This window comes from Pteropus medius, unplaced genomic scaffold (assembly GCF_902729225.1).
Source record: "Pteropus medius unplaced genomic scaffold, Ma_sr-lr_union100, whole genome shotgun sequence".
In the NCBI taxonomy this organism is placed as follows: Eukaryota; Metazoa; Chordata; class Mammalia; order Chiroptera; family Pteropodidae; genus Pteropus; species Pteropus medius.
In genome coordinates, this window is record NW_024355523.1 from 1,893,794 (window position 1) to 1,965,882 (window position 72,089).

The 72,089-nt window shown below is 32.8% G+C and overlaps 1 pseudogene; it reads left to right on the forward strand.

Annotated features, from left to right (window-relative positions):
• The first annotated feature begins 22,850 nt into the window (after positions 1–22,850).
• Positions 22,851–59,567, forward strand: LOC120599681 (DDRGK domain-containing protein 1-like; annotated as a pseudogene).
• The last annotated feature ends 12,522 nt before the right edge of the window (positions 59,568–72,089 follow it).

Genomic DNA, 72,089 nt, shown 5'->3' on the forward strand with positions numbered 1-72,089 from the left:
AGTACGTTGTCTAATATACAATAAAAGCTTCTGATATTTATATATTAGCATTAATAATATAGTGATATGCTTGTAATACTTATTAATAATAATACTTTGAAATAGTTAAATTTCAAATGCAAACCAATATACTCAAATTACTTTTTCAGCATTCATTGTTCCTGTGAACATGAGTTTCCCCAAATCGTATTCAACACCCTAAAAATCAACTTAATAATCATAAACTTTTACTAGACTATTTCTTCTTTTGGCCTAATAATATAATTTGGTTACATGTTGTAGTTTTCAATTTTAAAACTTGGAAAAATTGCAGATAATAGTTTAATCCAGGTCTCAGAAAGTTTGGATTGCCTGTTTGCTTGTATAGAACAGAGCAGATACTGCTGATTTTATATATATATATATATATATATATATATATATATATATATATATATATATATATATATATATATATATATATATATTTAGAGAGAGAGAGAGGAGAGAGAGAGAGAGACTCTAAAGAGACTGAATCACAGGAACCTTTTGGAAAAGTATAAAACTGAAAGATTGGATCAAGTCAAGTGCCCATGAGATCTATGGCTCATGATTTTCAGACAAGAGACGAATGTTGGCTATGAGAATTCCTGTCCCTTGTCCAAAACTCCTGAGCTGGGTCTGTTTTCTAAGGAAGGAAACTTTCAAATAGAGCAATAATTGCTATCTTATATTTTTCATGAAATTCAAAAGAGAATGTTATCCACATAACTTATTTAATTTTCTTAGTCGCTTTTAGGCAGTAAAATTACCTCATACACGTTTTGTTCAGAATAAATGTACAATAAGATCTGTCCTATATCCACAATTGCTGTGCAAACAAAATAAATGGAAAACCAGTGAGGAGATATATGTTAAATTAGAACTTCAGAGAAATTACCCATATATCAGGAAAATGTGACAGGTTTCAAAATATTTACCCACGTTCATTTTATGGAAAATGCTCATTCAAATCCACGGGAACTTTAGATCTTAAATGAGCATTAAAATGAATGGAAAAATATTTCTATCAATTTAAAATAGTTCATTGCCTAAATCTCTGATCTGGCAGCTTCTTGTAAAGAAATATTAATTTTAGTTATTTAGAGCTAAAGTGACTACTCATGGATATGAAATATCTTAGATTTTAAACTTTCGATTTATCTCAGATGTGACTTTTCTGAGAAACTAACTCTCACTGCAAAGCCTATTCATGCTAATTTCTTCTTTAATCATTTCTCCCTTATTAAAAACTTCATCACCTCCAACTGTGGCTTACTCTGGGATAATTACTTTATTTTATTTTATTTTAAATCTGAAGAATCATTGCTATTTAAAGAAAAGTTTATAGAAACTCAAAGTGAAAAGCTTTGCTATATAAAATAAATAGTTCTACAAAATAAATAATGTAGTGAATAGTATATATTATCATAAATAATAAATGTAACAATTATTTAAGTTAGTAAGTTTGAAGATGAAGGCCAAATGTAGTTTTTTTAAGTATCATTTTAGTCTATTTATTCAGATTGACATAAATCTAAGGCAAAATACCTCCACATGTATGGCAATATTGATATAGTGCACATTGTCTGACAGTCTTTAACTAAACTCAGGTAAAATACCCAAATAGAACAAAAATGGAAAGATTTAGAAGTCAATGAGAACATAAGATTCATCAGAAATTATACAAAAACATAAAATTTTAAAGTATGGCAATGCCACGTGTATATCCAAAACAAACATCTATGCTGGAAAATATCTAAAAATCTTAATAATCTCTATGAATTAAGCATAGATTATAAAATCTATGTTGTTGCTTCTTTAGCAGTATATTTTCTATTTTGTTTTTGTTTTTGTTTTTGTTTTTTATTATAGGGAGAAGAACTTATTTTTCATTCAGGTGTGAAAATCCTGGGAGCGCACTCTCAATTAGAATTTAGTAACTACTCAAGTTATAAAGTTTTAATTTTTAGATACTAAACTAGTGAAATACTCCAGGTCAAACTTACTTTGACAAATTGACCTTGGCATCCATTCTTGAAACAAAAGTCTTATTAACTAAAAGATATATTCCAAAGTTACAAAGAAGTATAAATCAATCCTGTAGGTAAACATTTCTCTTTTTTATCCTAACTAAAGTAAGACTGAGGAGTGTCAGCAGATAAGAAAAGAGAAAGACATACATTTTAAATTGTGAAAAAGTCAAATGACAGACTACTGGGAATCCAGTGGCATAAACTTGATTATGAATTGTTCCTGAAGTCATCGTTTTCAAACCTGACTAAAACTGTGAAAGCTGTTAAATGCTGGCCTCCTTTCTGAAACTAGCTAGTGAAGAATTCATTTTTTTCTTATTATTCAAGGCTTCCTTCCTGGAAAGGAATGGAACTATAGACCCTGCTCTATTGTAGAAACCTGTGCATTGTTTACATCTAGAAGAGGAAGAAATCCTCCAATCCAAATGTGTCCCCATGAGTAAAGTAAAAGATGACTTTCCCCCGCATTTGGCAAGAGTGTATTGTGCTAATTCTAATAATGATTATCTGTCTGATTTAACAGAGAAGGGAAAAGATTAACTTCCACGATTCAAAACAAACAAACAAACAAACAAACAAAAAACCCCTATCTGGCAAAGAACTAAACTCCATAATTTTCAAAAAATATATCTTACCATATAGAATTCTGTTGGTCAATGAAATACTTTTTATTTAAAAATAGAGACATCACAGAGCAAAGACTGAAACAATGATACTAGACAATATAAAATATATAGAAATTACAACTTAAAACTAAGGATCTCAAGGAAAAATTAAATCCCTTTAAACCATTACTGAGGAAAGTGAACAAAGACTTGAATAAAGTCCAAGATAGGAAGACTAAATATTTTTTAAATGACAGTTCTTTCCAACTTAATTTATAGGTTGAACATAGTTTGTAAATTATCCCGGAGTTTCTTTCTTCTTTCTTCCTTTTTTAATTGAAAAATCTTAGAATGGCCAGAAATATTGTTTCTAAAATGATTAGTAAGAATTTTCTTCCCTTTTAAGCAACTAAATCATATTGTAAAATTACAACAAAAACAAATATATAAAATAGCAAAGCTTTTCAAAATAAAAAAGATATAAAATAGCTTTAAAAATTTGAATGAATTTCTAATCTCTGGGTATGGAAGAACTATAAGCACACAACAATGGAAGATAAAATAGTTGTAAATAGAAAATAAAACAGTGTAAAATATTGACCAACTTGGCAACGTATACAGTTTTTTAATCTTTTTTTCTTTTAAAGTAAATAAAATTTAAAGGCAAGTGAAACCTGGTAATGTTTGTGTAACTTTGTATATGCATTCGTTAATGTGCAAAATATATCACAAACAGCACCAAAAACTCCTTTCAAAACATTAAGAATTTATGAATATTCAAAAGAAGAATTGTCAATATGTACCAGTAGTTAATCCATAGAAAAATGTAAATAGACAATTAAATTGTAAAACATTCAGCCTCACTAGTAATCAAAGCAAGTTCATCAGTCACAATGAGATTTCATTTTTGTTCATCAAATTGGCAAAGATTAAAAATTTAATACCCTTCTTTTGCAAGAATTAGGGAAAATGAACACTGTACATGGCTTTTATGAATATAAATTTGGTGGGCAATGTGGAATAATATATCTCTATTTCTATCCCTATTTTTATCTATAGGAAGATATTTTGGAGGTCTTATAAGTGCTCATACTCTTTGACCCAATATTTCTACTTTTTAAGCTGTAGGATAATTAAACATAAAATTATAGAGGAAAAGCTCATTACAATATTATTAAATTACCAAACATTGACATCAACATAAATGTCTAATACTGGCATTATAACATGATATTTCTACACAATGAAATATCCATTAAAATAAAAATAAGAATTCCAAACATGATAAATTGTTCATGCCATGACATTATATGACATGATATATATATATATATATATATATATATATATATATATATATATATATACATACATACACACACACACACACACACACACATATATATATTTATATATATACACACACACATATATATAAAATAAAAATACCAAGAAATTATACCCACTTGTTAAGTATTGTTATGAGGCTGGTGTATGAGTTTTATTTTCTTTTTTATATTTTTATGCAAATAAAAAAGAAATTTTCATATTGGATAAAACATTTTCTATAAGATAGTTTAAGATCATACTCCCTGGTCTCGAATGCAGCCTTATTGAAATTCACTCAGAAGGATAAAGTGGAAGGAGCATAATTTTTTGAATCATAGGTACACAAGTTCAAATCCTGTAACTGCTTCTAAAATACATAAAAATCAGGATATATATACAAATTTTTTTCTGAGCCTTGCTTGGTCATCAGTATTAAAAAGAAGATAAACTTTATAAAGTGTCTAGTACAATACCTAACATATAAATATTCTCTGGTTATTAACTCCTTCCCTTTGCCTTTCCGCTATTAACAGCTGTTGACTAGACACTCTTTCTCTTAATAGCATTGCCCCTCCCAAGAGAGAAGTCTTGGAGACACATAGCTTCTGCCTCATCCACTCCACTAACATTCACTGGATAGCAAGCCTTGCAACATTCTTGTCTTAATTTCCTCCCATCTTACCCTCAGTTTCCACAACTCCCTAGTTAAAGCTCTCCTTTGTTTTTCTTCTAGAGTTCCGAGATGGCTTCCTAACTACTCTCCTAGATTCTGAACAGCTCTCTACTTTGTTACCAGAGTGAGTGTCCAAAAACACAAATCTGATCATTACTGTCTTGATTAGCCTCCTTTGTTAGCTCCTCAAGTACTGCCAGTATGAATTATAAATTCAATAGTCTTACATATGAAGTTCTTCATGATCTGATCTTTGCTTTTTCTCCAGCCTCCATTATCAACCCCATACCCTCTATTATCCGGTCCTACAAAATTTCTTATAATTTACTCCGGTGATACACGCTCATGCTAATGCTGTCTTTATCCTGATAAACTCTCTTCTCCCATCTCTCCTGGGCTGAATCACTCCTGCTCTTCATTCTCAAATATTTTCTCCTCCAGAAAGTCTTCTCTGTTCAAAGAAAACTACTATAGTTTGTCTTTTTTCTGGGTTCATATAACTTCCTCCGCACAATGCTATCATAGAAGTTGTGACCCTGTATTAACATTTACTTTTACATTCACTTATACTACTGGCCAATGGATGCCTTGAGATCAGGAACAAAGTCTTTCTCATGGCTAGAATCCCAGCTCCTAGCATAATACATGAAGTAAGCATTATTGATGAATAAATTAATAATATATGGATTTTTTTCTGCCATCTCTAAGTTAATTTGGAAAAAATAACTGGAGGTTGTGCACCCAATTGTTTCCACATTGTCTATTTTTTCAACAATTTAGAATATACCATAATGATATTTTCCTTCCTTTTATATATCCAAATGCTTTAGTAATATTCAATTTCCAAGAAAGGGGGTCATGACATAGTAAAAATAAAATTAAACTTGGTTGCCAGAGTAATTATTACTTCTAGCTTGGTGAATAACTAGCTAAATAACTGAGCGCTTCCAATAGCTTCTCTATGTTTCAGTTTTCTCATTAACTAAGGGATAATCTCTGATCATTATTCTAACTCCAAAGTGTGGTTATTCCCTCTATACTTTTTGTAAAATAATCTGTTCTCTATGATATAGTTTTATTTTCTCTATTCTTTCCTTTCCAGTTTAAAAAATTGTTTTTTTGTTGTTTGTTTTGTTTTGTTTTTTTCTTTTTAGGATTCCTTGTTACTTAAGATATAAAACATAATAACTCACTCTTTTTTGGCTTTCTAGATTCCGGTTTCTTCTCTCTCCCGGTTTGTAACATACTATTGCTAAATCATTTTAATACTATTCTCTTGAAGCTGTCATCTCTCCATTTCAGTGAATCTCCTTTGCCCTCAAATAAAACACCAACTTCTAAATGTTACCTTCAAAATGCTGAAGCTAGACTTATACTCCCTTTCTTCTCTTGTCTCCTCTTCACCTTATTCCTCACCCTGTTTCTCTTACAAATCCCTTTCCTTGCCAAGCAACATTTTGTCCATGTCGCTCAGTTCACCCCTGTTCCATATTTCTGTTCCATTAAGCTGGAGTTCAACACCTATTTCCTTCAAACATTTGTCATCAATTAACTCCATTTCTCCTCTGACCTTCTCAGAGGTCCTGAGGAAGCTTTTCAACTCAATGTTCCGAGTAATAAGCAATCTGGCTAAATATTCATATCATCAAGTTCATAGGACAAAAATACTGTTGTTCAAAGAAAAAAATTGGTTAGACTAAATTATGAAATAAATCTGGAAACACCCAGGTCTTAGTCTCAGTTTTATCCCAGATTTGTTGGTATTCTTCTTTTAATCCTCCCTGAGAATCACTGATAACTTACCTTAAGTGGTGCAGCAGCAGGCCCACAAAACTTTCTAGCTCTGTTGAAATTTTAGTAGGTGGAATCTTTTGTTTATTTGATACCTAACAAATGCACTCAATTTATTGGGATAATCAAATTCCAGTTCTCTAATACTTTCAGAACTTAAAAAAAAATCAACAAATATAAACTCTTTGGTAATTTGGTCACAATATGCTCATAACATGTTAACAACTGGAAAGGATTTTATATATAGTCTAGCTTAAATGGTATTGTACAGATGAGAAAATTGTGACCCACCAAAGGGAAGACATTTATAGAAGTTCCCACTGCTTTTAGGTTGAAAGGCAATATTAGGGCCTCATCTTTCCAGTTTCAAGTTACACCATATTCTTTTTTGTCCTTTAACATACTGTTAAGATGTAAGCAGAATAATCATATGATCACAACTCTTCTGAAGCTGATCTCTGGATATAGAACATTAGATATCGACTTGCACTTGTTACTGAAAAAAGACAACCATAGTTTTATTATAACTAGACACCAAAAAGTACCAGAAATACTTCCACATCTTCATACCAGTGCAACATGATAGGATTTGTATTAACAAATTATTCTCAATATTTCTCTGCCTGTTATCAGTTTACCTATGAAGTAAACTGGTAAAATTTGAGCTTTAACTTTCAAGATCAATAATAAACAGCTAGACAGTTGTTAGAGAAAATACTATAAATGTAGTTATAGTACATTTAGACCACATGTAAGTTTTTCATTATAATTGATCTCCAAAGCTATTTCTATAGAGAAGTAGCCTCATTATGTTAAATAATCCAGTGCAGGAGTTTGAATACCTATTCTTAATACAATTTTTAATTACATAGGTAAAATAGACACCATGAATAATTGCTTTTATATTATACACCTGTATATATTACTGATGAAAATTGACCATCTCTTTCTTTAATATATCACCTTTAGAAAAAAATATCTCAGTAACTGTTCTTTGTGATTTTAATCCCTAGCATTTATAAAATGAAGAAAGCAGAAACTTGGGAATTTGTTATTTTTAACTAAATTTGCACTCCTTAGTTATAATTATAGTTGCTATTCATTGATTGGTTACTGTCATGCACTAGATTATCAATTTATGTTAGATATTTAATCATTGAAACAACCTCAATCTTCATTTTATAGATTAAGAAATTACTCAAAATCAAACAGCTAGTATGTTTATTTGATGATCCAGGTGTTGCTCACTCTAAAAACCCATGCTCATGAAAAATAAAGTCATGTTAATTGATTACCATTTAGGTATCTGATGTCAGTGCCAGCTGGAAGAAATGCAGAAGCAAACTCCTTAGCCTCATTTATATTTTATAGAAATATACATATTCTATTCTGATGTACATATCTTTGAGCTTTACTCTATAATAAAGTTAAGTTGATTTTATCAGGTCTTATTTTTAAGATCAAAAGGGTAGACCAAAGCAATGCTCAATCAAGGCTAATTATTCCCCACTACTCAGGAAAGATTCTTTTGCATACCCTGTGTGAGGTCCTGGGAATCATGAGGTTTTCCAGTATGGCAGAGGAGGCAGGCAGTATTCTAGGCCTTATGTGGCTGCCAGGTACTCTTCTCTCTAATCCTTTCAGGTGTTTGTTTTCCTAGCCTCAGGTAATTTCCTCATACACATTTCATATCACTGGTACACATGATAATTACCTAGCTGAATACTGGAGGGGGATCCTCTACAGATTTCTGGAGTTTTCTCTCTATGAAGCTCTTCCTCTCTGGTGCTCTGTCCAATAAACTCTAGCAGCCTTAGTCTCCCTGGACGCTCAGCTGTAGACCTTTCCTTCAGAGAGTGCACTAAGACTCACTGGAATTCCCCTCCCTGCACCACAGCCTGGAAACTCACTTGGTGCAGTTAAGTAGAGGCAAGCAAAGATCTAACCCCAGTTGTTTCCCATGTCACAAGAATCATTTTTTTTCATTACCTGATGTCCAGTGTTTTGTAAACCATCATTTAATGTACTTGGTATGTTTTTAATTGTTTCCGGGGAAAGGGCACTGATGTTCTTTTTTATTCCATCTTGGCCAGAAGTGGAAGCCTTGTAATAAACAAGTTTAATAAAGGATACTTCATTGTATATTCAGAAATATCTTTGTATATTTCCTAGGTTTTGTTCAAGTGGAGTTTGACATGGTTTACACCTTGGACTGTGCTGTCATTCTTTCTACTCCTTTCGAGTTGATTACATTTCAACCACTAACCAGGGAATGCTCTGTATGCCAATTTTGCACATGAGAATATATTCTCCACTCACAACACATTGGCGAAAAATAAGTTTCTTGTTTACACTCTGAATTGGTAAGTTTTTAATTGGAACTCAGAATTTCTAGGCTTTATTCAGTAATCTAATTTCCTACTCCTTACCTCATTTGTCTGAATACCTTAATCTCTGTGTGTGTGTGTGTGTATGTGTGTGTGTGTGTGTGTGTTAAAGTATAACTCACTAGTCTATGTACTTAGACACACACTCTCTCTCATCAAATGCAACATTTACAGTACAAAAATTTTCTCTCCAGACATTATTTTATTTTACTGTAAAGTTAAGTAAGTATTTACTCTGATCCCCCCTTTTAATTTTGTCTAGAATATCTAGGTTTTTATAATTGGAAAGTGTTTGCAATTAATTTAATTGGCCATGGTATAAAAATAAGAAATCTTATCTTTATATTTCCATGTATATATATTTTGTTTAATTTTTTACTGAATGTAAAGTGTAATACATATCAATCATGAGTGATAAGCATCCCCATATCAACAAAGCTTTAAAACATCTCAAAAAATAGTGACCCAAAGTCTACAGACTAAACAATTTATAAGCATAGAAGTGTGTCTGGTTTTCACCATTGAATATGATATTAGCTGAGGATTTGTCATATAGGGCATTTATTATTGAGGTACTTTTCTTCTATACCCATTTTATTGAGTGTTTTAATCACAAATGAATGTTGTACTTTGTCAAATGCATCATTGATATGATCATATGATTTTAATCTTATATTTTGTTAACCTGGTATGTCGCATTAACCAATTTTCATATGTTGAATCATCCTTGTGCCCCGAGAAAGAACCCCACTTGATCACGATGTATTATTCTTTAAATGTATTATTGTATTTGATTTGTTAGTATTTTGTTTAGGATTTTTGCATCTGTATTCATCAGATATATTGGTCAGTAGTTTTCTTATTTTGTGTTATCCTTGCCAGAATTTGGTTATCAGAATTTGGTTCCTAGAGTTAGGAAGTATTGCCTCTTCTTCAATTTTTTTGGAAGACTTTGAGAAGGATAGGTGTTAAATCTTCTTTGAATGTTTGGTAAAATTCACCAATAAAGTCATCTGGTCCTGGACTTTTACTTTTTGAGAAGTTTTTGATGATTATTTCAATTTCTTTACTGTTGATTAGTCTATTTAGATTTTCTAGTTCTGTGTGATTCAGTCTAAGAAGGTTATGTATTTCTAAGAACTTGTATATTTATTTTAGGTTATTGAATTTGGTGGCATATGGTCTTTCATAGTATTGATTTCTGTGATGTCCATCACAACTTCTGTTTTTATTTCTAATTTTGTTTATTTGAATTTTTTCTCTTTTTTACTTAGTGAGTCTACCCAGAGGCTTGTTAATTTTATTAATCTTTTCAAGGAATTGAAAGTTTTACTTCAAAATTAAGAAACAAGACAAGGATGCCCACTCTCACCACTGCTATTCAACATAGTGTCAGAAGTCCTAGCTGGAGCAATCAGGCAAGAGAAAGAAATTAAGGGTATCCAAATTGGGAATGAAATAGTAAAATTGTCACTTTTTGCAGATGACACTATTATGTATATAGAAAACTCTAAATACTACACCGAACAACTATTAGAAATAATAAATACAGTAAAGTTGCAGTATAAAAAAATCAATGTACAAAAATCCACTGCATTCTTATATACAAACGATAAAACTTCAGAAAAATGAAAAACAATCCCTTTTGAAATTGGATCGAAAAGAATAAAATACCTAGGAATTAACAAAGAATGTGAAGGACCAATACACTGAAAACTACAAGACATTATTAAAAGAAATTGAAGAAATCACAAAGAAATTAAAAGATATTCCATGTTCATGAACTGGACATAGTTAAAATGGCCATATTACTCAAAGCAATAGAGAGATTTAATGCAAATCTTATCAAAATTCTAATTGTTTTTTAAAGAAATGGAACAACAATAAAAAGCATCTGATTTGTGTGGAATCAAAAAAGATCCCAAATAACCAAAAGAATTCCTGAAAAAAAAAAGAACAAGGCCAGAGATATCACATTCCCTGATTTCAAAGTATACTACAAAGTAATAATAATCAAAACAGCATGATATTGGCAGAAAAACAGACACACAGATCAATGGAACAGAATTGAGAGTCCATAAATAAATAAATAAATAAATAAATAAATAAATGAATGAATATACATATATATGTGTATATATATGTGTGTGTGTATATATATATACGTGTGTGTATATATATATACGTGTATATATATACATATATATGCATATATACATATATATACGTGTATATATATACATATATATGCATATATACATATATATACGTGTATATATATACATATATATACATATATACACACATATATATATATACACGTATATATATATACACAAATAATTTTCGACAAAGTAGCCAAATACACACAATGGAGAAAAGATATCCTTTTAGATAAATGATGCTGAGAAAATTGGAAAGCCACATGCAAAAGAATGAAATTAGATCCATTTGTCATCATGCACAAAAATTAACTCAAAATGGATCAAAGAACTAAATATAAAGCCTGAAACAACAAAATACATAGAAGAAAACATAATTTCTAATAAACTTATGAACCCTGATCTTAGAGAGAATTTTATGAATTTGACCTCAAAAGAAAAGGAAGTAAAAACAAAAATAAATGAACAGCACTATATCATATTAAAAGACTTCTGCAGAGCAAAAGAAACCATCAACTAAGCAAACAGGCAATCAACCAAATGGGAGAAGATATTTGCAAACAATATTTAAGGAGGCAAAATCAAAAATATATGAAAAATTCATACAACTCAACAACAAAAATATGAATAATCTAATTAAAAAATGGACAGAAGACTTCACCCAAGAAGACATACAAATGGCCAACAAATAAATGAAAACATGCTCAACTTTACCAGCTATTAGGGAAATGCAAATCAAAACCACAATGAGATACAACTTCATGCCTATTAGAATGGCTATTATCAACAAGACATGTAATAACAAGTATTGGAGAAGTTGTGGAGGAAAAGGAACCCTCATATACTGCTGGTGGGAAAGTAATTGGTATAGTCACCATGGAAAACAGTATAGAAGTTTCTCAAAAAATTAAGAATAGAATTACCATATGATGCAGCATTTCCTCTTCTGGGTAACTACTGAAAAATTTGAAAACATTTATTCATAAAGATATATGTACCCCTATCTTCATTACAGCAATACTCATGGTGGTCAAAACATGGAAACAACCAAAGTGTCCTTCAATAGATTAGATAAAGAAGATATACATATATTCAGTGGAATACTACTCAGCCATAAGAAAAGATGAAATGTTGCCATTTGCGACAATATAGATGGATATTGATAATATTATGCTAAATGAAATAAATCAAACCAAAAATGTTGAGAACCATATGATTTCACTCATATGTGGGATATAAAATTGAAAGCAACAAATGAACAAATAAGACAAACAAACAAAAACTCATAGACACAAACAACAGTATGGTGGTTACCAGAGAGAAAGTGGTGAGAGGGGAGGTAGATAAGGGTATAGGGGGTCAAATATATGGTGAGAAAAGATTTGGCTTTGGGTAGTGAACACGCGAAGCAATATACAGATGATATATTATAGAACCATACACTTGAAACCTATGTAATTTTATTAAACAATGTCACCCCATAAATTTAATAAAATTTTTAAAAGGTGTGTCTCTTTGATTTATGTGATCTATGAAATGATGCTTTCTTTTGAAATTTTAATTAAGATGAATAGGACAAAATAAAATTCAATGAGAAGTCAAATGTGTAATTTAAGAAAGTAAAGGAGTGAACTAATTTTAATGATCTATCAAAGGTTTAATTTTTAACCTCAGCTCAGCAAAAGCTCAAAGAATACAATTAACTATTTAAAATAAATTGAATAATGTTCAATATATTAATGAAGTGATGTGTTTATTTCTAAACAGAAGCTGGAGAAATATAAACTGAAACCAAGAAGCAAAATAGATTCCAACCTTAGAAAAATACAACCTGAAAAATAGAAGAAATATGATTTGAACTATATATGAAATGGAATAGAACTAAGGTAAAAAACATCTCTGATAGTAATAAATACACACACAAAAAAATGAATAAAAGGTATTTGGTACATTTTGTCTAGTGATAAAAAAGTCATAACATGAGACATTTTTGATTTCCTTATTACTCATAAGGTGAGTAATAAACCAGTCAATGTCCTATGTTTGAACAATTTGGTTTTTATAAATAAAAGAATTAAAAATCAATCAAATTTTTATAAAAGGTGCAGGTTTTATTATAGCCCTGTAACTGGAAAGATGAAACTTGAATTTCAGGTTTAAAAATATATTTAAATTGATATGCTCAATTCTCCTACATGTAACATGTACACATAGATATATTTATCTTTAAATACTTACATGTAACAGTGGTCTATACAGGATTCTAAGCTATTTTTTCTCCAAATTTTCATTGAGATTAATGTTTGTTTATAATTTTAAGATTATTATAAGACTTATAAATATGATCACCTGTGAGTTTCAAACTTTCTTATGCATCCCCCAAAACTGGGTACAAAGTCATTTTGACAAAAGACTTAATAGCTCAGGTGACATCTGCTTTACTGTTTCTGATAGAATGGTATCGCACAGTACTATTAACATTTTTGAAAAAGCACTCATTAAAAATAAATAAGCCAAATAAAAACAATTAGATAAGAAAGGAAATATTATTTTCTTACATAGTAAATAGTGAAAAATAAAATAAAAATGTGTATATCAAATGTAAAAATGTTGTCGAAGTTCTTGTTTTTGAGTTAAAACTTATAGCTATAATGCAAGATTCTACTTGAGTCTTTACAGTTCATATTTAACCTAGCAAATTCACTTCCAAGGATGTGCCTTAAGAAAATAATCAGTGATGATCACAAGATCTGTGTAAGATGATATTCAATCTCTTTGCCAGTATCCATAATAGCAATTGTGAAAATAACTTAGATGTTAGAAATGATTGAAAATTATAGAGTCAGAAAGGCAGCTCAGGGGTAATTAGAAGCACACAGGGAAAGTGTCATGGCCAGAAAGATAGCCCATCGGAGGTCAAGTCTGGGCCACGAGAGCAACTGAATAAGCAGTGACCTGGAGCAGTCAAGAGTTAAGCTACAGAGAATACTCTAGACTTAGGCATGCAGGGTCTCTGTGCCAAATCTTTGGAGTGTCCTTCTTTGCAGTGCCATCCCGGAACTAAGCTATGCCTAGACAAAGAACCAGATAGGTCTGTCCTTATTTCACCCTTTGGGGACATTCTGAAATCTTCTATTCCTCCCCAATCCATGTGCAATAAACCAGATGCCCTGAGGACCACAAGGACTCATGCCTATCAGATCATCTCTGGGCCCCATACCTTCTCCATAGTTTCAGGAGGGCATGGTTTCTGTTTGTGAGAGGATCTCCCCAGGGGGGCTATTTTTATTTCACTGGGTTGGAGAAGATTTATGCATGACAAAGATGATAACATGCTGAGTTCTACACTTTGAACCAAGGAGAGTTCAGGGTTAAGTCACTGATTTAAACCAAATGTGTGGCCAGTACACTGAGTCTTGCTCTTCCACCTTATTATCATTATCCTGCCCATTGATCTACAGCACCCAAGGGCTGTGGAGAGTCCACCACCACTGACTGGTATCTCTTCACAGGTTTTCCAGCCCATATCAGGCATTCATCTGGAAGAGTCTCAGTCTATCTCCTCCAAGGGCATTTAAGACCATCATCAAGTCTTTCCAGTCCATGTGCTCTTCTACTGCGAAATGATGTGATGTCACGCTTCTCCTGGTTGGTCCTAAGACATACCATATTTTGTCCAAATGAGACTGTTCCTCTTGCTCTGTCTAGGGACCCTAACCTAAGTTCCCTACTGGTGGCATTAAAAGGAAGGTGGGAAGATAAGGAATGTGATCAGCATCAAAACAGATTTTATTCTAGGATTATAGTGATTATAACCTACAGATTTCAGGAAAAGATAGGATTAGAGAATATGCTGTTCTACATTTCTACTAGAAAATTCTGTATAGTAAATTTCACATGACCAGAAAATGACTTACTCACATGCCCTTGTATTTGTTTTATATTGTTGTGTAAAAAATTATACAAATTTAGCCTAAAACAAAGCAGTTTTCATGGGAATGTTGCATATTTCAGGTGGGTTATCAGCTCAGGGTTTCATAAAGCTGAAATTATGATGTTGACTGAGAGTGTCTTTATGTGGAAACTTAAGTGGGGAAAGATCTACTTCCAAACTCCCTTAAATTGTGGGAAAATTCTTTTTTTTTTTTGTAGTTGTATGATCCTGTATTTTTACTGTATTTTTGCTGTTAGTCAGGATCTGCTCTCAGTTGTTAGAGGCCACTCTCAAATCCTTTCCATATAAGCCCCTCCATTGTCCTTTCTCTTATAATTTGAATTTCCTTAGTTCTTCTTTCTCTGATCTCTAGACTCTCTTAAAAGGGAATCATCTGATTAGGTCAGAAATATTTACACTTAAGGGAAGGTTATTATAAAGGGTGCTCACACCAGGAGTAAATAATGTCAGAGGCTATTTGAGAATTTTGCCTGCCATAGCCTTAATAGAAGTTCTCAGAGTATTTGTTCCAATTTGTTGGTTGCTCAATTTTACATGGCAGCTCAACAGTTACACACTTTATTATCTACCATGTGTAGTCAGAAAAACAATCAACCATGGCAGTATAATCAGTGGATTATTTCCTGAATGAATTTTCTTTATCCGGGGCTAGAAAGCCTCAAAGTCTAGTACTATAGTAATATATGCCCACATAGAAAGAAGAGAAGGAAGTGACTTTTACTTTAGGGGAGATAATGGGAGGAAACTGATAGCTGATATTTGGTCTTTCCTTCTTTTATGTAGGTAATAATAAACTAGCTAACTTATAGTGAGTGCTTGCTTTGACCAGACACTAAAACATACATTATGTGATTCCATCTTAAATAGATCATATAAAATTTACTTTTACTGTCCCCTTAAGTGTAAATATTTCTGACCTATTCAGGTGATCCCCTTTTAAGAAGGTCTAGAGATGAGAAAAAGAAGAACTAAGGAAATTCGAAATATAATTTTACAAATTAGGAAATCTAAGGTAGGAAATATATTGGATATATATTTTGCTTCTTTCTCAATATATATCTATCATTTAAAAAGTAGATCTAATTCACTTCGAATTCAGTTTCTATTAATATATCTGTCCTTTATTGCCTTTCTTGATCTTCCCAGAACTTACATTTAATGTTTAAAGAGATTACAATAAAGATTATTTTCTTACTGTTTCCCTGTAAATCTATGTTTTAAAATGGACTATTTGATCAGCTCTAATAGTGTAGAATTGAAGGTGAACTTTGTAAAAGAATTAAAATATCATTTGTCTCTGAAAGACGGTAATGTATTCACAAAATTCCCAGTATCTAACCACCTTTAAATTCTCAGATGTTTAAAACTCAGATCAATTAGACAAGTTAATAATGTTTTACTAATTTGAAATATTAAAATTTAAATGTGCATAATTAACTATGCATAAATAATTTTCAAAATTAAACAGTTGCATTATTCTTTTATAGGTATGATTATTAATGCAAATGTAGAAAAAGTGATTGTTAATAAGTATAAATATGAATGCCAAAGTAATTTTTTTTAGGCTAAGAAAACTTTCTTAGACTAAGTCGGCACTTAGGTGAATGATATTTTATTCTACATGTAAGAAATTTTAAAGTATCTCATTGGACAAAATATACTTATGTGAAATTTAGTGAGAAATACTTTTCACTTAATGTGTATTTAAAAAAAATCTTTACATGAGCTAATTCCCACAACAGAAACAAAAATAGACCAATATGTGAATTGAGATCTCATTACTACTCCTGTTAAAAAGAATCATTTATAAACTTAAATAATATTTTCTTTTCAACATTGCCAATATTAGTAGAAGAGAGTATACAAAATGTTTGGGCTAAACTTTTCTTCCTTTGCTAAATGCAACATAAATAAAAATAGAATCGTAATTCTAGAGATTTCAGTAAAAGTTTACTAAAACAAATTTCTGAATTGAAATAACAAAAGATTAAGGATATACAAGGCCTAAACTATACACCTTTTTAATTTAAAGCTGATTAGCACCATTAACCAGATCATGGCATTCCCCCACCACCACCACCTCCGCCATTGAAACTTTAAAAAACAAATTTTCATTTGTTTTCTTTACCATGACATGTATATTATTTTTGTAAAGCATGATAAAAAGCAGGCCAATTTTTGTTGATGTTTGTTCTTTTGGCAACTCTTTATGATTTCTTATAACTCAAAAAAGTATTTCTTAGATTAGTGAGCAAGTTTCAATTATCCTGAGGTATATTTTTGAAGCTTATAGATGTGAACTAAGTTGGCATAGTGCTCAATCCTCTGTGTAATGCTTGGTCTATGTTTTCTACTTATTTATTAATTCAACAAACATGATGCGTTATGGAAATGCTGCAAATGACATAAATTATAGCCCTTGCCCTCAAGAAATATCATATACAGATGGAGAGAGAGAGATAATATATTACATCATAATGTGGTCCAAGCTATAACAGAAGTGAATATAGCCTGCTCTAGAATCAGTAAAATTTTTACCTAAGTCAGGCCAGGGAGACAGGGATGGTTTATTGGTAATGTTGTTATTTGAGTTGACCTCTAAAAGTTGAATTTTGAAAAGTTTTGACATGGTTTTAAATCTTAGTGAAAAAAATAATAAAAGTCAACAAAGTGAAACTTCCTCATTGTCCACAGTCAAAATGCCATCATATGAACCCACATAGCGTTCCCTCTAATTATTAAGAAAAATGTACCTTTACTCTGATCTAGGGCTAAACCTTCCATTTAAACTATGTATCCCATGCTTTCTTTCCTCTACATGGACATCGCTCTTTTATTTATATTTTTTCTCATTTATTGTGAAACCTAAAATGTTCTCCATGAACTGGGTATTGTCTGGTCCACCAAGCCATAAAGTTGTAAATGAACGGCACTTTTCACCATCAAATGGAAATAATATCTATGGGATCAGGCCCAATAGGTCCTGAAGACATAAGTAAATTGCACACAGTAGTGTAGGTATTCATGACCTCTACTTCTGGTATTTTGCCTTTTTTCTCCCTACTTTCACTCACACGCTAATGGGAAGGTTACTATAACCTACTGAATGAAAAAGAACAAATATAGGCTTGGTTTATAGATGATTCTGCATGATATACACAGACCACTCAAAAGTAGACAACTGCAGCACTACGATGCCACTCTGAGATAACACTAAAGGACAATGATAAAGGGAAATCTTGTCAATGGGTATAACTTTGAGCAGTACACCTGGTTGATTATTTTTGGGGGAAAGGATAGATGACCAAAGGTATAGGTCTACATCAATTTATGAGATGTGATTAAGAATTTGGCTGGATGGTTCAAGGACTTGAAAAAAATATGATTGGAAAATTAGTGACAAGAAGTTCTAGAAAATATATTTCAATATGGACCTCTCTGAATAGGCAAAGAATGTGAAGATATTTGTGCCCCATGTTAATGTTTATCAAAAGGTGACCTCAGTAAAGGAAGATCTTAAAATCAGCAATGAGCTCTCAAAATGGCACCATTCCCTAGTAATATCAGACAGTTACCTGGTGGAAAGTTGATTACATTGGACTTCTTCCATCATGGAATGAGAGTGCCTTATTCTTACAGGAAAAGTTATTTATTCTGAATATAGATTTGCCTTCCTGGACTGTACTGTTTCTGCTAAAATTACGTTCTTGGAAATTATAGAGTGACTTATTGTGATTTTATGATTTATAATAAAAAATATATATTTGGTATTCATCCCAGTTTCCATCACAGAGTTCTTAAAACCCTTACAATTTCCTAAGTGATGAAAACTAGAAAGGTGTCTTTTCTTATGTTAATGAGGTGACATTTAGATCACATTGGAAGATGGGGGCTGGTTACCAGAAGAGCCAACTACGTATGATTACAGGATTGGAACTTTCAGTTCCACTCCCTTGACCTCACCAATAGCTAATGATTTATCAATCATACCCATGTAATAATGTAATAAATCCCTCATAAAAACCCCAAAGGACTGTGTTTGGAGACTTTCAGGTTGATGGGCATGGGAAAGTGTTGGGAGAGTGGTATGCTGGGAGAGGGCATGAAAGCTTCATGGCCTTTCCCCATTCTTTGTCCTATGCATCTCTTCTATCTGGTTTTTCCTTGTATCTTTTTATAATAAACCGGTATTCTGGTAAGTAAACTGTTTCTCTGAGTTCTGTGAGCCACTCTAGCAAAGAAATTGAACCCATGGAGGGCATCATTGGAACCTCCAACCTGTATCGCATTGGTCAGAAAAATAGGTGATAACCTGAGCTTGTGATTGACATCTCAAGAGGGTTAGGTGGGGAGTCTTCTGGAAATAAACACTTAACTTGTGGATCTGATACTATCTCCAGATAGTGTCGGAATTGAGCTGAATTGTTAGAACCCTAGTCAAAGAATTGTTACTGTGAAAACTCACTCGCCCCCAAACACACATGCATTAAAAGTTTTATTTATCAGATCAGAACTTTTATTTATCCACATTCATGGTATTCCATCAGCATTGATAATGACCAAGGAATCCATTTCAGAACAAATGAAGTGGAGAAATAGTCCAATGCTCAGAGAATTCACTGATTTTACCATGTCACCCATCATCACTGGTTTCATAGAATGGTAGAATAGCCTTTTGAAAACTCAGATATGATGAAAGATAGGTGGCATCATCTTTCAGAGAAGGAGCCATGCCCTCCAAGATGGGTATATGCTCTTAATCAGCTTCAGATATACAATACTCCATTAGCCAAGATTCATGAGTCTAGAAATCAGGAGATAGAAAATTAGTGACCCCTCTTCACATTATCCCTAGAAGCAAATTTTTGCTTCTTGTCCCAAGACTTTAGTCTTCAATGGTCTAGAACAGGGGTCCCCAATGCCCGGGCCGTGGACTGGTACTGGTCCGCGGTCTGTTAGGAACTGGGCTGCTGAACAACAGGCAAGTGAGCAAAGCGTTGTCTGTATTTACAGCCACTCCCCAGTACTAGCATCACCACCTCGGCTCCACCTCAGATCATCAGGCATTAGATTCTTACAGGAGCACTGGCTCCTGGTGCCAAAAAGTTGGAGACCTCTGATCTAGAGGTTTTAGTTACAAATAGAGAAAAGCATCCACCAGGTAACATAATGATTAAACTAACCTGGAAATTGAGACTATCACCTTCCCACTTCCAGCTCATATGACACTGAGCAAATAGGCTAGGCAGCAACCTGAGATAATTGATCCTAAAGAAATTGAAATTGAATTGATACTATATAATTGGGTAACGAGAAGTATGCTGGAATACAGATCTGCTAACGTGTGCCTTCTTCATTCTATATTTTAGGATTAAAGTCAATAGAAAACTAAATAACATTAAGCTAAACAAATCTAAGCAATTCAGGCAGGACAGCTAATGGCCCAGCCTTCAGGAATGAAGGTTCGGGTCACCTCAGCAGGCAAAGAACCACAACCAAATGAAGTACTTGCTGAGGGCAAATGAAATATGGAATGAGTAGTTGAAAATGTGATTATAAACATAGCCATGACCTTGTAAAGAGCTGAAGAAATGAGGACTAAAACAGTTATGGTTATTTTTTCTTTATTTTGATATGATTATGTTTATAGATCTCAAATTTTATTATTCTCTCACTTTCTCCTTATCACATGGTACAAAATATATTAAAATATATATATTATTAATAAGTATACTGGAATTAATTTCTATCTCTTCTATTATCAATAACATTATTTTTCTTTAGGTCTTTATAGCACTCTTTATATTTTGCCTTAGAATTTCTCATGCACATATCTGTCTCCTCAATATTTTTCATGCCCTTGGACTATAAAACTATATCTTATTTATCTTTGTTTCCTCCACAGTGCCTGGCATAATTTCATCTAGAATAGTTGCTCAGTTAATATTTGTTGTATTGAAACATTTAACATTTGAAATGTCAGCACCTATATACATCATTAATTCAAACTAATTTAATCAGCTGCTATTGTAATCCAGAAAAAAATTTTCTACTGTTTTTGTCTCAATGTATCATCATCCATTAGTAACTGATGATCAGATTCTAGAATGTGAACATTAGGGTAAATATTAAGTTTCTATATCAGTATAAGAATTAATTTTTGACCAGATGTTTAGTTTTGTCTGTATTTTAAATTAATTTTTCTGCTTACATAACAGGAATAGGGTTGAAGATATTAAACACAAATGATTATTTTTATTAACTAATAACATTAGATATGGACTTAGAATAAATCTTCAAAAGATGCAGTACTTACCATTAACAAATACTTCTGAAATAAGATTAGAAAGCTAAAGATGCACTATAAAGATAATTGTTTGGAATAAGAGAGGTGGGACGAAGGCTCTTGGAAGTCATTTTGACCTAGTCATTGGTCTGCACAAAATCTTTATTTGAGTTCATTTCTTTTTGGGGATATCCAATATCCTGGAAAGTTTCATAACCATGACTTGTGGCCAAATAGAATAAATTTACTTGTATATAATCATCAATGGATGAAATTTTTTAGTGACTTGGCTTAATAAATTTAGTAGACACATCATTCTCGATATCTCATCTGCAAGTTGGCAAAGCTCCTTGCCTAATTGAGAGATATACCAGTGTTTGGGAAAAGCATATTGGATTTTCTGTAAGACTGCTACCAAGAAGTACACTAGAAACCAAACAAGTGTGCCCATGTCTATCAACATCTTAACACTTATGTTTTCAAACTATGTTATTTTTTCTCCTACAGTGGGCTCTGAGATCCTTGAGAACAAAGATTATGTTATCTTATCCACTCAAAGGTGACTAGGGCTTGCCCTAGATAAGATTCTCTACATGTGGAATTTGAGCCAGGGTTTCAGGTACATGTGATTTATTGGGAAATTTTTCTCAAACAAAGGGGGAGAGGATAAAAAGAGTATGATAGAACAGGGGATGGAGAAAAATAAGGATGTGGTCTCAGCTGGATTCTGGATCATTAACTGAACCATTTGAAGACCATGGAGCTTGATATCAGTTAGTCTCCTCCAATCAGTTTAGCTGTAAACTATCTTGGGGATGGTGGGTGGAGGCTGTCCAAAGGGGTGAAAAACTGGGTTAGTTCACATCCTCTAAGAATCAGCCACCAAAATGAGTTCAGCATGCAAGATGAATATTGTGAAGAAGGCCTGTGAGGGAAAATGGGAAGGGGGTTCTGACATTTGTGAAAAAAGAGAAAAAGAATAAAGATTGGGAGACATAACAACTAAATGTAATATATCCTGAAAGAGAGAAAGTCCATTAGGTTAAAAACTAAGTGTATTAGTTTTCTGTGGTGGCTATAATGAATTATTTATTGTAAACTTAGTGGCTTAAAACAATATGAATTTATTTTCTTACAGTTCTGTAGTTTAGAAGTTCAAAATGAGTGACATTAAACAAAAATCAAGATGTTAGCAAGGCCGAATTCTTTACTGGAATGTCTAAGGGAGAACCCATTTTCTTGCCCTCTCTAGGCTTTGGAGATTGCCAGCTTCCCATGGCTTGTGATCATCTTCTTGCTCTCAAAACTGGAAACAGTAAGTTGAGTTCTCTCACACTGCATCACGCTAACGTCTTCTTCTGCTTCACTCTTCCACACTTAAAGGATCTTGTAATATACATCGGGCTTACCAGGCAAATCCAGAAGAATCTCTCTATTTTAAGGTCAGCTGTTAAACGATCTTAATTTCTTCTACAACTGTAATTCCTCTTTGCCATATAACCTAACATATACACAGGTTCAAGGAATTAGAATTCTGCCTACCACACTAAGGAAGTCTTAATAAAGTATGGACTTTGGTTAATAATAACTGTCAGGGCCGAGTGGATCATGTCGGCTTCGCCAAGTATCAGCGGTATTGCTGACCGAGAAGGGAAAGTTCAATGGTGAGACACTCAGTTGGAAGAATGTACAAGAGGCAGACATGAGAATGAAATGGCAGGCACCAACTTTATTGTGTGGAGCACACTTCTGTTTCCAGAAGTGCAATTCTATTGGGAAGTGCAGTCTACTGCAGCGGGCATGAGGTATGGCGGGCATGAGGTATTGCGTGCACTTGTTCTGCTCCCCTTACTTGTGCTCCCCTGCTGCTCTCCAGGGGATCACATGGCTCCTCATATAGCAGAGTACAATAGTGGCCTTCAGCTACACATATGATACAATAAGCTGAAGTACATTTACATATTTTCTAAATCTGCGGTCCTATTCCTAGCCGCAGGCCTGGATCACAGCTAGACCTTGGACCAGCCAGACCTTAGGCCAGTCAGGCCTGGTACCCATAATAACATATCAATAGTCGTTCATTAATTGTGACTGGTGTACATACAAATGTAAGATGTTAATAATAAAAGAAGCTAGGTGTGAGATAATAGGAATTCTCTACACATTTCACATTTTTTTGCAAATCTAAAATTATTCTAAAATAAAATGTTTATTTTTAAAAAAAATTTAAAAAATTAAGTGTATTTTTAAATTTTCAGTTTTTATTTTATTAAATTAGGTGACTGTTTCACTTGTGTGGTAAAAACCATAGTAAAGTTTTAGAAGGCTGTTTACAAACCAGGATTATTAAAAGAACTACCAAGGTTATAAAGATGTAGAGATAGTGCCATAAAAGATCTAATTGAAGTAATTAATATATCTGAAATGTTTTACTTGGAAAAAAATGAAAACAAAACAAAACACCCTAACCATTATAACTGACATATAATTTGGATGGAGCATTTTTTATGACACTGAATTCCATTTGCAAGAGTATTTAGACAGGAGATCTTGATATTAAATGGACTATTGAACATACTGACTTTTATGATTGAACTTAATTTTATTTTTATTTTTAAATATGATAAGAAAAGAAGAATTATAACACATCACCAGATTTCATTAAAAAAATAAGTTCTTTAGAAATATATTTGCAAGTTTGTATTGTACCCCATTATGAAGTGACAAAGAAATGAATTTCGGACTTCACCACAGTATGTCATTCCAAATTACATCTAAGTAAACACAAACATCTGCTTGTGATGTAAACAAAGTCTGTCGTGAAAGGACTCATCAAGAATCATCAGAGCATAATATTTAATATTCATTAGGGACATGAAAATTTTAAGGTTTTTCTTCCTCTCTATTCTCAGAGGTACTAATTATATAGTAAATGAATAATTCTAGTTTCCAGTTTCACAAATTAGAAGCTGCAACATGTACTCTTACTAAAGATTTGTTTAAATTCTAGTAAAACAATTATTCCATCTCACATTTTTCTTGAAAAAACTGGAATTACCACATGCATACAAAATAAATAAAGAGAAGATTAATAGAGTATAAATACCAAAGCATGTAAACCATACTTGAATGAAAACAAGGAGAAGGTTTCCAATGCCAAAATCTAAGTGAGAAACTGAGATAAGGAAACTTCACCAAGAAACGTTGGAAAGGAACTGGAGAACTGGAATTGAGTCAGTGGAGCAAGGCAGTAGATTCTGTTCAGTAGAATTCAAAGTACCCAGCAGAAAGCCCCAGATGGTTGTGAACGCCTAAGACAGAGTTTAATTAGATTGGAGGAAAATGCTGCTCTGAACCTTTGGCTGTACCTTTCAAAGCATTCTAGCACACAGCAGCTTAAATAGAAGGTATCTAGCATGGATAGGTCACCAAGAAAATAGATTTTGCATATCACTAAAACAAGATATTATAATTAGGACCAATATCACAGTCATCTATCTTCAGCAGTGTAATCAAGTAGTTTAAATTGAGAATGGAAGCATAAAATAGGTAATGCTGAAAGGGCAAGGTTGTAAATGAAGACTTTCTAGCTGTAGACTTTCATGCCTAGAAAATGTAAAATGTCAAAGACATACTGGCAGAGAAGTGGTTGCATCAGACTAGTTTGGTACTACTCTAAAACATGTACAAAACTATATTTGATATTTAATCTGTCAGTAGTAAAAATATTCTTTCTTCAAAAATACTCCTGCCCTCATGAAGATCTTTTCTACTTCAAGAAAAAAAATCAGATACATTTATTTTCACTGTTTCAAATGACTAAAAAAAACCATGATTAAAATGACATTTACCATGAAGGAATTTGTATTTTATTAGGTCAAATCAAAAACTTTAACAAATTTAAAATATAAGAAGTTTTCAAAAAAGCATTTGATGAGCATTAAGTTTCTGTATCACTAATAACATGTTTTATTCAATTAAGTGAAGTCTGTGAAGTCATAGTGCATTATTTACACTTAAACATATGTAAATATTCAATAAATTCAATAAAATAATAAATTACCAAGTGATTGAAAAATTGCTTATGTATAAACCTGGATTAGTTAATGCTATGTGACTCTTGTGCCTTAACTTTTCATAACTCCTCTATTTGCCAATATCACAACAGAACACTTTCCCTCCGATCTTAATTACTACCAGCCCAAGCCCCAGCCTTGGTACACTTAATAAAGAGTCATACAGCCTTTCCACATCAGTGGAGCTGTTAGGAACCAAATATTGAAGATTATGTTCTCTGATGTTCTATACAGGTCTTCCTCTGTTTCCTTTCTTACTAACCAACCCACTGAGCTAAAGTTCAGGATTCAAAATATCTGAGATTGACAGATGGTTAATATCCTGCAGTAGGCTTTTCACTCACCTGACCTGAATCCACAATCTCGAGTGCTCCTCAATCACATTTGATATATAATTCCAGAGCCCACCAATATCTCAATATCTCTGTATGTCTCAAACTTTTCATCATCCTGGGTATCCTGCCTAAGCTATTAAATAACACCTTTTAACAGACTGCCTAAGTAAGAAACCTCAGTCACATAGTACTCTTCCCTTTCCCTAAATTCCTCTATTTAATATAGGTTTAAGAAGAAAAGTCAACGTCATTTGGTGACACAGTGTTAAAAAACTAAAAAGTACTCAATAAATGTTAAGTCTCATCAATCATATATGCATGCTTGTGAAATACATACAGAAAGTTATAATCAGGAAAACTGCCTAAAATATGGAGAAAAAAGGGGGAAGAGATCAAATGACTTTTCTAAGTAACTACTTCTAATGGCACTATTAGAACTTATCTGCCATATAACACAACTCTCCAATTTAGGAAGAAATACCATTTTGACAGCATCTCTGATAGATCATCACCACTGCTTAAGTGCTTCTCATGTAGAGGAAGCAGTTGTTTCATAAGCCAGTTTATTTTATTATCTTGATATTATCCACTGTCTCTTAATTCATTTTCTAGTTCACATTTCATTTTGGAATTAAAAGCCCCGTATGGGTTTTAAACTTTCCTTAACTAATGTGGAGGAGAGTAGAGATTAAATTTGCATAAAAGGACTAAGAGCTCTGAGTGTAATTGAGAATACCACTCTGGAAGCTTTCTAAATATTAATGATTAAGTCATGGGGAGGGGAACGCCTCTTTTTCAAACTTTACAATAGTTAGGGGAAGGTTAACCAAGAACAGAATTTGCTGCCCTTCACTTAGTACTTTATTATAAGATCCAGTTTGCGTATGCATGGCAGTTTACTCTGGGCACAATGTACCTATCTCACTTCGTTTTCAGCATACTATTTACTTTAGATTGAAACGGTCATGATCATTCATGAACTTTCATGTATGCCATGCCATATGCAGAGACAATGTTTGTTTGCATGATCATCGGCCTATTGGGGAAGAATTCTCAAACAGAAACATTCAACATGCATTCTTATGAATCTATTCAGTTATTTTTTTGTTGATGCAGAGTTAAAAAGAATAATCATGCTTGGACTTATTTTTGTTGACACATATCATCAAATAATTGAACAGAAACTATTAGACAGCTGTGGGATGGCCTGTGGGGAATTGATTGAAGTATTTTTTCTACTTGACATAATTCCTTGCATCTTTTTCGAAACAATAGCAGTGCGTTTGATTATTCTTCTTCGTATTCATAGTGCCATGTTTATGTAATGTTTCAGTGGAAAAATTTTTTTTTTCCTTTTATAATGAGAAAGGAAATCAAATATCCCTTCATTTTTCCCTAAAACATTAAAAGGAGGAAAACATATTAATTTCCTCTTTTTATCTCTCAATGTCCTTTCCTATTCTATAGGTTTTGTTGTTGTTGTTGTTGTTAGAAAGCCTAGGAAATGTATGTTTTTTTATTGACAAATATATGGATTATACCATATTACTTCATTTGTTGGGAGGTATGGAGGTTACAGAGAATAATGGGAATTCATTTATGTAATAAATTCATTTGAAGTGTTTATGATGCTTGTCTCTATTTAACTTTACTCAGAACTAAGACTAGAAAGGGATGGGCATTGTTTGAAACCACTACAAGCCAAACTAAAAACCCATAGATGCCCAAGGCAAAAGATTATGGTTAAAAGACACAAGAGAACCCCTGAGACCCAGAAGCAAATGCCGAGAGGATTTTCTTTGGGAAATTAATATTTTCAGAAGTACTCACGTATATTGGAAAATTTAGAAAGACATGTCCATGCCCAGGGCAAGATGCATGCTAAGAAACAACCTGAGAAGATCCTCATCTTTCACCTCAGGCTGATCCCTAGCCTCAGTGCAAACTTAGCTAAGCATTGCCTAAATGTCCAGACACTGAGCCAGTCTCCATAGACTGGCTAAGGTGATGGTTTCTTTATATCTTATTTATTTATTTATTTATTTTGGTTTTTGTAATTTAAGGAAATCTCTGTGAAAATACTAGTTGAAAACAAGTTAAAGAACAGAGACTTCAGTAACCACACACAAGGAAGAATACTGTATGTGCAAAAAAAAAAAAAAAAAAGAAAGAAAAATCTTGAAAGTCACTAAACAAATGGATAACTATAGGCATTAATAATTTGGAAAAATTACAGTAAATCCTGGGAAAGAGAAAAAATCTGATTTCTATAGTTATTACACTCTAGTGTTCAAATCTCCATTGCTCAACAAATAATCCAATGATTTAAAAGAAGCAGGAAAGTATGGCTTATTCAAAGGAGCAAAGCAAATTGACAGACACTATCCCTGACAAAATCATTTACGAGACAAATACTTTTAAACAGTCTTAAATGTAGTCAAAGAGCTAAAGAAAAACATGAAAAAAAGAACTAAACAAAATCAGGAAAACAATGTATAAAAATAATATCAATAAAGAGATAGAACTTATAAAACAAAGTCAAATAAAAATCCTGTGGTTAAAATAACTGCTATGAGAAAAGTTACTAAAGGGGTTCAAATTCAGATTTGAGCAAAAAGAAGAGAATCGGCAAACTTAAAGATAAGGCAATTGAAATTATTGAATCTGTAAATGGTGTCGAGAAAACTGAATAAATACATGCAGAAAAATGAAACTAGACCACCTTCTTACATTATATACAAGAATAAACTCAAAATGGATTAAAGATTTAAATGTAAGACCTAAAACCATAAAACTCCTAGAAGAAAATATAGGCGATAAACTCTCTGATGTTGCTCTTCATAATATTTTTTTTTCTATCTTCTTGGACAAGGGAAACAAAAGAAATAATAAATAATAAATAAGTGGGACTACATCAAATTAAAAAGTTTTTGCACAGTAAAGGAAACCATCAACAAAACAAAAAACAATGCAATGCAAAAGATATTCACCAATGATATATCCAATAAAAAGGTTAATATCCAAAATTTATAAAAGACTTATACTACTTATACTCAGTACCACAAACAAGAAAAAAATAATACAATTAAAAATGGGCAGAGGACCTAAACAGACATTTCTCCAAAGAGGACATACAGATGGCTAATAGACATATGAAAAGATGCTTAACATCACTAATCATCAGAGAAATGCAAATTAAAACCACAATGAGCTATCACCTCACACAAATCAATAAATCAACAAACAACAAGTGTTAGTGAGGATGAGAAGAAAAGGAAAACCTCAAGCACTGTTGGTGGATTGCAGATTGGTGCAGCTTATGGAAAACAGTCTGGAGTTTCCTCAAAAAAAATTAAAAATAGAACTACTTTCCAATTCTGGGTATTTATCTGGATAAATCCAAAACGCTAATTCAAAAAGATATATACACACTTATGTTCACTGCAGTGCTATTTACAATAGCCAAATATGGAAGCAACTTAAGTGCCCATCAATAGATGACTGGAAAAAAAGAAGTAGTAAATATATACAATAGAATATTGCTTGGTCATACAAAAATAAAATTTTACCATTTGCAGCAAATGGATGGACCTAGACAGTTGTGCTAAGTGAAATAAATCAGAGAGAGAAAGACAAATACTATATAATCTCACTTACATATAACAAAATAAACAAAACAGAAAAAAGACTCATAGATACAGAGAACAAAATGATGGTTGCCAAATGGGGTGGGGATTGGAAGGCTAGGTGAAAAAGGTAAAGGAATTAAGAAGTACAGATTGGTAGTTACAAAAAAAATCATGGGGATGAGACGTTCAATCGATAATACTGCAATAACTATGTAAGTGAAAGGTGGGTACTAGGCTAATTAGGGGGATCACTTCATAAATCATAGAAATGTATAATCGCTATGCTGTACACTTGAAACTAATATAAAATAACATTGAATGTTAACTGTAAATAAAAAATAAAAATAGAAATTATTGAATCTAAAGAGCAGGAAATACAAAAATTTAAGAAAAATGAAGAGCCTAATTAACCTGTAGGATGCCATTAAATGGACTAACATGCATGTCTTGGAAGTCTCAGAAAGAGAAATATTTTTTCTTCCCCTTTATTTGACAAAATAATAGCTGAAAATGTCTCAACCATGATTGAGGACAAAATCTACAAATCCAAGAAACTCAACAAACTCCAAATAAGATAAACTCAAATAGACCCCAGCCAAGAAAGATGATAATTCTACTGTTAAAAGAAAAAGTAAAAATCTTGAGAGCAACAAATGAGACACAGTTTATCAAGTGCAAAGAATCCACAATATGATTAATAGCAAATTTCTCTTCAAAAACCACAGATGCCAGGAGGCAGTGGGAAGACATTTTAAAGACTAAAAGAAAAAAAAAAAAGAAAACTTAAAAATTCTGTGTCCAGCAAACATGTTTTTAAAAAAAATGAGAGAGAAGTTAGGACATTCCCAAGTAAACTAAAGCTGATGGAATTTATTACCATTAGACCTGCTGTACAAGAAACGTTAAAGAGAATTTTTAGGGTAAAATAAAAGGACAATTATAATTTAAAGCTGTATTAATAATTAAAGATATCTGGTGATTATAAATTCCTGTTCAAATAGAAAGTCCAGTATAATTATATTTTTCATTTATAATTTTACTTTTTATTTCCTAGAGGATTTAAAAGACAAATTCATAAAAATATTTATGAATATAATATCAGGCACACCATATATAAAGATGTAATATGTAGTAATGACAAGATAAGGCAGGGGAAGATAGAGGTGTAAAGGAAGAGATTTTTTGTATGTGACTGAAGATAAGTTGGTATCAATTTGAATCATAGTTTTCAGATGTTTAATGTAATCCCAATGATAACCACAAAAAAAAGGTCTAAAAAACACACAAAAAAAATGAGAAGAAAATAAAAACCTGTCACTATGAAAAATCAACTAAACACAAAGGAATGCAGTAATGAAGGAAATGAGGGACAAAAAAGTTATTAGGCATATGAAAATAATAGGGAAATGGCAGAAGTAAGCCATTCCTTTTCTGTAACTAAAAGTAAATGAATTAAAATTTCCAATCAAAAGCCAGAGATTGACAGAATGGATAAAACAACAATACAACATAATCTAACTATACACTCTGCAAGATACTCACTAGATCCAGAGACATAAATAGGTTGAAAGTGAGAGAATGGAAAACAATTCTTTGCATATGGTAACCAAAAGAGAGCTGGAGTGACTATACTAATATCAGACAGAATACAGTTTTAGTCAAAAACTGTTACAAATAATAAAAATGGCATTATATATTGATAAAAGTGTCAAATCATCCAAAAAAATGTAACTATTATAACTCTGAAGAACAGAGCCCCAGAACATATGAAACAATCATAGATAGAATTGAAGAGAGAAATAACTCTACAATAATTGTTGACACTTCAGTGCATCATTGTCTGTAAGGAACAAAACATCTAGCCAACAAAGAAATGAAGGACTTGAACAACACTATAAACCAAGTAGACATATGTAGAACTAATAAACACATGTAGAACACTTTACCCAAACAGCATAATATGCATTCTTTTCAAAGGCACAGAGAACATTCTCCAGGTTAGGCCAAATGTTAACCCACAAAAAGAGCCTCAATACATTTAAGAAGACTGAAAACATATAAAATAGCTTCTCTGACAACAATAGAATATAGTTTGAAGTCAATAACAGAAGGAATACTGGAAAATTATCAACTATATGAAAATTAAAAGACACATTCTTAAACATCCCATGTATCTAAGATATCACAAGGGAAATTCAAAAATACTTAGAGATGAATTAAAACAAAATGAACACACCAAAAGGTGATAGGATTTAGCAAAGGCAGTGCTCAGAGGGAAATTTATAACTGTAAACGCATATTAAAAAAGAAATATCTCAAATCAATAACCTAACTTTACATCTTTAGAAATTAGATAAAGAAGAGCAAACTAAACTCAAAGCTGGCAGAAAGGAGCAAATGATGATTAGAGCACAGAAAAATAAAATAAAAAATAGAAAAGTAATTGAAAGCATTAACGAAACCAAAAGTTGTTTCTTTACAACAAGCAACAAAATTGACAAAATTTTAGCTAAACTGACTAATAAAATAAGACAGAAAACACAAATAAATAAAATAGAAATTGAAGTGGGAGCGATACTACTAACCTTATGTCACTGGTGGGGATGGGGTGAAATCCAGCCTCATCCCAATGGTGTGGGGGAGGAAGAGGAGGTGGATAGTGGCATTGTGTGTTGTTGTTCCTCCCTTCTCCCCCACCAATGCAGTAAAGAACTACAGGTCAGTAAGACTGAGAAAAAGTAAGATTTATTGAAAGTAGAATTAAAAGGAGATGGCTCACTAAGGAAGGATGCAGTCCTGTGGAATTTAGGAGATAAAGAGATAAGATAGTACACCCCAAAGGGAGGGTGGGTTTCCAGCCAGGAGAGCTGTAACAATGCAGAGATTAGATCTGTTTATATTTGGGCCATGACAGGAGGTCCTAGATGATCCATATGTGAAGTCACCTTGATTGACAGTTGGCTACTATATAACTTTTTGCCTACTACGCATGTGCTTACCCAGAATTCAGTCTGCTATGATTAGATTTATGAACTTCCAGGCATAGTCATGATATTATAATGATGGTATAATGAGGCTGAAGTTAGGGGGAGTACTTTCATATGTAGCTAGTTTAGCCAACAGCTTTTATGGCCTTGTGCTCTAGTATTTTGGGTAATTTAAAACCCTAAAAGGGAGATGTTTCTGGGAGGTCCTTAAGGAAGGTCCTCAAGGGAAATTTCTATGGTTCCAGAGCTGGGCCTTGGGTCTGGTCGCTCATGCCTGACTAACTACCTAACACTTATAGGCAATAAAAGGATTGTAAGAAAATAGTATAAGCAAGAGTGTGACAACAAATTAATGAAACTAGACAAAATTTACAAATTCTTTGAAACACACAAATCACCAAAACAGACTGTGATGGTTATTTTTATGTCGACTCAGACTATGCTGACCAGTTGTTTTGTCAAACTCCAGATGTTGCTATAAAAATATTTTTAGATGTGATCAACATTTTAAATCAGTTAACTTTAAGTAGAGCAGATTAACTTCCATAATGTGTATCAATTGATGGATTTAAGAGCAAACATTGAGATTTCTCTCCCAAAGAAATTTTGCCTCCGGATTGCAGCACAGAAATTCTGCCTGAGTTTACAGCCTTCCTATTCAAGTCCACAACATTCCCACTTAGCAGAATCTCCAGACCTCCAGTCTTTCAGCTTGCTGTATAGATTTCAAATTCAACCATCCCCACAATTCCTAAATTGTATAACCTAATTCCTTAGAATAAATTCTCTATTTCTCTATGCCTCCCCTACCCATATATTTATTGACCCTGACACCATTTTAAATCGCTATCTAAATTTAAAGACAATTTTTTTCAGTTCTTTACTTAAGTCAAAAATCTCTACTTCTTACAACAAACTATTGAGATATTTATGAATTTCAACTTTGTTGTTCTCTTGTTTAGCGAGTTGATCAGACTATTTTATCAAAGCCTGTTTCCCCTTCAATGTTTAGCCATTGATTTCCTTAGGGGGTAGAACACAGCCTTAGGCTGTGGACAATTACCCTGGAAAGACAGAGGTTTTAGCAGCGTTATGTTTAACTATCTCATTCCCTAGTCTCTCTGTTAAACTGTCTGCCTTTGCTAGTATCACACTCAGCTTTTGGTCACCATTAGTTGCAGGCTATGGCTGTTTTGTTTTCGGGGATGCCCTGAGATGTAAATTGCTTGACTGTCTGATCCAACTCAACTCATTGCTGAGCTAGTTTTTGAGGCAAGCCTTGAGGCTTATTTTGATCTGTAGGGCAGCTCATTTTAGCTGTCTCTATCTGGTTCTCTCTGGTATGTTGCTGGCTTAAATTTTAGCTTATTGTTCTTAATTGCTACCACCAAAATTGCCTTGTTTTTGAGCAAATTTCATCTTTAAATTCACCACACTTGGTTTCAAATTAAGTCAGTTCCTTTTGTGATAGCTTTGGAGCTTTCTGTTTTTATGAATTGTCTCTCAACTAGGACAAAACATCTGAGCTTCTGCTCTGGAGCTAGGGACAGGGAGAGTGGACTGATCCTGTCAGAGTGACACTCCTGCTTTATGGTTAGGGATGGTTGCCTGTCATTCTTGGCTTTCCTTTCCAGCATTGATCTTACATTCTGTGAGTGAGTTAGAGAAAGGGTGAGTATTTCCTCAATATTCTTACCATGCCATGTCTGAGAATGAGCTTTCATTTTATTAGTGGGGCTAGAGTGGAGGAAGAAAGACCAAACTCAGCTTAGAATGTTAGGAATTCAGCCTTTGCAACTTGAATCTAAGAATGAAAAATGCTGGCAACATGTCCCTCTTCTTCAGAGAGCACATCCCTTGATTAAATGAGAGAAGAAGGAGCCACATTTTCTTAGAACTACTCACCCAGACTGGAGATTGAGATGGGGATAGCGAAGGAGAAAGCAGGTCATGTTCAAGTGCTACAGACTCTGGCTGTTGGTATCACAATATAGATTTTCTCATGTAAGTGTTTCTTTTGTTAAGGGTGGAAAATTTTCAAGTGAGCAAACTAGCTAAGTCAGCTACAGGGAAGAAATATCTTTAGATATCAGAAGTTGTCCTACTTGCTTGTGTGTGGTTTAGGAAGTGTATTGTATAAAATATGTAGATGGCCAATGTCTGCTTCTGTAATCCATTTACTTGTTAATTAAGGGTGTTGTTCCGGGCAAAGATATGTTAAAAGCCAACTCCCACTTCTGTAATCTGCTGGCTTGTTCAGGGGACCACCAGGATATGGTCTTGAGCTTTATCAGCTGCCTGCTCTGAAAGCTCGGGGCTGATCTCCTCTAGCCCTGTGTGGTAGAGAGTCAGTCGCCGGCTGGCTAATAAAGGCTCATAATTAATCTCAATTGGCTCCGTGGGTCTCAGAATCGTTCGCGCCATAACACTTTGTTTGCTTTGGACCCTAGGACAATTTCCAGAGATTTTAAATATTAAAAAAGTAATAATTTTACCAGTTACAGTTGCCTCCTAGGAAATGATTTGATAGCAGTCATTATGCTGATGCAGGACAGGGCAAATTTCCCTGAGTTGGAGGAGAGACCAAGCCCTGTACAGAGAGAAGAGGGTCCTTTGGCGGAGAGCGTAGAAAAAATTCAACATATACACCAAAGTTAGGGTCAAAAGGAAAGTTTATTAGAAAAGGGTAACACTCCACAGACAGAGTATGTTCTCCTTTCAGAGGCAGAGAGTGAGAAGTACATTGAGAAGGATAGAGTAAAGGCACTGAGAGAGACCCTGAGTGTTTGGGGAATTCAGTTTATATATCTTTCTTTAGAACCTGTGAGTTATAGTTTAAAAGACTTTATTAACACATTTCCTTTGATATGGACATTCAGTGAAGCCCGGTAAGAACTATAATGTGAAAAGGTAAGAATATGTAGAGTGAAAGGCCTGCTGGCAGTTTTCAGCCTTTAATCCATAAACTCTCCATGGTTTTAGCCTTAGGGAATGACTCTTAGTTCCTGTTTCCCCTTCACAGGTGTGGGGAATAGGGTTGTTGGCAATCCCAGTAGAAATCTTTCTTTGTTCTGAAGGTGTCCTCCTGGCCTGGTGGCTGGGCTGATCAGCATATTGCAGTCTCTGATTGTGGCTTTATTAACATTTTAATTCTCTTGCCTCCTCCCTACATTAATGCTACCATTCCAAAAGTCATGACTTGCCTAATTAGTTATTTTATCATAACTGTTACTTATTCTCTAAATTTATTACACATTTAATCAATAATATCAGGTTACACTCTTTATCCCACATAGGAATCATTTCTGTAACTAAATTATTTTTATACTTCATGCATATTTGTCCATTCTAGCATCAGATTTTAAAATTATATCTAATAAAGCCAGAAATTTTTCTTTTTCTTTTTAGTACATGCTCTTTTTAGAGGCCGAAAAATATACACCATTGTTATGCTACAAGTGATCTTAGTTCCTGTAACACTCACACACCTCTAGGTCCTTTTCACTGCTGAAGAAATGAATTTCAACTCAGTGAATATGAGAATTATTTGTTTATTAAAAGCACATTATGAGGTAGAAGATGGGTCAAGCCTAAAACTGGCTGACCTGTGGAAACAAGGTTATGTACCACTTGAGGGATAGGAGTACAGGTTACAGCCAGGAAAGATGGAGAACAGCCAGGAAAGGGAGAGGGAGAGGTCTGCATTATATTTGGGGCCATGATGGGTGATTACCAGTGTGTTCTTAGGTAATTGGCAAGTAAGATCATCTTGATTGACACCTGGCTGCTATGTAACTCTGCCTAGTGTGCATGCGCTTACCCAGAATTCAGTCTATTACAATTAGATTCATAAACTTCCAGGCATAAACAGTATTATGATGAAGCTTAAATTGTAAGCAAATTAAGGTAGCAGGCGTGTGTAGCCAAATTAGGCCAACTAAGACTATAACTCGCCTTTCCTTTGTCTCTGGGGATGTAGGAGGAATTCTCTACTTACCAATAGGGTGTTCTTTGGGTGGTCTCTGGGCTGGGCCCGTATTCCTTTGTTCCCCCTGTACATCATGTCTGACTAGCTACCTAACACCATTATGTGTGACTACATGTGGGATACATATTATTTTTTTAAAATATCATGCTAGGATTCTATTTTCTAATGCATTTGATTTGTTAAATATTGTTGATAGTTTTTTGTTTCCTTAGCTATAATTAGATATGTACTATTTTCTGTGAAAGTAATGTAGGGAGGAGGCATGAGAACTAAATGTTAAATCAAGCTATATTCAGAGACTACAATGTGCTGATCAGCCCTACAGCCAGACCAGGAGAAAACCTATAAAACAAAGAAAGATTCCTGCTGGGATTGCTAACAAACCCATAAAGTGAAGGGAAAACAGAGTCTTTAAGTTGTACCTTATATTCATTTCCATTGGCCAAAAAACATGAGGAATCCAAAGATACAAGGTTAGGAATTGCCAACAGGTTTTCTTGCTATAGACCCATTCCTTTCATCCTACAGCCCCTCATTTTCATACTGTATTCTCATATAATCAAAGGAAAATAGGTAAACAAAGTCTTTAAACTGTAATTCGTAGAAACTAAGAATGACATATAAACTGAATTTCCTGAACATTAGGGGTCCCTCTCATTGTCTCTGTCTCTCTCAGTCCCTCTGAGCCTCTCTCAGGCTCTCACTCTTTTTCTTTGAGAGGAGACCACATTCTGTCTATGGAACATTATCCCTTCTTAATAAACTTTCCTTTAGACTTTAACTCCGGGGTGCACTTGAATTCTTTTCTGCATGAAGTCAAGAATTCTCTCTCTTGGTGCAGGGCCGTTCAGGGGAATTTGCCCTGTTCTGCATCACAAGTACATTTTGTGATCTTTTATTTGAGAACCTTAGTGTTTTCAATCATAGATAACTTAATTGGCAAAGCTGATCATGAAGCCAAGTTATTACAAAATGTGTAACAGTAGAAGCAGAATATATGTTATTACCAGATTTTCTCTCTCCATTTAAAAAAATGGTATAAAATGAAATACTAAAGTTTCTGCCATGTAACACCAATGTAATTTCATATAATTAATTTGAATCAGAATGTTTTGATAGAAACAGTCTCACAATGTCAGAAAGAAATGATGGATATTATCCAGAATTATCATATAATCTGTTAGTTTGCTGAATATAATACCCTACTTTTCTAATAGACAGATCAGAGTTGCATTTGTTGCTTCTGGGATGTGAATTTGATGGAAATAATTGTCTTTTTTATCCTTATTATATTAATTATAATTAAATGTTAATTAGGAAAGACAATGAAACTCCAAGTATTTCATCTGACCTGTTCAATTTCTGGACTTGATGAGAATAATTGTATTGCTATCTATCTATATGTTCTTTCATGTATTTTTAGTATTTCCATGGCATGTGGCCACGCTAAAGTGTAGAGTTTAAGGCAGTTACCCTAATAGAAAAATATAATGTTTTACATTTAAATTCTAAAGGTATTATTTAATCCAACCAATCTGCAGATAGGAGATGGCCAATGAAAAAGATTGCAAGTCATATTCTTTCTTGAAATATTTAAAACTGAGATTTTGTGACTATATCTTTTACTTTTATTACTCAAGATTTTTCATTATTTATAATCGCTCCCAAAATAATTAAGGTGACAATAAGTAGAGGACTCTGATTCACAGATGGCAAAGACAAACTTCTTGATTTTTGTTTCTGGAGCTTCTGCCAAGACTCAGATTCAGTTGAGATGATGAATGGCAACATGAAAAAAAACTTTTGTTATCCTTGATTTAAAATCAAAATAGGTTTCTGAATATCAGTAGTGTGTTCATGTAGGAGTCAGGAGTGAGCTTATTTTATTTCCCCAAGCAGGGATTTCAATTGTACTAAATTTTAGTACCAGCAGCTGGTGTTCAGTATTCAAAGTGGATCAAGCACCTCATTGAGATGCAGGGGATAAGTGGAAAAATTCAAAGCTATTCTCAATATTTCTTTATAACAAGTCTTTTAACAATTGAATCACTGGAAGCCCAAAGTTTTTTGCTAAGATTGCTAAAGAAACTGCTCCACTTACAGACCTCAATGAAATCTTAGATGATTTCTCTTGTCCCATTCTCCCCTTGGTTCTTGAGAATATGCACAGATATACCAAACAAAGCACAGACCAGATATCCAGTTCAATAGACAAAGGCTAATATTGAATGACTGGGATTCCACTCAGCTCTGAAACACAATACGAAAATTGCATGTGTTGAGAGGTAGGCAAGAGAAGCAAAAGTAGATGAGACAAGAGATACAAGCAAACGTATAGAAAGAGAACCCCTAAAAAATTTGGAGAACTCACTTGTGAAGTATGAGACTAAGACATAGGAAAATATAAAGAATATTACATGCTCTCCTGGAAATGGTAACCTAGCAGGCATAGCTAATTTGTATTCATATGTATGAAGCATTAAAACACTAAATCATATGTTGATTGTGATGTTGACTGTGAGTATGGTTGGTTTGGTAGAAAGAACACTAGCTGGATAATCAGATCACCTCATGGTACTTTCACAATTTAGGTGGATATGAGTTTGGGAGAATGTCACTAAATTGTCTCTACTCAAAAAGTGCCCTTGAAATTCCCAATGTTCTCTATATAATTTGTTTCTTCCTTGAAAAACTTTTAAATCTTATCTCCATTTATAATGCATTTATTGTTTTTTCTTTCATATTGACTGCTTCTGCTCAGATTTTCTTCTTCCAAGTACCTCACTGAATATTCTTTCTCGAATTTTTTTTTATCTTCTATTACTTAACTCTTTAATTTGTACTTTTTATCCTTTGACTTTAATTATTATGTACATTTGTATATGATATTTATATCTGCCCTTTGTTCCTATCAGTGTGTGTGTGTGTGTGTGTGTGTGTGTGTGTGTGTGTGTATGTATGTGTTTTGGGAAACAATAGTAACTAACCCTGCCTCAATTAAAATTAAGCAGGAAATACATTTTACTAAAGAATATTTGATTAAACACAAAATTCTGGGAAGGGCCACAGAGCTTGGCTTGGAAGTAAACAGCCAGGAGCAACTCTACTAGTGTGACACAGAAATGATCTCATGAAAGCACCATTAGCCGCAGATACTGATGCTTCACTATCATTAATTATATTCAGTCCTGCCTCTAAAACTCATGTAAGGGCCATTCTGATTACCTCTCAAAAAACAAGTGTTTTTATCATTCTTTCTTCTTCACTTACAAGTTTGTATTTTAGAATCTGGATAGATAAATCTCATTAGTGGAGCTTTGATCATGCATATGGACTTTAGCTGCAAGAAAGGCCAGGGAAATATTTACCTGGCATCTTCTTCTGTTTCTAGAGTAAGAAATTACCCCATAAGATGAAGGAATACCTCAAACATAGAAAGGGTGATCAGATGCAGGAAAGACAATTTCTTTCATTTCTAATTTTTTAAAAAAGAGTTACAAAGTGTTGGTTGAATATCAAGGTTTATACCACTAAAAACATCAAATACAAAATGTTTCTGAATAATGCATTATCTCCTGGCCTTTAAACTGAGCTATCATGACTTTCTCCTTACTCAGTCCTTTCTTCCTCCAAATTACCTTACATATATTGTAGTTGATGGGTCATATATCTGCAAGGCTAAATCTTCACCTTGTTTGTATCCTCACTCATATTTTATCTCTTTAATAATCCTCAGTCTCACAATCTATTTAAAATTTTTGCTGATACTTACTTTACATACTCATCTCTTATAGCCTATTCTTTTTTCTTTCTTATTAACTCTTATCAGCATTTACTAAACCACATTATTTGTTTATTTAGTATATCTAGTATAACTCCTTACAGAAATATAAATTCCATGAGAACAAGGATCTTTATCTGTTTAGTTAAAGTGCTGTGTCTAAACGATCTAGAGAACCCATCGTGCTCAGGAGGTGCTTGATACATGTTTGTTAAGTACACGTGTCATCGAATCATCTTAGAAAAGGAAATAATAAAACTGAAGTGGAACATGGGAACGTTATTTTGGTTTTAAGAGAAAAAAATTTATGCAGGGTAACATGAGATTCCGTGAGATAAAGAATGAGTTTCAGAGAAATATATAATATAAATATATGAATATATATCTATATATGCATATAACAGTAGCTTCAGACTGAAACCTAAAAGAAAAAACAGATGAAAACTTTGAGTTTACTAGAAGAAAGCCAGTGGTACTTGAGATTAAGTACAGGAGTCTATAACTAGGGACGACCACCAGGGAAACTGATAGAAACTTTCAGTATTACCCAAGTATATCTTATTAAATGTATCCATATTAAACATCCAAAATTTCAACTCTTGGATAGGCTAGTGAATAGATTCTAATAGTTCTTTTATATAAAGAATCACCATTTTTATCTTTGACATCTCAATTTTCATTAAAACTATATTTCTAAATTCTTTTTTTTTAATTTTTATTTTTTAATTAGAGTTGACATTCAATATTATTTTATGTTAATTTCAGGTGTACAGCATAGTGGTTAGACATTTATATAATTTATGAAGATTCCCCCAATTATTCTAGTACCCATCTGGCACCATACAGAGTTATTTCAATATTATTGACTATATTCCCTATGCTTTACTTTACATCCTCATGATTATTTTGTAACTACCAATTTGTACTTCTTAATCTCTTCACCTTTTTCTCCCAGCCTCTAAACCCCCTCTCATCTGGTAATCATCAATTCTAAATTCTTAACAATATTTCCCTTTTGATTTCCTGCTGCTGCTTCATATTCTCTGCTAAGAAATCAATGCCAACAAACCAATTGCATTTTAAAAGTTCCCAGTTCAATCATCACTACAAAAAAATGTGAAAATTGGAGGCAATGGAGCCAGTTTTTTTTTTTAAAGACTGTTTCAAATTTTAAGTAAGCTCTGTTCTTTCTCCCTAAGTTTGTAAAGTGAAGACAGTAGTCATGATATCACAGTTATTAATTCAGTTATTCAATTATTTATACATTTTATAATTTATTCATTACATAAATAAGTATTCGTATAGTATGACAGATTAATTAGTTTATTTAACAAAAGCAACAAAATAACAAAGTACCTACTATAATCCAGGCACCGTACTGGACACTGTGGCTTTAGTCGTTAAACGAATAAAATGTTTTCCTTTATATTCTATTTGTAGAGACAGAAATAAACAAAACTAAAAATAATAACATATAATTTTGGTTCATGATACTAAGAAATATGATGTGCTGTGTGTGTGTGTGTGTATGTGTATGTGTGTGTGTATGAGAGAGAGAGAGAGAGAGAGAGAGAGAGAAGAAAGTACTAAGTGTTCCATTTCATAATTAGCTTTTTAACACTTTGGAATCTCTTTAAAATGCCAATATTTCTATCTGGAGAGATGTCCTTGTCCGTATACTGAATGAATTGAGAAATAAATAAACTTGTGCTTAGCCAAAAGATCCATCATTGCCTAAAGGACTGCATCCTTATGGAATTATAAAAAATTGAGCAACAAAGTAGCATGTTGGGGCAAAATGCCATAAGAAACATTAAAATGCTATTATAGTTACCAAGCTGAGTAAAAAGTATTATTTCAGAGTGTGTTAATGCAATCTACTGCAAGAGGACAAGGTAGTTTCTGATCTGTGCATATAAAATGCATCTATCTACTGCATAATGCTTCAAGTGGTGACTAATATATTTTTCTTGCTTCAATATAATATATTTCCTTTCCATAAAGTCTTTTCAAGCACATTTATTTTCTTTCGTACTATGTATTTAAAGCTGTATATTTAGAATTCAAGCATCAGTGGTTATCCAGTTTTAATCCACAATTTAAAGTTGTTCTGGCCAGTCAACACTGTTCTATAGCCTGTCTATCAATAAACTGTGAGAAGACACAAGACTCCTCATCAAATGGTCTTTTTGCATAGCTGAATAACTCAGGTGAGAGTACAATATATAAGAATTTCAGGAAAGTATGTGACATCCTTGCTAAGAAATTTAGATGTAGATAAACCATTCTATAAAGAATAGATGATTGAACTCAGACTACAAGGATGACTTGATTCTAAATAAAAGTGACTTAATTTAAAATAAAATTCTGGAAAACTGGACTTTAGTAATCATAGTCCACTAATAACTTATTGATATGCACTGAGGATAATTAAACACTGCGTGTTGTAAATTCATTCTAGAGATTCCATCCAAGAAAAACTTATCAATGAGAATTTAAGAGAATTGAAAAGAACCAGTTCTTGAAGTACTCATTTAAATCAATTTATGTCAACTACAATTCAAGGGAGCATCTTAAGAAAAGAAGGAATAGGTCGAATAAACCTCATATGCCTCAATCAATAAATAATATTTCTTTTGGTCAAGGAATAAAAAACTGTGTTTTAAATATCTTCATACTTTTAGCAACAAGAACTATATAAAACCATAGCAAAGAAAATCTTTGGCTATAGTTCCCTTTCTGTCAAGACATATTTAAAATGTAGTGCACAATATGATTTAGTAGTAAATTTAATAGAGTGGAAGTTTCTGCTCTCATAAAATAATTTTTCTTTGCTTGTATTGATTCACTAACACCTTATTGAGTGGAATGCATGTTTTGTGGGGTGTTTTTGGTAGTCTTATTGATTCTCTGAAAGTTGAGAGGATGGAAAGCATGAAAAAGGTTTTGATTTTATTTTTCATTAAAGTCAGTTTTGATCAAGCTTAACTCAAAGGTATCTCTGTGTTAAACTATGCCCCTTTAAAAATGTTTTTCCTATGAAGCCAAATGAAGCTAATTGGGTTTTAAATTTTATTAATGGAAAGAAAGACGATGATCTCTTTCGGTTCTAAGTTAGTGAGAAAAAAACTACAGAAATGTATTTAAATCTGAGCAATAAACTATAGGAAGATAAAGAGATAAATTGCAAATGCATTAAGAAGAGTGAGACCAAAATACTGAGAAAATTCAATGCCAGGTAAATGAATATTAGAGTGGTTTTTTGTCTGCTTTGATTTCTTTTTGCATTTTGTTAGTGTATTTATGCATTTGGAAGATTGCCATGTAAAAATAGGGATTATACCTCAAAAAGTATGAGTATAACCTATCGATTTTGAATCAACAGAAGAAAGAATATTCTCAGCACTTTGAAGATAGATAGACTGAAACAGATGATAACTATTGTTGTCATGAGATGTGCTAAAGCTAAAAGTCCAGCTACAAAGGCATGTATTATAGAGAAGAGTCTAGGAGACAAAAGCACCAGATTAGAATCTAAATTGCATGAATGTTGACTTTCATCTACATCAGAAAATGTATAATGTCATTAAAGCTACATATGTGTATGTTAAATAAATATTCCTGAAAAGGTATCATCAATCCTTATTTTAAAGTTAAATAGTTTTTGTTTTCATAAAAGAGAATATTTGTATCATAAGAGAGAATTATTCCACTATCGAGAAATTTTAGATAAAACGATAACATAGAGAAAAGAAAAAAATGATTCTGATATTTCTATTGCAGAATATTAGCATGCTAACACATTAGTGCATTTATCAATTTTATGACTCTCTATTTCTTTTATATTATAACCATGCTATAAATGTAACATGTTGGATTTAACATGTAAAATAGTTTTATTTCTATAGAACTACATAGTTTAATGATATAAATGGATTTTTAAATAATGCTTAATAATTTATCAATAACTTCCTTGTGGAATATTTAATGTAAATTAGAAGCTTGATATAACAATACTGAGATAAAAATATTAATGCATATGTATTCCCCTATATATTAAATTATTTTTGCAGGAAAGCTTTCCAGGAATTATCTTACTAAGTCACATGGCATAGGGAGTATATGGCTCATTATAGAGAACACCAACTTTTTTTCAAAAGTGCTGCATCTTTTCATTCACCTACAATTTGATTTTAATTTTACAAATACATTGATTAACTTCTTAATATGTTTTCTGTAAATGTTTTTAACAGTTGAAATATAAGATAATCTTCTTCCATTGTCTTTTTACACATGACACATTCAGTATTTTTTCCACCCAAATAGGCATAAGTAAGAGAAAGTAAGGAGCAATTACTTTTTAACTTACCTATATAAAAACTAAGTAAAATACAATTGGCTTTTTAAAATATGAATGCAGTAATAATATTCTATTACAGCTATAACCCTACATGATGCTCCAAGTTTCATACTTACTGTCGGCACAGCAAGTGTCTTAGTCTACTTTCCCATATTTCCTACTTCTAAGGGCTTAAGCCTTTTCCTGCATCTCTCATCTAAGAAGCACCTTACCCTGGTATTATGTCCCCTTTTCTTCTTAAATAATCACAGATGCAAAGAATCCTCAGGATAGATTTCTTGACTGATGTTGATGATAATGATAGCTACATTAATTGTAACAAATGATAAGTTATTTCAAATTGACACTTTTTATATGGCAGACACTATGCCAACAACATAAAAATCAACTTATTTAATTCCTACCAATACCCTTTATGCTATCACACCCATTTTACAGAGGACACTGAAGCTCAAAGGTCATTTTCCTAACATAACATTTCTTATAAGTGCTAGAACAAGTATTTGAATCCATACCTTTCTTACCTCAAAGCTATTTTTAATTCCTTCTGCTTTAGACAAATGATAATAATATTCAAACTAGAAACAGAGAGGCCCTAACAGTTATTTTTGTTATCCACTCATGGGCTATCTTTATTACATTTAGGAGTCAAGTTTAGTAAAACCTCCTCTTTCCAGAGTTCTTTGTACTTGGTTTAAACTAGTATTGATCCTGAAGAAATATTGATTATGTTTTCATTAGTAATCTTCTATCCAAAGCCACAACCTTTGTTTTTTAGTTGTTCAAAACTATTCTTTTTTTTTTTTTTTCATTTTACAACTTCTATTCCCAATTCAGTTACCCTGACTACTCTAAAGTAGAGGCTTCTCAACTCCCATTGAATACTACTGTCATTCTCTTTCAACTGTAAATACCATTACCATCTCATTTGTTCTTTCATGGAAACTGTAATGTCATTTTTTTTTCTTAATTAATGGAACTAGACAGTGCAGTTTTTGTTTGTTTGTGTTTGTTTTGCTCAATAATCGCATACAATCCACATTAGTTTTCAAATATAAAAAATCACTGGGATTTCACATTCAATAAACATGGGAGACAGAGTATAAGAAAGGGTGATGGAAAGAATTTTTCTGTGCCATATTGAGTTGAAACTACATAGGTACAGTTCAAACCTGTCTCAGTAAAGATATATTGTACCTTCCAAAAGGCTTCAGTTATAACATGTGGAAAGTTAAGCACAAGGAAAAATTAAGTATGAAATGATAAAATAAAATTAGTTAATAATAAACATTTATCTGATGAATCAGCAAAATTACCCTTTGGCACAGAATCAGGCCATTTAGGCATTCTAAAATGATAGTATTACCTGGGTGATTGGATAGTCTGGGATAATAATTCTTGAAATAAATATATCAGTTTTTGTTCCCTCTCTCGTTCTCCCTTTCTCTCTCTCTCTCTCTCTCTCTCTCTCTCTCTCTCTCTCTCTCTCTCTCTCTCTCTCTCTCTCTCTCTCTCTGTCCTCCCATAAGTACATCAATATAAAAGATAAATGTTTTTTAGCATTTCCATTTTAGCATTGGAAAATGAGCAGTGCAATCAAGCAGTACCTGAAAGAAGGAAAACTCAAGAGGCGAGCCCTGTGTACATCTTGGCACTTTGGGAACAATTTTCAGAACATGGCATAGTGAAATGGAAACCAAGGAGTCAAGTGTTGTTAAATGATTACAGATGTAACCAATTGAAGCACCTATAATCTGTGGGAAAATTTATTGGTGAGAAAGATGTGCAGGTGGGGAATGGAGACAGAAATCTAAGGGGTAAGGGTGAAACTAATCAAGACTTACTAGATAGAGATCAGCTGCTCTGAGATTGAGAACACAAAAGAGATACAAAAGTTCAAGTTGTATGAGGAACTTTGGAGTTCTGGTCCAGTGAAAGCAGAAAGATATTTATATAATACATCATTAAAATGTCAGGAATTCATTGCTACAGCAGTATTTATGGTACTTCTTAAAACCTATATAAGAAGACAGTTCCCAAATTAATGATCTCAGTTGCCACCTTAAACAATGAACGAGAGCAAATAAAACTCGAAATAAGTAAATAAAAGGAAATAATCAAAATACTAGTGGAAATTAATAAATTATAAAACAAAAAATGAAAAAATAAGCCATAGAGCTGCTTCTTTGTTAAAACTGATAAATCTTTAGCCAGATTGATCAGGAAAACCAAGATAAAAAGCACAAATTACCAAATCGGAAATAAATGTGATATCATCATTACACAGTCCACAAATATTTAAAGGCAAAAGACATCTACAAACCTCTTACAGCTACCACTATAATTAATGCTAAAAGAATGACTTATTTCCCTTTAAAATCAGGAACAGAATAAAAGTGTCCTCATTTACTACTTACATCATGGAAGTCTAGTCAAAAAAAAAAAAAGAAAAGAAAAGAAAAAAATGAAGAAAGAAAAAAGAAAAGACAGACAATGAAAGACATCCAGATTAGAAAGTAAAGGTAAAACTGTCTTTATTCACACATGACATATTTGTACAAAATCTGATGAATTCTATTTTAAAAAAGACAAAAAAATACTAGATCAATGAGTTAAAGAGTTTGAGTTTAGCAAGCTTGCAGTATACAAAAACAATACGCAAAAAAACAAACATTGAACATATGAATTACCTTTCACCTAGGTCCATATGCACTTCTATAAAAGCATAACTTGTAATAAAGTATTAATGAAAAAAATATGAATTACTTATAAATCAATTTAACAAAAGATACAAAAGGTCTGTACATAACAGAATTGCTAAGGGATATCAAATATATCATGTTCCTGGATCAGAAGATTCAATATTATTAAGATGTCATTTCATCTTTATATTGATATAAACATTCAGAGCAATCTCAATTAACATTCCATTTAAATTGATTGTAAAATTCATATGGTAATGTAAAAGCCTACAATAGCCAAACAACTTTGAAAAAGGATGCAGTTGTATAAATAACACTACCTGTTTTCAAGACTTATTATAACCCTACAGTCAATAGAAAATGAACAACTCAATTTTAAAAACTGGAAAAGACTTTAACAGCTACTTTGACAAAGAAGATACATAGGTGTCAAATAAATACCTGAAAAAATTGCTAAATACCATTTTTCTTTAGGGAAATATGAATTAAAACCATAATGAGATATCACTATACAACTATTAGAAAGGATAAAAATAAAAATGCAAAACATACAAAGTGTTGAAAAGGACATGAAAGAACTGGAATTTTATACACTATTGATGAAAATTTAAAATGGAGCAATTTTGGAGCAGTTTGGCAGTATCTTAAATAGTTAAACATGAAACTACCACATCAACAAACGAAGTCATTCAATAAAAATCAGTCTCAAAATCACATACTGTTGCAGTTAGCAGACAAAGCCAATAAAAGCATGTAGTTCAAAGAACTAAAGGAAAACATTCAAAATATTAAAATAAGTAAACTAGGAATATCAGTTTTAAAAAACTATAAAAAGTTCCCCAATTAATAGGAAATTTTCTCTAAATTAACTTGATAGTAGTTTGAAGATGTCAGTCAGAAAATAAGTGTCAGTGAAAGAGAAAGCAGATAAATAGAAATTATCTGATCTGAGGAAGAGACAGAATAGGATTCAAGAATAACAGACTCTCAGGAACCTGTAGGAAAATATTTAATGAATTAAATATAAGTGCAATTAAATGTCCTAAAGGAGAAGAATGAGACAAAAAGAAAAAGAAAAAAAAAAAAGATAGCACAATGGTCCTAAATTTGTTTTAAAAAATCAATTTACTGGTTCAAGAAACTTATGAAGCCCACGCAGAAGGAATGCAAACAAACAAAACATCTTATATAGACACATAAATGTGAAACTTTTGAAAAATTTAGAGAAAATAATGTTAAAATCAAGACATTTTCAGATAAATGAAAGCTAAAGGAATCTGTCGCCAAGAAAGCTCTATCACAAAAAGTGCCGAAAGATATTCTTCAGCCTGAAGGAAAATGATACCAAATTAGACCCTGCTTCTAGAAGGAAAAAAAGCTTCAGAAACAATTAAAAATCATGATTTCTTCTTGTAACTTCTTTATAATAACTGTTTAAGAAAAAATAAGAACAGTGGTAGGTGGTGATTACTATATATGTGGATGGAAAACATGTGAAAAATAATGCAGAGAGGAAGGTTGGGCAAATGGAATTATGCTGCTTTAAGGTTATATTTTTTAAAAGAAAGTGAGAAATGTAAAAGATAAAATGAGACTTTAGCAAAGTTAAAAATCTACTTTTCAAAAAATATCATTGAGGGGCATAAAAAGGCATGCTATAGATTCTCAAGAGCATTCCAGCATACATCTCTGACAAGGACTTGAAACTAGGATATGGAAGTAACTAAATAATTAAGAAAACAGCCCAGTGTAAAAAAAATTCAACTAAACTTTACAAAAACAAATAAAAGCCTAATTAGATACCCTTGTAACCCTAACAGAATTTCTCAATTTAGAAAGAATGACAGCTCCAAGTGCTAATAAGGATGCAAAGTAACTGAAACCCTAATACATCACTAATGGAAATGCAAAAGTGTACAACCACTTCTGAGTAAATAACTGCTTCTCATATGACTCATCAATGTCAACCCTCGGCATTCACCCAAGAGAAATGAAAATCTATGTCCACAAACAGACTTAAAGAAGAATGCTCACAGCAATGTTATTCCTAAACATCAAGAATTGGAAGCAACCAAATGGATGTCCATCAACAGGTTAATGGATAAGCAAGTTGGAGTAAATTTATATAATGGAATTAATGAATATGCATGAATTAATTAATAAATAATAATAGCATTAATAAACAAATAATAAAAATGAACTAACCATGGATATAGGCAACAACATAATTGAATCTTAAAAACATGTTGAGCAAAAGAATCTAGATTATTATATATTGTGTAAAGAATTTATATAAAATTTAGAACCGATACTCATAAAATAAAATTTAACAGGATCAGACATAATTCTTAAGGCCATATTTTAACTGTAGTCACAGCTTCCTTATATTTTTTTAGACAGTTGCAACTTTCGACACACAAGGGAACTTTCAAATACAGCATGTGAGTATATGAGTGCAGAAAAGAAGAAACTTAAATATCATCCTGTTACAGTGGGAAGGAAATATAACATGACAATGCTAATACAGCGTGAGAATTCAGTGTGCTGAATGACATTCCTTTTTTTAAGAGTAACTGTCAATAGACATTCAGAACACTGACCACGCACTTCGTGCAAATCTAAGACTTAACAAAACAGAAGAGTAAGTCAGGAGTATGCTTCCTATATGTATTTGTGTATGTATAAAAGCAAAACTGCCTAGAAAAAGTCATTTTATGGTTATTTACAAAGATTTGGCTGTCACTTTTCCTTCAGGAACCACATTCAGAGATAACTTTCATTTGAACATAATGTTCCTTAACCTTAGGATTTCTTTAGAAGTCTAGTATTTCTAAAACTCTATAAACAAGAACTATATATTCTATTTTTTTCCTCACTTAGTTGTTTCTGGATTGAATAGTGTGACTATTTTATCCTTTCATAAAAGTAGTGGCTGATAGATAGTGATACAGATCATGTACATTTATATTGTTTTCTTCAAGCTAATACTTACTAATAAGAAGCTGGGTTTACTGTCATTGCTATATCATCCATATGGTCTTTGGAAGACTTTCCTGCAGATGAGTTTAATCAAATTTGGGGGAAAAACTACTTTCATTTTACATCTGACTTAACAACTGAACAGAACCACTGTATTTTATATAATAGCCTTATTTTTTCAACCATCGTCTCCTAGACAAGGACTATTTTAAAATGATTGTATATCAATATGGAAAATAAAGATTTTACTTTTAGAGGTTGCTATATCAAATGGAAATAAAATTATATGAATTACATCATTATATTAGTTATTTGGAGTTGACAGGTGGGTGAGGTGAAGACCAGAAAGGCTGATTGCGTTGAAGTGAGTTAGTTTCGTTTGAGGGCAGGTGTTAAGCTATATCACAAAAGGCTGGAAAGAGTAACTGATTTTCAAATCCATGAGGCAAGGAGAAAATATAAATTGATCTTCAAATTCATGAGGCAAAAAATCAAGTCATTGTCCAATAAATTCCAAGCATAAAATAATTTCAAAGTCAAACCTATCATATTACTACAATAAGGTCAATTGCATGGTTATATACAAAGAAATACATTAAATATTAAGAGTTAAACTTCTAATCTATCAAGATTATTTTTCTCATTTTTTTCTAATCTGAATATACCATTAGGTATCATTATGATAGGCTTCGGTGTGCTCATAATAGCATGAATAAATATTTTCATGTAAAAAAAATACAGAGAAGTAGATGAGAATAAATGTTAGCCCTTTCATTTCATCAATTTTCAGTTCCCTATTCTAGATCCTAATTTTGAATAAACAAAAGCTCCCCAAAATTAATGTGGTTGAAATTGCCTGAATTTTCAGACTAGATTTCTTTCAAATACATCAATAGACAAGGAAGGAGGCAATGAGGTTTTAGAGAAGTGCATATAATGAGATCTTGACTAAACTCCAGGTGCTTTCTTAAGTCCGGGCAATTATTATAACAAGAGACATTAAGAACTTATGAAATCATGCATTTCCATGTACCATGAAATCTATCATTAATTAAAACATATCCACATTTAAGTGATCTCAGAAAGATTCTGGTTACCAGGCATTTACTCTTATGCCCAGATAAAAGTGAATTTCAAGCTTATAGACTAAATCAACTATTCAGATTTTTTTTCAAAATCAGATTACTATTGATTTTTTTTGTCCTTTTTGGTTCTTATATGAGTGTTTGAATCATAGGTGTAAAATAGAGACCATATAGCCGACCACATTTTATTCATGGATGTAGTATGGGATTAAGTACCAAAGGCACTGTGTGTCAAAGACTTGCTTATAAACATTGAATGCCTAAAGATGGTAATGGATAATTATAGTGAAAGTGAAATAGATTGGCTAATGAAGAAAAATAATGTCACTTTTAAGTTATTTTAGAAATATTTTTTAATATGTTTGAATTCCACCTCAGAAAAAGCTCGTAATTAAATTCTGTGTAGATAATTGAATAAGCACCGCACACCACGTTACTATATAGTTATCCTCCTATATGTTTTCACCTGAAGTGTGTTAATTTTATTTTAGTTGCCCCTTAGAGAGTTCTTCAATGACTATGCAAATTGCTTTTATAGTAACCAGTAGGAATTCACCTCCAAATCCCAGGGCTTTCTAGGAAAGAACTCAAATAAAAATCAGTTCTGCTCCAGTTTATAAAGTGATATTCTTCTGTTATTCACAGTTCTCATTAACTACAATAACCCACAGGCTGCAGGACAGTGAAGATCATCCTTTTACTTCTGCTGCCCAGTGGAAACATTCTTAGATGTACTAGATTAAACTCTTTCTTTTCTATTTTTTATGTTCAAATTCTTCATTGCTTATGTATACATGCTCATCAAATTTTGAAGATTCCTTTTACCTTCAAACCTTAGTTACTGAGTTTTCTCCTTCAGTATTTGACATCAACCCTCAGAGATCTCTAAAGCTGAATTTACATTATAGGCAACTAAAAATTCCCCACTGTTTCTTTTAGCAGTAAGTGTCAATGAAAATATGGTCTATCATTCTAAAATAGAGGTTTTAAAAAATTGAGACAATCATCAGAAATTCTCTTTGAGAGGTGGAAATGAGACAAATTAAACCTTCATTGAGATGAAATCCTGGAGATTTAGTCTGTCTACAGAAGCCAAACAGAAGCATAGGAGATTTATGAAAAAATCTGCTGTATCGCTATTAGTGAAATGCACTGGGGACTCTCTCCTTGATCTGGTTTTAAATCATTCCAAAGCCATACTTGGATTTTTTTTTTTCTACTAATGTAACAAAAGTATATCCCTGCCTGATCGTAATTCAGAAAAAAATGTCAGTCTTGACATTTCTGTTTTTCAAGCTTCAGGTTGTAGAGGAAAATTAAAATATTAACCACTTGCAAAGGTTTAATGTTAACTTTACACTCTGACTTTGGACGACTTTTTTTTTTTTTTTTTTTTTTTGGAAGAAATAAGTCACTATAGTTATGCCATATGTTGCAACCTTTTCTCTACTGTCCTGTCCAGGCTGTTTACTTTTTTTTGACAGTGCTTTCCTGTTGTCTTTAAATTCATTGCTATAACTCTGTGTAACAATTTATTTGGACAAGATCAGTAGCTTAAGGGAATGCTCATAATATAAATAGAACTTCAGGGCTACCTTAAGAGAAAAGAAGAGGCAAGAAAACATCCCTAAGCCCATGTTCAAAGAATTCTAAGAAGTTAATTTTGCTAGAAGAGTTGGAGTAAAATGCCATTAAAGTATTATATGATGGTGTTTTATACAGAGATGTAAGAATATTTAAATTCTGCCCTGACCCAGCCAGCTCTCCAACTTGCCAGGTTTCCAGAAGAAATAGAAATGTGTAGGAAATAATGAAAAAGAAAATAACCTTTTACATTAATGAGTGATTTGACCACAAGGCCCAATGTAGAACTCTTGTGCATTGCATTTTTTTTCTTCAAAGTCAGTAAATGATCTACGTCATGTTTCTTTAATGCTCAGGTTGAAATCTCACATCTTATCATCCCAATAAGAAAAAGAGTTAACTCAAAGCACAGCAGTCAATGTACACATGACTATGAGTGCAAGCCCATAGCATACACAAACACACAAACACATTCAAAACTTCACACACTTGCATGTTCAAGAAAGAAAGAAATAGAATACATTTTCTTAATGTTTGTTGTAGAATGTGCCAAGCCACAAACTCGCAGCCTTCTCAGCCTAGAACAATAAGCCACGATTGTTGTAGCAAAAGATAGCAATTTTGTTTTTGATATGAATAGAGCTCAGAAGTCCTTCTGCTGTATAACCCCATATGTCTCCCATTTAATCAGACACTTCTTACTTCAACTTCAATAGTTTTGATTCTGTGAAAACTAATACCTCAACATATAAATGTGAAATTTGCTTTAAGGTGTTATCTGGGTGAATAAAGTGAACAGAATGTTAAGTATTCTCTCGAGGACACGGTCCAGATCCATTGGTAAAGCAAAAGTCAATGTACTGGCCTCTTCAAGCTGACTGAGGTCTAGATAAGAGTAAGTGTAAAAAGGTATAGGGCAAGGATACTAGGAGTCATGGGGCAGTTTGCAAAGAGAAAAATGTTCTCTCTCTCTCTCCTACCCTTTCCCCCTACATTCTCTCTCTCTCTTCCCCCTTCTCTCTATCTTTCTCCCTCTCTCCCTCTCCTTTCCTACCTTTCACTCTCCCTCCCTCCCTACCTTCCTTCTCTTTGGGTATCAACATACTCTCTCTCACAGAAAGCAAAAAAATGGATTACAGACTTGCTTCTAATTATTTCCTTCTCAATCAATAACTGTCAAGGAATTGTGATGACTATGATTGTGAAATCATGTGAAAATGATATAAAAATATTTGTGAATGAATAATTCTATAGTTAGATAGATGTGATCTTACTTAGCTTTCATAGCTTCCCAAGATAAATAACAGGTTAGTTATTTTTTATGTGGGTTCGTTTCTTTACCAAATATTTATTGAGCACCTACTTAAGGTCTGACACATTTAATGATGCCATACCCTCTAGTATAACTGAAATAATCAATGCAAAGAAAATTATAAGATTCCAAGAGTCAGGAATGGGTCAATTACAATGCTAGTACAGGAAATTCCCTTACTGCACTTTGTAAATGTTAATTCATTTACACACACACACACACACACACACACAACTGGTTCTATTATTTACTTCATTTTATGGAGCCAGAAAGGAGGTGGGGGCATAAATAACTTCCCCAACGTCATGTAGCTAATGAATGGTGAAGCTGTGAATTGAACAGTTTGAATCCAATGTCTAGGTACTTAATTATCATACTGCACTTGATTAGTATTTATATGTCAATATAAGTAATACTTAAGAATTTTTACTTAAATGGAAGAAGTTAATAATATAACATTTAATATAAGAAAAATATACAAATAACCAAGAAGGTAAAGGGTGGCAGGCGGAGAGAAAGAAATACACACATAAACAAAGAAATCTAAATACTTGAGTCATTTTTTAGATGGTAATGGCTGCTGTGTCTGGCCCTCCTGGATAGGTTTTATACTCTGTTTTACTTCTGCAAAACCAAAACCCAGACAGATTTAGATTTGGAAGTTTAGTTAGGACTTCACAACTTTTTATCTCCAGTGTTTCAATATTAAATTCCTTTGAAATAAAAACAGTGTAGATATTAGGCCCACAGAAGATAAGAACATCTTGTAGAAAGAATTTAAATGAAAAAAAATCTTGAGAGATAACTATTTCTTGACTGTGAAACTATCTTCCCTCATTCAGTCTAACGAGATAGCATCTTTCAATGATGACACAATAATAATTTATCTTTTCTCTGAAATCTGCTAGAACCATAAGGTTGGCATTTTCTTTGTAGGGGCCCTGGTTCAGGGACATTCATTTCCTCTTAAGAAAAAATGAACAAAATTTTGTTTCTATCTTCTCAATTCATATCAATACTTACCTTTTGGCTCAACCTATCCAAATAAGTAGCCCAAAGCAATTTCCCAAATCTTTTTTTATTCATTAATATTATGAATTTTAGGTCTTTTTGGTATAATTTTTAAATCTCCAAATTAAATTTCTTTAGATTTGAAGTTATGAGAAACATTTTAAATAAAAATTAACTTATGGAAATTTCCAATTGTAATTTTTAAGCGATTCATTATAACTCATAAGAGAGTAGCATTCGTTATGATTAGAGATGTATTCGGTGATTCTCAAAAGATTTCTGCCTTCTGGAACAGCAGCTTTTGAAAATCATTCAATTAAAATAGAAGCCAGGGGAGTGAAACTCTTGGGCTATCCATGACACCTAGAATTCTAAACAAATGATTGATTTAAAAAAAAAAAACAGCTACGTTAAATATAAAATGTCATTATATTGTATTGTATTGTATTGTATTGTATTGATTTAGTTAGTGCATGCACTGTTGAATTTGGGTTGCCACATATTGTTGCAGTATTTTAGAGAAAGATAAATTAACTTTTATTAGGACTAGTTACATATTTTTAATTTTTAGTTATCTCAGACTGCCTTTTAAAGTCAAGTATTATTATATTTGACTACTCCCTCTTTTCTAACACACCTGCTGTTGTTCTTTAACTAACATTATTGCAGTATACATATCTGGTACTCTACTCAGATTTCCTTTACCAGCTGGTGTTGCTGCTGGGCCTGAAACTAATGGTTTACACCTGAGCCTTCTCCAGATCCTGCTTTGTCCATCAAGAAATGTCTGGAGACCTTCCCTATAGAGTTCCCCATGAATGAGTCAAGGATAGACTTTACTTAAGAAAGACCACATACCTAATGAGCTACTTTCCCTTCCTAATTCTGTTTCTCTCACTCCCTTATAGATTTTCCCTGAGGAATACTCCTTTAATAAATCACATGTACATCAATCCTTGCCTTCGGCTCATCTTCTTGGAAACCCAATCTAACCATTCCCACTCTTTCTCACCATATAAATTACCATTACTCTCCAGGGTCCAGCTCAGATGCATTTCCTCCAAAGTCTTTCAGTATATTCTCTCCATCCTGATATTCCTGGCAAAATTAATGTTGTTTTCTCTGTATTTTAATGGGATATATGACATTTATATTAATTTATAATATGTTTATTCACTCAAAAACCATTTATTGAATATCCACTATATGCCCAATACTATTTTAGGCACTAACAATACAAAAGTGAATAAAATAGACAAAGTCTGGCTCTCATGGAGCATACATTCTAGTGAAAGGAGATATGATAAATGTAAGTAGACGAATTAGTGTACAAGATAAGGTTGGACATGAATTAATGCAATAATGAAAACAACAAGTAGAGTGATAAAAGATGAAAGTTCTTTAGATTGAGTGGTCAGGGAAATGCTATTGAAGAGGTAAGCCAGAAAGTTTTTTTTATTCTTATGGAAAGCTAAGAACTCAACAAGAGAAACAAAATATGTGTTTAGCACAGTGAAATGCATAGCACCTAAAAAAAAAAAAAAAAAAAAAAAGACTAACTTGAATTAGAAACTCTACTGTCAATTGAATGGAATTCCTAAAAATAGTGTTCTCTTTCTCTTTGAAACTTTACTCCTTGATTCAATGATGCTCTAATGAGGTATTTTGAGACTTCCTATTTAAAATGTTATCTAACTAAGAGCCTCTAAATTAGCCTTACTTAATTTTCATTGAAATACCCATGAAGACTGAAAAAAAGGAAAAAAAAAATTCACAACTTGGAAAGCCAAGTCTTTCAAGCAAGAAAATAGCAAACTCTGATATAAATCTTGTAAAAAAATGGTTTGTAGAACTAGATAAAGAACTATTTGGGGGACACTTGCATACAGTCTTTTTAATTCACAAAGTGCAGTCCTACCCAGTCAATAGGGAGACTTATGGTTAGTGCTATTGCTTGCCTCTGATTCAGAGGTCGAAGATATGCACCAACCAGAAATGGAAGTTGCCATCCTGCCCTCCGGTAGATTTGTTTCATGAAGAGAGTCAATTCTCCTATTTTCATCAACCTACATCAGACTTATACAATTCTCAGACTCACTCATGTCCTTGAGAAAAGTGGCCACATGATAAACAAATGTTAAAAATGTAGATTTCTTAAAGCCAACAACCAGTTAAAAGATAATTTAAGGAATAACTGCATTCGCAGCATAGCATAAACATAAAAAAAAGATAAGAATAAACTTGACAAGAAAATTTTGAAGTACATATTTTTAAAAACTTACAAAAATAAATAGTATTAGAATAAATATATATACTGAGTTTCTATGTAAGAAAAAAAGAATACTTTAATGATGTCTCTTTTCCTAAATTTATTTACAGTTTAATGTCATTGTTTTTCCAAAAAAAGGCAAAATAAAGACATTTTCTGAAAGCAAACATTGAAAGAACTCATCACCAACAAACTTACACTAAAAAAGTGTTAAAAGAGTTTTTTAGGCAGAAGGAAAATGATACCATAAGGATATTTGGCTTTGCACAAAGAAATGAAGTGAGCTGAAAATGGTATAGATAAAATCAAAAATTTACCTGATATATTATTATTATTATTCTTTAAAATTCTTTTAAAAATAATTGAGTATTTAATTCAAATATAATAATGATGTATTTTAGAGTTTATAACATAAACAGAAACAAAATGTATGACCACAATAGCATAAAGAATCTGAAATACACTGGATGAAGTACTTGTATTATATGTGAAGCATTATATTATTTGAAAAAAGATTGTGATAAGTTAAAGATGCATATTGTAAAAATCCAAAACAAACACTAAACTAATATAAAAAAAAGTAAAGTTCTTAAGGTAATGGAGGAGATAAAGTATAATCATAAAAATATGCAATTCGTGTAAATGCAGGAGAAAAGATAAAAGGGGACAAGTGAGGAGAAATAGGAATTTTAAAAGGGTAATTTAAAACCCACCTGATCAAAAATTATATTGAATATAAATTGTCTAAATATTTAAATTAAAAGGCACAGATTGTCAGATTGGATAAAAAAAGCATATACTTACTATATGCTGCCTATAAGAAATCCACTTTAAATGTAAAGACACATAAAAGTTAATAATAAAAGGATTTTAAAAGATATTCTATGAAAACAAAAATCAAAATAAAACCGGAGTTATATTAATATTAGAAAAAGTAGATCATAGAACATAAGATATTACCAATGACAAAGAGGAAACTTTCATAAAGATGAAAGAATCAATTTAATACAGGGAGGAGGCAAGAGAACTAAAGTGTTAAATCAATCCACATTCAGAGACTGCAAGATGCTGATCAGCCCTACAGCCAGGCCAGGAGAAAACATGCAGAACAAAGGAAAATTTCTGCTGGGAGTGCTAACAACCTATTTCCCACACCTGTGAAGGGAAAACAGGAGAAACAGTCTTTAAGTGGCTTCCCTGCATACCCACATGGGTGTGGGCGGCACTTGGGAGACTACAGCCTTGGGTTGATGTGCCAGTCCTGCTTGGAAGTCAATATTATGGTTCCCCTTTCCTCCACCTCTCAGTGATGTACCTGGTGGCAGCACTCTGCTTGATGGCCTTATCTTCTTCTTGACTTGCACACAGGGCCAGGCGACAGGTGGTCAAGAGCCACTGCACAATGAAGAAGGGCCAGTATTAGGAGGCCGAGTGGCCTAGCCTCAATTTTACTGGAATCCAAGGACCGAGAGCTGTGGGTAGGCCCCCAGGCAGAGATCTGGGCAGCCGCCTACAGGCTCAGCGTTGAGCCCAGCAGGTGGCCTGGTCGGAGATGGATGGGAATGAGGCAGAGGCAGTCATCTCAGTCCAAGAGAAAGAAGACATCAAGAAGCCAGTTGAAAATCACCTGTCAGGGAAAATTGGAGCCAAGAAACTTTGGTAGTTAGAGGAGAAACAAGCACAGAAAGCCCAGTGCGAGGCAAAGGAAGCTGAGCATGAGGAAAAGAAATGCCTTGAGTCCCAACATGAGGCAGAATGGAAGAAGGAGAGGCTTCACCTAGAGGGAAAACAGGAGGAGGAGGAGAGGAAGGCCCAGGAGGAGCAGGCTCAGTGGGAACATGAAGAGTACCTGAAACTGAAGGAGGCCTTTGTGGTGGAGGAAGAGGGTGTGGGTGAGACCATGACTGAAGAACAGTCCCACAGCTTCCTGACAGAGTTTATCAACTACGTTAAGCAGTCTAAAGTTGTACTCTTGGAAGACCTGGCTTCCCAGGTGGGCCTATGGACTCAGGACACAATAAACCGCATCCAGGACCTGCTGGTTGAGGGTACTCTGACAGGCGTGATTGATGACTGGGGCAAGTTCATCTATATAATCCCAGAAGAACTAGCTTATGTGGCTAACTTCATCTGACAGCAAGGCCAGGTGTCCATCACTGTGCTTGCCCAGGCCAGCAACAAACTCATCGCCTGGGGCTGGAAGTTCCCTGCCTGGGCCCTAACCTGACCTAGCCCTTCCCTCTTGGATTCAGAGCTGGCACAGCCTACCTGACCATACATCTTTATCCCTCCCTACTATCCTGGGGCAGTGATGGAGTGTGGCCAGGCAGTTATAGATTAAAGGTCTGTGAGCACTGCTGAAAAAATAAAATAAAGTCATTCATTCCTTTATGCTAACTCTAAAAACCATAGGGAATTTCTGGATTAAAGGTTGGGAACTGCCAGCAGGTCTTTCACTTTACATATTCTTACTTTTTCGCTATATACTCTTCTTCCCCTTCCCCTTCCTCACTGTATGTCTGTATCAAAGGAAATGCATAAACAAAGTCTTTAAACTGTAACTTTCAGGAAATAAAGAATGATATATAAACTGAATTCCCCGAAGTCGGGGTCTCTCTCACTGTCTTTCTCTCAGTCCCTCTCAGTGCCTTTACTCTGTCTCTCTCACTGTCCTTGTCTCTCTCTATTCCTCTGAGTCTCTCTCACTCTCTGCCTCTGAGAGGAGGCCATACTCTGTCTATGGAGTGTGACCCTTTCTCCAATAAACTTTCCTTTTAATTCTAACTTTGGTGTGTGTATTGAATTCTTTCTCAGTTAAAGAACCCTCTTTTCTCAGTGCACAGATTGGTCTCCCCCCAACTCTGGGGAATTTGCCCTGCCCTACATCAAGTTGAGAAGACATAATCCCAAATGTATGTGGACACAATAACAGAGCTTCATATATATGAAGCAAAATTTCATGAGAAAAAAAATGGACAACTCTATAATTATCACTGGAGATTTTAACACTTTTCTATCAATAGGACACCTATTTGAATTATAAAGTTTTGTGTAATGCTTTTGTATCCCAGCTCTGAATCAGAATGTCTCTGTTTAAATAGTCCATTTACTGTCTGCTTGACCTGGGGAAGGCTTTGAATCTCTTCCTTTGTCCAATGAAGAAAATAACAAACTTATTTCATTGTCATGGAGATAATGAGTTTAGAACAAAGCCTGACATATAATGTGTATTTAATAATTGTTCATCTTACTTTTAACATTATTACTATGAACTAAATGCAGTTTCTCTTCCCTGAGAATTCTTGTGCTTTGCACAGACTTGCACTCTGCTCCAGAGACATTTAACATACAGATATCTCATGCATAAGCAGCTACATTTCTTGTGGCAATGAATTAGTCTCTCATTTTAAATTGCAAAAGACATAGGTGATCTTTTACGATGTTGATCTAAACAAATAATTGTAATTCCCGGACTGGAGTAAGATATCAGGGTCTAAAAGGCAAGAGAAATTTTTGACTTCACACAGTTGATATGCCTTAATTTCTAATATTTACTGTCAATTTGCAAGTAATGAAATATGAAGGGAAGGTCTAAAATTATGTATTTGCTGTTTTAACAAATTTCCAACAGAGCACATGATTTTAACAGGAAAAGCATATTCATTTACATGCTTCCAACTGCTTATTACAAATAATTAAACAAATGATGTAGTATACTAATACTGTCTCATTCTTTTCATCCTTATAAGTTAATGAAAAATACACAAATAAAAGCACATTAATTAGCATAAAAATTCACTGGGAAATCAAAGCTCTCAAATTTACAGAAAAGCAGGAAATATATAATGCTTCATAAGTAGAGCCAAATGTTTGTAAAATAAATACAGGATTTATTTTTCAGAGTTTAAGAGAAACAACAGTCGATATAACCACATAACAAATTCGAGTATCAGATGACAGTACTTAAAAGTGATGTCTAAGTTTATGAAGACTAAATGGAGTCCTGAGCACAGTAATGCTAATCTAAGGACCATTTCCTATCAAGCCTAGCTGGCTGAATTGGGGTGGGAGTAGGGGATACAAATACATACTTATCATGCTTTTTGTGCAGAAATCTCAGATTTAAGGAGAGTTGCTTTACCTTTGTCACCATTCTTTGGAGTGAGCTAATTTTCTAAAAGATAATAATATGTGCGTAATAATAATGGCTTAAATTTACTGAACTCTTATTATTGGCAGACATTTGATAATCACCTCAAATTCTGAGAAAACTGAGGCACATAGATATTAAAAAGCAATACCAAAATCATGTGGTTATTACTGGTTAAAAATGAATGAATTACAAGTGAACAAGAAGTCTGACTCTGACAACTAACCATATTGCAATTTGACTAAGTCATATACTATAATAAATGTCTCAATTTAATATTGCCTTGAATCTCTTCTTACTTGAACCATAGCAATATACCTCATAAATTGTCACTGATTCATTGTATTAATTCTAACCATGCTGTCAGTCTAGTTTCAATTAAATACAGCTTCATAGTGTCAAATTTCAGGTCAAAAAATGTTAACGGCTCCCCATAGCACAATCCAAAATAAAATCGTATAATTCTTAAGATGTAGTCATTTCCCAGAAATATCCTTTTTTCTTGACTTGGCTCACATTGTTTCCCCTGCATAAGGTGAAAATCTAAGTAAAGATGACATTAAGCTAACATTCTGTAATTTGCTTCTCATAACTTATTAAAATATTTATGGAAAAATCAAAAAAGTCAAAAGGGTATAATAATCATCAAAATTAAGAAAAAAAGCAAGACAAAGTTTTAGAAGTAATTACTAATAATATCAAGACAGATTAAGAAATGAAATGCTAAAGTAAACTCTCCTGTCAATGTTATGGAAGAATATCACTAACAAGAAGCATGCAAGGGGAATACTAGCTTCTCTCCAACTTTATATCCTTTGATTGAAAAATAGAAGTCCATCAGAAAATCAGAAAATCCAGCAGAAAACCACTGTTGCCAAACTTTCTTCCTTCTCAACTTATCATTCTCATTGTCTGACTTTATAAATTCATTGAAAGGCTACAATTTCATTGAAAGCCATGTCAGGAAATAAAAGGTTTCTTTTTGCACATTGTGTGCAAGACTTAACAGTTTTTCGCATATAGAACATGATTCACTTAATGAGGGAAGGCAACAGATGGCCTTGTGGTGTTTTATTGTTCATAATCAGAAACTTGTGAGGAGTGGGAAAGGATGACAGAAGTAGAGGCATTTAGTTCTGTAAAAAGCTAATAGGTAAATGTCAATTAAGAATTTGAGGGAGGACCAAAATTTAGGCACATTATTCTGCTTTCCAATTTTAGATGTGAAGGGAAGATTCTAACGGCACCTAAATGAGCAATATAATGGTTGAAAATCAATTCAAGCATGCTCTTTATTATTATAAATAGTAGTGATGAAAAATTCTATAGCTCAAAAGAAAGAAAATATTGCTTAAAGACTAAGAAAGAATACAGCTCTAGAAATAAAATAAAGAAAATACTAGATATATCTGTTACCAAAGGTATAAAAAAGTATCAGTTCGATGGAACATAATGCTAAGTTTTTTGATTATTCCAGAAAGAATTTATTATTTTGTGGCCTCAAATGGTTGGAATTTCTGTATAAGGAAATAGAAAGAATACAGAAATACCAATCTGTTTATTTTTTTAAAAGTTATTCAGTGTCTAGTACATACCTAAGCAATGTATCAAAGCCAAAAAGAAACACTTGAAGAGCTAGTTTTAATATCTTTATCAGATCAGGCAACATAAACAGAAATAAATATCAACCTAGGCACATTGAGGCAACTTGATACATTATAGAAAAAAGTAAACTAAAGAAGCACATAAATACAAAAAAGGACAACAAAATTATTTTATCCTCAAATTCAAATATATTTTTATTCACACACCAGCTAAGAAATCATAATATCAACAAATTATTTCTAAAAGATAACATACAGTTTTCTTTAAATCAAAATTTTAAAAATATATTGGAGTTTTAATGATACGGAAAATTTAAGATATGAAGAGTTTTGAAATATCTCAACATAGAGCTAAGTTAAAATAATTGCTATAAATTGTTTTTGCTATAAATTTCTTAAACTCAAACGCAATAACAATATTGTTGAAAGGATGTAAAATAAAAAATAAATTACAAAATTTATATAAAGTACAGTACCAATTTATATAAATGGATGTATAGGTAGGTAGCTAGACAAATAGAGAGATGATTAAATAGATGATTGACTAGATAGATAGATAGATAGATAGATGGATAGATAGATGATAAATAGAATAATTTATTTCATTTTTCTGTTTTCTAAGTTTTCTTCAATGTGATTTAATAATCTGATAGGCAGAAATTGTTATTAAAGTACTTGTAATATAATAAAATAAAATTCATGAAATAATTCTTCTCAACAAATTGTTTTGGACCTGAATATTTTATAGATGATCTTTTTAAACATATATTTTGAATTTTCTTGATATTAAAAAGAGGAAAAAATGCTTCCAAAGTAAGGAATAAACAGAAAGCTAAATAATTCATATTCTGAATATGGTATAATTTTGTGTCAAATCTAAAAAAAAAAAAAACATAAAATAAATATTTTCAATTATAAACATGGATGAAAAAGTTATAAATAAAATAGATCAATTTAACAGAAAACTTACTACTACTAAATAGGGTTTATCTTAGAAATGAATAGGTATATTAATATCACAAAATTATTAATAGGAAATATCACATTAATGAAGTCACAAGAAAAAATACATTGAATTGATGTTAGAAAAGCATTAAAAACTCGTATTAACATGATAAAGACTATCTAGTTTAAACTAACAGTCAATAGCATTCTTCACAGTGAAACATCAATGGCTTTCTCATTAAAAGCAGAATCAAAACAAAAATTGTGGCTATTATCACAATTTTTCAAGCATTACTCAGGAATTAATACAGAAAAGCAAAGGACAAATAAAGAGAAGAAAATCATTTTGGAAAGGAAAAAAAATATTACATATTTTAAAAATTAAGATCACTAATTGAACTACTTAGTCACTGTTTATGAGCTAAAGTGAAAATATGCAACATTCAAAAACTTTCTTTGATGCAATCAAAAATTATTTAGATTAGATAAAGTAAACAAATATTTCAGTTGTAGTAACATCAAAAAATGTGAAATACTCCAGGATAAACTGAGCAAGGTCTATGTAAAGAAACCAAAATCCCACTGAACTATTTCAAGAAAGACTGAAATTAATTAATATGATTTTATTATGAAATTAGATAGAGAGAATAAACAAATTACAAAGCCCAAACAATCAAAGAAGTTTGATTTTGGCATATAGTAGACAAGAATATCAACAGAACAGACAAGGCAGACCAGAAGTAGACCTGAGTATACAGGTGATTGGTTAATGTGTCCTAAAGGACAAAATAAAAATGGACAAGAGAATGATTCCATAAATGGTGCTTGATAGTTTATTTTTCAGTAAAGCAAATCTCAAAAGGATCAAAGAATAAAACATAATTTAAAAAAATTATTTTAAAAATAAAATAAATTATATACTTAGTATTTGATTTTTTGATATTGAAAGAATTTAACATCTTAGGAGCAACGAAAAAACAAAAATTGAATGGTTGGTAGAGTTGATTTTCTCCATTTTAAATAATCTGATAACCATAACAATATAATCTGAAGCATATTTCAAAAAATATATGACAAAGGCTTACTATTTTAATCTATAGTGAAATCATATAATAAAAACTTTAAACTCCAGTGCCTAGTTATAAATCTCAATACAATTATATTAAACATTCCTCTAAAAGAAGAATGTTAAAGCTAATAAATTATTAGAAAACTATTTAACCTTTTGAATCAATGAAATATGCATTTTTTTAAAGACATGTGTTTTTCATTCTGATCATGAAATACTCAATAAAAGTAAAAATATCAAACAAAATAAGAGTACATTGAAATATAGCATTTTACTCATATAGCATTATACATTTTCACACTCAAATAGCATTATACATTTTCACAATTTCTACAGCAAGCTATTTGGTAATGTTTATCAGAAGCTTTCAAATGATTCATGCTTTTCACATGGTGATATGACTGACAGCAATCTACCTTAAAACACTAACCAGACAAGCTGTTAGGCAATTATTTATACTAAAGAAATTTAGAAACATCGGAACAAGAGATTCGATAAAACATAATGTACCCATTATATTTTATAACTAGAAAATATTGCTGTCTGTGACTTCCAGAAACACTTGGGATTTAGTATTAAGTAGTAAAATCGAGTTATGTAACATAGATACAGTTTATCTATTAAAAAAAATAAGAAAAAAACAAAATGTTTTCTGTGGTTATTTCACTGTTGTATAACTAAACTATTTTCATTCTTCTCTCTATATTTTTTATAGTTTCAACTTTTTAAAACTAGACAATCTTACATCAATAATATTTATTTTTGAAAAACTTAATCATAGTTCACTATAGAACTCAAATTTTTCTACTCCTAAAACCTTTCTCTTGTAGATGAATGATCTTTTTGGCCAGAAGAATTTCTCAGTCCTCTGAACTCTAATAATATGTTTATTACAAATTTTGTAGTCCACTGACTGTGTTTCCTTTGTATAGTATTGTGTCTGTGTGTCTCTGCTCTCTGTACTAAATTAGAAGATCCTGAAGCCACATCTATTATGGTTTATCAGTCCATTTTCCAAGCAAAATTGGTAATTGAATATATACACACAGGTCTTGAGATATGACATATAAAGACATATCCGAGGAAAACTCATATAATAGGTGACCTGAAATGGCTGGTACGTATGTGGCCAAATGTGAGGTTAGCCATGCATTTTACTGTTTACTTGGGAATAGGAGCTTCTGCTCTCATGATTCCTGTTGTAACATAAGCCCTGACTTATCCTTTGTGCTATAACTTCACATTTTTAATATGATCTTGAGAGTCTATCAGTAGCCCTGCCTGCATCTTAAATGCAATACCTAAAAATTATGAATGTTAGATTATTTACCTATTAATCATTTAATAATGTCATAGTATAGAAAATAATTCACAGTATCTTAGAGTCTTGTAGAAAGTAGTAAAACATGCACATGGTAAATGATGGCATCCATAGAATGTATATTTAAGAATTTTCCATACATTATTTTGGCTCTAGAGAGGAGAAAGATCAACATGCTTGGGGGAGGGGAATAGTGAGTGGCAGAGGGATAAGAGAAAGCTTCAGGGACAAAGGGGGTGCTGGGATTGTAGGATCTGAATGTGAAATAAAAGAAAGACATTGTTTGGGAGTGGGTGCAGGAAAGAACTATATAAGCAAAAACTCTGTGATATGAAAAATAAAGGAACAACAGTGGAATGCTTTCTCTAGAATGGAGAGTTTGTGAAGGAGTAGAGGAGCATAGATAGCATTAATGCTGCAAAGGGTCTGGAAAGCCAAGCTTGTGGCCCATATACTTACAGCTATGTGAACTCAGGAGCAAGATCCATCCCATTGGTAAAATGGAGTAGCAGGTGTATGAGCATTAAATAAGTTAAGTTTCTAGCATGCCTTCAGCTTACAAGACATAGTATCTCTCCTTTTTTTCAGTAGGCAACGTAAGCCAGCTAAAGTGACTGATAGGGGAATGAAAGGGAATGACCTGGCCAGAACTGTGCCTTCAGACAAAATAACCAAGCGGCAATATGCTATGTAACATTGTAAAACACAGAGAAAAGGAAAAAAGATGTGTGTGTGTGTGTGTGTGTGTGTGTGTGTGTGTAATACAGTGATCTACTCCAGCTTTTGGACCTGCCTTAAACTAGATTAGGCCAAAATTTCACTCAATTTATTTCTCCTAAAAAACACAGCATGTTACATAAGGCTAACAAGTACAAGGTTCCCAAGCAGAATCTTTAAAAAGAATGTGAGACATAGTGTAGTCTGGGGCACTTACTTGGTATTTTAACACATAATGGAGAAATTTATGGACAGAAGTGTAAAGATTGCAGCTAAAACTGAAAACGTACATTTAGACAGACCGAAAACAGCATTTAGCAGAGTGTCTGAGCCAAGCTAGGAAATGACAGTGGCAGACAGGCCAGCCTTGCTCCTGGCATGCAGTAATGGGGTTGCTCTTTTGGAACAAAGATTCAAAACAGACACGGAGGATGAGAGGTAGGTCCAGATTGCTGAGAGAAATCTGACAATAGTGCCATTTGCACCAATCTGATGCCATGGAATGTTTGTATAATTAAGGAAGACTTTTTCTGTGACCCTCAAAGAAAAAGAGAACATAATTAACCACATGGAACACAATTTTTTAATTCTTAGGTTGTAAATTGTACAGACCTAGTTTCACCTGCATAAAAGAATCTCTGGTTCATTTCCTGGTCCTAGTGTGTCATTTCCTTTTTTTTTTTTTTCCATCTCTTTTCAACATGTGAGCAAACCCCCTACCCAAAAAACCCAGGCAACTTCCCTACAAAGATTTTTGAAGATTCTATCAGGAACGAGAGCAACAATACTTGCTATTAGTTGAATGTTCATCTTTGCTTTCCTGCTGCCTTTAGTTGAGCCTTATTTTATATTTAGTCCTACCCAGTAAAAAGAATTCTATGCTTTAAGTAAATCATATGCCCAAGATTTGGATCATAGCTTCTATATTTTAAAAGTATGTTGGTAATTTTTTAAACATAGGAAAAAGCATATTAATACATTAGAAGAATATTCTTATCTAATAAAAATAGGTCAATAGATTCATTGATCAATTGATAGATTTGGATGTCAATATGTATATATATATAGAGAGAGAGGAATAGAAATAGATATTGAGATGATAGAGATGAGAGAGAGAGAAAGGTCTTAAATTTCTTTTAAAGTTATTGATAAGTTTCCCCATAAATATTCCAAAATGTTGAACTATATGGTGGTTTTTCCTCTTTCTCAACAGAAATTTAGGGTTTAAACTTTATCTAGGTTTTAAACAGATTAATTAAAATGGTAGCCAAACTTACAGAGCTAAAAATTGGAAATGTTTGCTCCACTTTTCATGTCCCTTCCTTAATCTTCTTCATACATATATAATAGAATGAAGACTCTAAGGGGAGAAAGGAGTATCTGTTTGGAGGCCGACACTCTTGTATTCAAGTAGGCTACTGCCTTTGAACAAGTTATTTATCTCTCTTACCATTAATTCTTTCATTTATAAAGCTGAAATGATATTATCTACCTTAAATGACTTTCTGAGAATTGAAATAGTGTAAATCATAATAGATAACCCCCAATTGTTATTTCTTTTCCTTCCTTGTTAATGAGAAATGAAACTTGAGATGACTTATTAGACACCTTGTAAGCTCAAGAAATAAAACAAACTACTTCTCTTTTCAGATTTATTACATCTGTTTAGAAAGGCATTGCTGGCCTCTTTTCTAGAACAACTATATAACAGGAACAATCTTAAAGCACAATTATTTTTCTCAAGTAGCTAATGAAAGCTTCGAAAATAACCTCTCCACAAAGAAGGAGAAGATGAGGTAAAGATTCAGAAATGTTAACACAACATAGATGAGTCCTTCTAAGTCTTACTTATCATGTCAACAATAGGCAAATTATTCTTCTTGAAAACTTCTCTCATTGCTCACTCTTAAAATTCAATTCTCACTGTTAATTCATGGTACAATAATTCCAACCTTGGCACAAGGAAGCTTTTAATATTGGCTCCCATGGTTATGTAAATCCTGTATCACCATTTACTCAACTATGTTTATAGATGTACCACCTCCCTGCCAGCTAGATTTTAAATTCTATGAGGATGAACACATATTTATTAACTAGAAAATCAATACATAGAGAATAGTAGACTAGTGTTTAAGAACACAAATTGGGTTCAAATGCCAGCTCTACCACTTATTAGCTATATGCTCTAGTAAAAGTTCTCAAGCCTATCTACAATTTAATTTTCTCATTTGGAAAAGTTGGAATGTTAGGTAATTAGCCAGGAATGAGCGACGCGGGAACAAAGGAATGAAGCCCAGCCCAGAGACAACTCAAAGATCGTCCAAAGAACACCCCATTGGTAGTTAAAGAATCCTTCCTACATCCTGAGAAACAAAGGTCTGGGGCAGGGTGGGAGTGGGGGACATAAACGTACAGCTGGTTTAATCCAGCCACAAACACATGAGCAGAATGTACTACCCTGACAATAGTGCCATTTGCACCAATCTGATGCCATGGAATGTTTGTATAATTAAGGAAGACTTTTTCTGTGACCCACTCCACTCCACACTGCCCATGATGCTAGGGTGATGCCAGATTTCACATCACCCCAGTGGTAACAGGAACAATAAAAATAACTACTTTATAGGATTGTGAAAGTATTAAGTTCCTGGTACAAATGAATTACTCATTAAATTGTTGCCATTACAACAGTAACTATTTGCATGCCTACTATGAGTATGACATAGTCTGGACATGATATATACATCATCTCCAAATCTATAAGTTCTTTTATCATCAACTTCTAGATAAGAACATTGAAGCATAGAGGTTGAAGTTTATGACAATTGATCCAGCTTGCGATGGCTCAGTAGGGATTTGAAACTATGTATTTCTGGTGCACAATACCCTCCCAATTTGTCTACTAAAGCGTACATTTATTTTTCTTTGCTGTTATTTATCAATCACTTACTACATGCCAGACATTGCTGTAAGTGTTGTCTATAATTTTCTCTTTAAAATCTTTACACGAAGCATATGAGATGTGTCCAATTATTCTCAGATTAAAAATAAATAAATAAAAAACTTAAAGCACGGAGATTATTAACTTGTCCAAGGTTGCAGAGGTAGTAAGTGGGACAGCCAGGACCTTGTACCTGTCTTTGTTTCCTTTACACATCATTGATTGACACATATTGATGATCACTCACTATACGCCAGTCTCTGATCTGGATATAAGTGATACAGCTGTGAACAAAATAGATAAAATCTGATTGTCATGGAGCTTATATTCATTAAGCATTATAAACAAGTGCATATGTAATATTTCATATGGTATTAAGTACTTTGAAGGAAAGTTATGTAAGATAAAGGTGATTGGGAGAGTTGAGGAGTAGCTTGGGGGAGTCAGAGCTCAGATTTATATATTGTCATTGAGAATGGCCTCATGAATTCAGTGATATGTCAGAAGAAAGACCTGAAGGCAGTGAGAGACAACTCTCATGATATCAGGGGAAAAGCATGCCAGACATAGGGACCAACAATGCTGAGACCTTGCGGAAGAACCATGCTTGGTACATTTGAAGAACCACAAGGGGGCCCATGTGTCTGCTGTGGGAGAGGAGGGTAGAGAGTAGGAGGAAGTGATGTCAGTGGAGTAGATTATTAAGGTTCCCTAGGCAATGATAAAAAGATTTTTTTTTATCTGAATGGAATGGAAAATGTTTGGAGATTTTTGAGCAAAGAAATGATGTAGTGTATATATATATGTGTGTATATATATATATATATATATATATATATATATATATATATATATATATATATATATATACACACATATATATATATATAAACAGAATATAAAAGACCAAAGGAGAAAGAGAGACTAGTTAGGAAGGTACTGTAGTTTGTTCAAGTGAGAGATTATGGTTAATTGTATAAGAAGGAGAATGGTTAAAAGCTGTTGTATATTTACAAATGTAACTATAGTGTATTTTGAAGTTCACAGGATCTGCCAATGGACTAATTTAGCATTGTGAAATAAGGAAGAAGTCAAGACCTGTTCAACAGAAGGTATGGAATCACTATTTAGTGACATAAAGAAGACTGTATGAGGAAAAGATGGAAAAGAATTGAAGGGAAATGGTGAAGATTTTATTTGGGACTTGTAAAATACTAATATGCAGGAGTTTAGTGAGAGTAAACACATGAGATCTGGAGAAACAGAAGTGTTTGTACCAATCAAACTATTTCATTATGTAGTAGTTAACAGAAGACTTCCAAATCTCAGTGGCTTATGGTAAATACATCATTATTTATCACTTCTATTCCATGCCTATCTCAGGGCTGCTCAGGCTCTGCTCCAAGTTGCCTTAATTCTGAGACCTAGGCTCTCAGAGTAGATCTGTTTACACTTTGCCAGTCTCATAGTAGAAGAAAATGACAACACAGTGAATCACACACTGCATAAAGTTTATAGAGGGCACCAACATGATTTCCATTCTCATTTCATTGACTAAAGCAAGTCACATAGTAGAGTCTGATATTTTTAGAGTGAAGAAATATAATTCTCATCTAGAGAAGAGAGGAATAATTTAATTAACCACCAAGATAAAGGATATAGATTTGAGCATCATTAGCATACATACACTAGTTAAAGTCATAGTCTAGATAAGATCACCAAGAAGATGATCACAGGAAAGTATAGAAGTCTGATGCCTGGGGCACTCCAGATTTTAGAGGTCTGGATAAATCAGGAAAATAGTCCACAGTGAAATTGTCAGTAATATAGAAGAACAAAGATTGGTATCCTGGATGCCAAGTAAAATAAATGCTTCAAGAACGAAAGATCAACACACTGTTGATCAAATACACTGAAGACTGGGAATTGACTATTGTATTTAACAATGTGCAGGTTATTTGTTACCTTGACAATAGCAGTTTTATAGAAAGATTAGGATGAA